Source organism: Phoenix dactylifera, chromosome 14, assembly GCF_009389715.1.
Source record: "Phoenix dactylifera cultivar Barhee BC4 chromosome 14, palm_55x_up_171113_PBpolish2nd_filt_p, whole genome shotgun sequence".
Taxonomy (NCBI): Eukaryota; Viridiplantae; Streptophyta; class Magnoliopsida; order Arecales; family Arecaceae; genus Phoenix; species Phoenix dactylifera.
This window is the reverse complement of record NC_052405.1, coordinates 10,702,592-10,773,896: the sequence shown is the minus strand read 5'-3', so window position 1 is coordinate 10,773,896 and position 71,305 is coordinate 10,702,592. Positions and strand designations below refer to the sequence as shown.

The following is a 71,305-nucleotide window of genomic DNA, read 5'->3' as shown; positions in this document are numbered from 1 at the left end:
TAAAGTTTTTTTTACCTGTTCCAATTTTGAATGACATATATGTAAAAGGGAGCTGCATATGTCTTGTTCCTTTGGCTCAAGATCTGCTGGGGAGCATGCACTTTGAAAAGTCTGGTTATGTATAAGTCATATCATTTGGTTTCTGTTTCTTGCTGTTTCTGTGACAGTCTTAAAATGTGATGATGAATACAGGCATGTTTTGATTATATGCATAGCAAAGGCACTTGGTCTCATTTTAAGAAACTATTCTGATTATATTTTGTCACTTGTTGCCTTTGACAGTTATATTATTGGTAATTACATTTTCTTTTAAAGCTATTTAACAGCTCTTATTTTGGTTTCTTAGGTATCCTTAAGGGTAATCTCTTGCATTTGTGTGCATAACTATATAAGCTAAATATATATGTTGTTCATTCTTGCTGTGCCTAAGCTTCCTTCAGTGTACTAATTTCTACCTTAATATCCTCCTTGTTTATCTAAGGCTTCATTTTGGCTGGAAATTAAGAGACTGAGTAGTTTCAGTATCGTTCTCTTGTGGAGCTGGTGGTAGAGCTATAAGATGAAAGAGCAAGGTAGTCTGTGTAGAGCCCTGATTGCTTGTTATGCTTCATAGTCATAGGCTATTAAAGTTCATTGCTGTCTCTTGGAGTGTTTAATTATTGGATGTAAAGTTATACTAATTATGTAAGAAGATCTGGAATTATATTGGTCCAACAACATCCACTGTGAAATTGTGCTTCGTCATCAGTAGTAATCACCATTTGTGAAGCCAAAAAAAAAAAAAAATTATTCATTCTGCCTTTTCCATTGTGAAACTATGAACAAATTTTTCTATAGTGCCCTTGTACATGCCTTAGAACAAATGAATTGACTTGTTTGTGAATTGATGGTCTGTCCCGAAGACAACTTTTGTTGCTGATAGGTTGTTTCTTCATGCCTTGTTGCATCGTGGCTTGATAATTTCTTTAGGCTATTTAGAAGGATTTAAATGTGCAAGGTTTCTTTTTTGAAGCTCCTTTTGCTAATATATGATAAGTTTAATTGGAGCGGACATTCCCTTTTTGATAGCCATTGGAATAGTGCCGTACGTTCACCTTTCACTGGTGTTATATGCTTGATTTCTTTGTTAATCTCCATATATAATATTATAGCATTATTTGGTTTTGTTATAGTCTTATTTGCTAGTATTTGTTTTCCTTGCGGAGGATTAGGTATAAGCCGCATTTGTTTTTGGCGATAAGAAGTGGCCAACAGGTACTCATTAATAGAATTTTAAAAGATTACTGAAGTCCTCCTGAACTCACTTCGAAGAGTTAGGGGAAGGCACTGATGATCTATATAATAGGTATTCCTTAGAGTAACTCAAGCTGCTTTGGTCAGCCAATCTGCTGCTCTTTTCATTGTGTTGGGAATCCTTATGAATGTTACATGTACTAAACTTGAGTTAGCGTTGCTGGGTATTGTTCAAGATGTGGTGGAAGGTGGATATTCCCAGGTGGAGTTTACCCATGGTTGAAGATTTCATGGAGAAATCAACAATATGTTAGCACCATTATGGAGGTAATACAGTGTTCTATTGCCTACCTTTGAGCAAAGATCTTACCTCAGCCTCCAGCAGGTCCTTAGCTTTTTAGTGCTCAGCATAAGCAATATGAAAGTTGTACTGGTCATCTCAAATAACACCACCCAACCTGGCTGTGTGTTCATCATGTTGCCCAGAGCCATCACTAATTAGATATGCACACAATTGGTTCTTAAAGGGGGATGAATGTGTGCCTTGAATGTTGAGGTTATAATTGGGCAGGTCTGAAGCTTGAGCTAGATGAAGTTTTTGAAGAGAATGGATACGGCATGAGTTCAAATTCTGAAAGAGGTCCTGAAAAATTTACGTTGTCATATGGTGATCCAATATACAGCAATTGAATAATTATGTGAGAAAGTGTAACTACCTTCCTTGTAATTCTCAAATTCTGAACCTTCCAGAGTTAGAGATAATACATGTACAGTGATATAAAAGGGAAATGTGAATCTTGGAATTTTTCTTGGAGGATTCTATCTATTAACTTTTTTATTGAAAATGGCCTTCGCTTATACAATCCCCATACTTAATAGAATAAGGAAAAATGTCACCAATCTCTCCCTTCTCTTTCCCCTCCCCTCCCCACAAAGCTGCTCAGGTTGTGTGCAGATCTTCTCCCTTTTCTTCTCTCTCTTTCCGATCCACTCACTCAAGATGATCTTTTGATATTATCTCAATGTCTTGCCATGTTTAGCCTTCCATGCCTTTTTTATTTTTAATGCCTTATTAGATTTCAAAGAGAAATCAATACTTACCATAAAAATCATGAATGTGGATGCTTTTTAGTTTATGCCATTTCTCCAATTTGTTACTTTTCATTTTCTTTCTTTTATAATCAATTTTATGGATTCAATATTTTTCATTTCCTTTTTTTTAAACGTCTTATTTATTATATGATCTTAATTAGTATTCTTATTTTTTAATTATTTTCACTAATGTGTGTGCGCGCCTTTTTGTAGTAGTTTTCAAGGACAACCATTAGACTTGGTCGTCACAATTAGTTGGTATAATTTGTCATTTCTTATAAAATGTATTTATATGTAACTGTACATTTTCTTTTGTATATGTAGTAAAGCTGGCTCCACTCATGTACCTCAATGAAACAATGTATGGTGCAACTTTGGCCTTTATTGTTCTTGATCTTTCATCAATTTGCAGCTATTGCTCCCAATACCCTTGCCTGGCTAAAAAAAGAATTAAGCAACTCATTTATTTCTATCCATGTCCCCATTTTGGCTGCAGCTTTTAATCTCTATTGGTTTAAAAGTAATTCTCCTAATTCCATTTTTGCCCTATTGTGCCTGAACAATTAATGCTAGCCTCTCTCTGTCTCCCCACAAAGATTTTGGGACCTCGCTCTGAAAATCATTTATAGAGAAGCTTTGGGCAAAGGTGTTGTTCTGGTTGTTGTCCTGCTAACTTTGCCTAGGGAACCCCCCTTTTATTTGTTTTTGGCCGAATATCTGCCCTTTCTGGTTGTTGCGCCCCCTCTTTGCTCTTTCCATGACAATGACCTCATCTTGGATATATTTTGGTAGTCATAGTGTTGATCCTTTCCCCATCCAAAATGATTGTTTTCCTTGCAGCTTCAAAGCAGAAGCCTGTGCAGTTCTTCATATACATGCTCAAGGGGCTACATGGGGCATTTCTACATTATCTTACTCCAATAATTTGTGGAGGGAAGCAGTCAGCTTGTAGAGGCATGAGTTGGTATAAGTGATGCGGAACAAAATGCTGAAATGCTATTCAAAAAATTTTATTCCTTTTTTTAAATTCGAGACAATGTGAATCGGTGACGATTAAGAAATCCTCACTAAATTAAGGCACCTCGATCTATTTTTAATATGAACCGGGTTAAGCATAAACTTGGGTTTTCTCATCTAATTTCCAATAACGATCTACTCATGAATATAATTGTGGAAAGGTCTCACCGATAAGAAGATTGGATTCCTGGAAGAGGGAGGACGGATCCACGGGTCCTGGCTGTGGTCGGGTCGCCCTTCGTCTTCGCACACGACGAACTCCGAGTAGACCTGAAACAAAACTATGGGGGATTAATTTCTGTGGACTAAATATGGATACGGATAAACTCTAACTAAGATAAATAACCTAGACGACGGATCGTCGGATCGGGGAAGGAATCCGGACGGGAGAACAGAAGCCGGAGAATGTGCGCCGCCTGCGCTAGAAAGAGGAAACCGGAAGAAGGGGAGAGGCCGCTTGATGCGCTGCTTGCGCTAGAAGAACTTGCGGAAGACAGGGAGAAGCCGCTTTCACTCAAGAGGAAGGGAGAACTCAAGGGGAGGGAAGCAAGAGAGAGAGCCTCAGCTCTTTCTTTTCAAAATACTCAAAACACTTTCATATTCATTTGCTTAATTCATTCATACCTGCCCTTTAAACATAACAAGAGGCCTATTTATAGGCAGGGGAAACCCAAGTTACAAGACAAAATAAAACTGGTGACCGTTGGATTAAATGGATAGGGGCCATGGGATCCCTGTTGAAGACGTCTTGAATCGCGATGCTTTGGACGGTGGAAGGCATTGATGGCTGACCGGGTGATGGGAGAATAATCCTGAAAAATCGCTGAATGCAGGCTTCCTTCTTCTCTTCTCCGCGGGAAAGAAAATGCAACGATTGATGGCCTGGTTCCAAGAAAATCGCAGCAAGGAAGGAACCGATTGATCTTCCCTTGGTCGGCTGGAACAGCGGTTGCTTCCGTGGAACATCTTGGGATGAGGCGATCTCGAAGAAGCCTTGGAAAGGAGGAAACACCGGCTGGTTGGGAACCGGATGGATGCAACGCGATGCTGGAAGGCAGTGGCAATATTCCTTCGGTTTGGCTGGGCGTTCTTCTTGGGATGAAGCCGTTTTGGAAAGAGGAACGGGCGATATGGATCTGCTGAAAAGGCTTGGGATGGCATCGGTTTGTTCTAGGAACCCATCGCAGGAATTAAAGGCATTGAATCGGCAACTTCCTTCTTGCTGTTGCCGATCGGTTGGGCGATGGAATCAGGTGCAGGAAATGATTAAATGACAAGGACTCAATACTACTTAGACTGGACCGACATTGACTTGACTCAACATTACTTGAACTGGACTTGAATTGGATTGGACCTGATACGAACTTGTCTTAACACAAAAATTAACTGGACTCAAAAATTAAAATTTCTGGATGCAAATAAAAAAAACTGGCATAACAGATAAACCAAAAATAAATGGCAGATAGGCTGGTGTCCCCACCAATTCTCCCAGGCTGAAAAAAATTCGACTCCGTCGAATGGAATATGGTTTGGACCTGGTAGAATGTCAGGGAAAAACTGATGCAGCTCTTCTCGGGTTAGCCATGTGTCAAGATTTTAGGTTGACCTTACCAACGAACCAAGCACCTCAGGTATCCATTCCTCCAAGTAGAAATATTCTGCTCGTCCAGGATTCTCAATTAAGGAATGCCGTACCGGCCCGTACCGGCCGGTACGGGCCGGTACGTACCGGTCCGGTCCCTGACCGGTACCAGACACAGATGAAAACCGGTATTTCCAGTTTTCTTCTGTGAACCGGCCGGTACGGAGACCGTACCGGCCGGTACCGCTTGGTACCGGCCTCGTACCGGTGCGAACCGGTCGGTTCGCACCGGTACGGTGTTTTTTTTTGGGGGGGGAACCACAGCGCCTCGCTGTGGTTTTTTTTTTTTTTTTGATGGGAAAGAAAGTGGTCCGGACCGGTACCGTACCGGTCCGGCCGGCCACCGGTACGCCGATCCGGACCGGTACGGCGGACCTTGTTCTCAATGCTATCGTGTTTCTTCAAAATTTCTGGCCGTGGACACTCAGGTGGGGTTCGCTCTTAAAAGATGGATCAGGCTCAATATCTCACTGGGTATCGTTATTGCCTTTATGCATAACCAGATTAGAAATATTAAAAGGTAGAGCTGATGCCATAATTCATATATTTGATCCACTATTCTTTAAAAAAAAAATTTTCAAAAAAACTTTTTTTTTTAAAAAAAAAAGGAACTCGACTGATATGCATGCAATGTAATTGCTGACTCTAATGACTCTAAATGCAAATTTACTCTACTGGACTCTTAGGTTGCTGACCATCGCTCTGTGGAAGGTATGCAGATGCAAATTTTCATTTTATCCCTAATAAATGCCACAAAGTTTTCTTAACATATTTGGCAAATCGAGTACGCTTCCATGGACAGTCAGGTATTGGTATTAGTGAGTACAGTCCAGGGTTGTATTTTTTCCCACTGAATCCTATAGGGTCTCTTCTATTAGCTTTCTTAGGATATAGAATGATGTTTTTGCTTTCGAAAGTGGTATCTTGATCAAGCAACCCATGCCTTCCTAGGGTTATACCGCCAACATTCCTAGGAGGGACGTCATACCTTATATCTTTCTCATATGATTGGAAGTGAACAGGTAAGGTATTAGAGATAGTGATAATCGGCCAATTTATATTTTCCTCTGGTTGGGCCGGGTTGCATTCCAAATTAATTACCTTTGGTTCTAGCTGAACTTCCTTAATTGGACTTGGTTCATGATAGGCTTCAGCTAGGTCTGGGTCTGCTATATAAATTTCCTCACCTTCTAAAATTTCTTCCGGGTATTCTTTTTCAGTTACTCCAAGGTTCAAAAGTTCGGAGGGGCATTGGCTCGCAAGGTGACCTTCTCTGGTGCAGTTGAGGCATCTGATTTTGGAGATACTTGCTTTAGGCTTCTTGACCAGGGTGCTATGGTTCTTAGATTTCTTCCGGGTTTGAGAACTAACTGGTGGAAGACAGTTGGGTGCGGCAACCATAGGACTGGGTCTGGGGTTACTTGCTATGGAGGGATTTTTCATATCCCCATGTTTTTCTAGGGAATTGAATCGAACACACAACTTGCCTAATTTGTGATTGATCTCCTCAAGAGCTGAAAGAACTGGGGATTTCATTTTTTTTTTTTCAGAACAGGACCTCGTAGTTAACCGAAAATTTGGAAATACTTCGAGATTGATTTCCAAATCTCCCTTTGTGGTTGAATACCCCCTTTTTGTCTAGTTTCAGAGTTGCCCAAATTTGAGATTTTTTGGCAATTTCTAGGGACGGGGAAATTTAGTTTGAACAGTGGTATGTATACTGGAATTCAGGAGCAGGGTGACGTGTAGGGTGATTCGGAGATTTTTCTCAGGGACCAAACAGTCTCCGATTTTAATGAAATTTAGACCCACACTTTCTAACTAAGTCGGTAAGCTATCCCTAGGTTTTCAGAATTTTTCAAGCCTTGTGGACGCAGGAATGGATGAAACACCGAAGGGGTGTTTACGTGGGCTGTTGCAGAACAGGGCTGGACGTGCAGACCTGTTTCAGGAATTCTTTCGGGGATCAAACGATCTCCGACGGTACTGAAATTTTTTATCGTATGTCCCACGGAGGTCTAGAAACGAGTCCTAATTTTTTTTAATTTTTTTTTTTTGACACTACTAGGTACGGGAATTAATGAAACTAGGAGGATGATGCAGAGCTAAATTTAGCAGGCTGAATGCTTGATGAATTGCCGAAATGTGAACTAAGATGCAGGCCTATTCTTAATGTAATGCGGAATGCAGACTGCTAAGGTATGACGATGCCCAAATAAACTATACTTAGAAAGGATGCGGAAAGATTAAAACTGGTGCCCTAGTAAACTTGCTCTGATACCAAGTTGATGCGGAACAAAATGCTGAAATGCTATTCAGAAAATTCTATTCCTTTTTTTAAATTCGAGAAAATGTGGATCGGTGACGATTAAGAAATCCTCACTAAATTAAGGCACCTCGATCTATTTTTAATATGAACCGGGTTAAGCATAAACTTGGGTTTTCTCAACTAATTTCCAATAACGATCTACTCATGAATATAATTGTGGAAAGGTCTCACCGATACGAAGATTGGATTCCTGGAAGAGGGAGGACGGATCCATGGGTCCTGGCTGTGGTCGGGTCGCCCTTCGTCTTGGCACACGACGAACTCCGGGTAGACCTGAAACAAAACTATGGGGGATTAATTTCTGTGGACTAAATATGGATACGGATAAACTCTAACTAAGATAAATAACCCAGACGACGGATCGTCGGATCGGGGAAGGAATCCGGAAGGGAGAACAGAAGCCGGAGAATGTGCGCCGCCTGCGCTAGAAAGAGGAAACCAGAAGAAGGGGAGAGGCCGGTTGATGCGCTGCTTGCGCTAGAAGAACTTGCGGAAGACAGGGAGAAGCCGCTTTCACTCAAGAGGAAGGAAGAACTCAAGGGGAGGGAAGCAAGAGAGAGAGCCTCAGCTCTTTCTTTTCAAAATACTCAAAACACTTTCATATTCATTTGCTTAATTCATTCATACCTGCCCTTTAAACATAACAAGAGGCCTATTTATAGGCAGGGGAAACCCAAGTGACAAGACAAAATAAAACTGGTGACCGTTGGATTAAATGGATAGGGGCCATGGGATCCCTGTTGAAGACGTCTTGAATCGCGATGCTTTGGACGGTGGAAGGCATTGATGGCTGACCGGGTGATGGGAGAATAATCCTGAAAAATCGCTAAATGCGGGCTTCCTTCTTCTCTTCTCCGCGGGAAAGAAAATGCAACGATTGATGGTCTGGTTCCAAGAAAATCGCAGCAAGGAAGGAACCGATTGATCTTCCCTTGGTCGGCTGGAACAGCGGTTGCTTCCGTGGAACATCTTGGGATGAGGCGATCTCGAAGAAGCCTTGGAAAGGAGGAAACACCGGCTGGTTGGGAACCGGATGGATGCAATGCGATGCTGGAAGGCAGTGGCAATATTCCTTCGGTTTGGCTGGGCGTTCTTCTTGGGATGAAGCCGTTTTGGGAAGAGGAACGGGCGATATGGATCTGCTGAAAACGCTTGGGATGGCATCGGTTTGTTCTAGGAACCCATCGCAGGAATTAAAGGCATTGAATCGGCAACTTCCTTCTTGCTGTTGCCGATCGGTTGGGCGATGGAATCAGGTGCAGGAAATGATTAAATGACAAGGACTCAATACTACTTAGACTGGACCGACATTGACTTGACTCAACATTACTTGAACTGGACTTGAATTGGATTGGACCTGATACGAACTTGTCTTAACACAGAAATTAACTGGACTCAAAAATTAAAATTTCTGGATGCAAATAAAAAAAACTGGCATAACAGATAAACCAAAAATAAATGGCAGATAGGCTGGTGTCCCCACCAATAAGAGCTTCAAGAAGAGGCACTGGAGTTTTTCTGAGGCTGTTCTACCATTCATTATCTTGTTGCAGTGAGTGTTTGGCTTGGATGTGGATGGTTCTCCAGCTGTCTGGCGCATGGAAATGCCATTGATTTATCTCCTTGTGCCCATTGCTTAGATGGAGAGTTTATCCAGTGGCTAGATTTGGAAAGAAGAAGGCCTTGAGATCAATGACACGTGGAAATGTTGACTTCCTCCCTGTGCTGTGTGGTTTAATGGATTGGTCCATCAGACCTGCTACTGATTGTGCGTTGGTTGTTGCCTGCAGTGGCTTGTTCTTGAGTAAAAGCCATCATTGCATCTCAAACCTATTCTCATTATAATAGTAAAGATTTAATAAATTATTGTGATATAAGACACGGCAAGGTTCTATTCAGTCCAAGGTAGTTGGCAAAGTGGTCCTAGGTTGACATGGTATGAGATGATTGTCGAGTCAACGTGGGATAAGTTGGTGGGATTCACTTCGTTGAACCATTCATGGACTGTTGCATCCAGTGCAATGGTTGATTGAGAACCAGTTTGGTAACATGTTTGGACTGCTAGCTTTTTCCTATACATAAACATTTTTTTTGCTTAAGTGTTAGTTTGAAAGCAATATAAGAAATGTTATAACTTTGGAGAAGACAAGCATTAGTTTGCTTCAAAGGGTGTGAACATTGCTACAAGCGCGAGCTCTAATACCAAAACTTTTCCTGCACCACTAGCATGCCACATGGCATGGGGGTTGGTGCAGCCACCCGTGAATGCAGTTATTAGGTACTCAACCTACAGTTTAGACAAACAGATGTTGTAGCATTATAACGTCCATGGTGGGGGAGGGAGTTTGTTACATTATATATGTTAATAGCGGGTATTTAAATAGCAAAAGCAGCAGGGAGCCCTGGTCCAGGAGCGACCAGCAACTAGCGGAAGCTTTGCAGGATGTGAGGGAGTAAGAACTAAGGACTCGTTTAGTTCGTGGGAAGAATTTTGTCTCACTAGAATGTTTTTTCTAAGAAGATGATTTCTAGGAATATGATGCATGAAAAAATGGTTTTGGCATGTTAAGTTGATTATGGAAAAGTGGCACATTCTAGAATGGCTTATGTCAGGGAAAGTTGTATAAAATACCTTTATATCCTTAATAAAGGGAAAGGTCTTTTCTATGAATTTTGATGGCTTAAGGGTACTTTTGGAGAAAAAAAGGAAACCCCAATTTTCAATTGCCAAAGAAGTGGCTTTTCTATTCTCCCATGGGTTTTTCTTTTTCATAAAACATGGAAATCTTATTTTCATGGGAAAGCTATTTTCTTATCTCTCTTTTTTGAAAATTCCAACCAAACAAGAGGTATTTCTTTGTTTTTCTATTGACTGCACTTTTTTCTTCTTCTTTTCTAGCGAACCTAACGAGTCCTAAGAAGGAACCATAAGATGAGAGAAAGTGAGATCCTATGACAGCAAACAATTTGATACTTCACCAAAAATATGAATCAACCAACACTTCTAATCAAGGTTCGTCGAATCGGTACGGAGACCTGTACCGGTTGGCGATCGGTACGGTTCAGTACCGGTTCGAACCGAATGGAACCGTCCGGTTTTGTCAATTTTCGGCCGGTTCCGACCACATCCAATCAGGGCTAGGGGCCGGAACTGTTTTTCATTGGAGAACCGATCCGGTCGGAGACCGGATCGGCTCGGTTTGGGTTGAACCGGCCGGTATAGCTCGGTTCAGCAATCATTGCTTCCAACTAATACTTCTGCCTAGATATAGTAGGTTGGCAACCATCTTGCATTGTGACCATTGGTCAATAAAAAGCATGGCAGCTGTTTAACACACCTTATGCTACGAGGAAACTTAGGGAGTATTATAACATTACCAAATTGAGAATGTTGCTTGTTTTTAGACATGTTATGTTTCATATTTTTCAATTTTAAGAATATTATAAAATTATTGCATACACCTCTATGGTTTGAGAGACAGAAAGCGAACATTAATCATTATAAATCCAATTTTTATAAAGATTGAGAATAGATAACATTGTGTTTTGCAAATGTGACCTTGAAGTGTTCTTCCATTTTCAGTTCAATTGCTTATTATTTATGATGGAGTGTGCAAGGTAATTGTGAATATCTGATATGCATAGACAACATTGAGAAGTTATTTACGTTATCTCTAAACTGTGAAAATGCAAGGTAATTGACATATTTGATACTCAAATCAATTTTTCCATCAATTATCCAAATTGGTTGTTTGCAATCTGGCTTTCACATCAACCGCGCCAAATCATCCATGGCATGATAATTAAGAGGTGAAGTATGCTATCTTTTAGTTGTTTGTAATCTCGCTTTCACATCAACTGCGCCAAATCATCCATGGCATGATAATAAAGAGGTGAAGTATGCTATCTTTTAGTTGCATTTCCTTTTCTAGTTTTCAATCAATTTTCTTAATAAAAAGGAATTTTTTCAATTTTTGGTCATGAAAATAATGTTGCCTGACTATGAACTGGATTTTAATAAATTTCTTAAACGATTAAGCTATTGAACTACTCATGTATAGCATGTTTCGGTTTCCTTTTTTTTTTGATGTAAAGGGAGGCAAAAAGGAGCCACCCAATTTCAGTTTCCTAGTAATGCATAATGATCAAGCAATGCGAGTTCTCCTGTTGGACATTATATACTAATTTAAAGAGTAGATTACAAAATCCCCTTAAGGTTTATCTTTATTATACTTACACTTAATTATTTGTAAACCAACAATTTTACCTAGTCAAATTAACGGTGTTAGTGAAAGCTTTACCTCATATAAAAAATCAAAATTGCCCTTGGATGGGAAGGAGGATGCACATGTTTTCTTATGTCCTTGGGTGGCCGTTATGTCACTTAAAGTTATTGTGGTCATTTACGAAATTTTTTCTGACATAGCATTTAGGTCTCGTTTAAGGTTAACAGTTTGATAAACGTTTTGTTAAGTTATGGGTTTAAGTGTTGGATAGAAATAAACCTTTGGGAGTAAGCATAGTTTTTTCAAACTATTAAATGTAAGAATAATTTACCCCTAATCTTAGGGGTTTTTTGTAATTTACTCTATTTTGAATTGATGAAAGTCGATAAAGTCCTATAAGCAATGAACCCCCTATAGTTAGAAAGCACCTGCCTAGGCTTAATGTATCCCGTGTTCAACTTGCTTAGGTCTAGCTGCCCAGGTTTATGCAGGCCAACCACCTAACTAGTGCCAAGCAAACTGCATGTACCTAGGTGTCTCAAGTGAGTTAAATTTGACAATTTTTCCTTTTCTCCTCAATTGGTTGGGTATTAGGCAGACAGGTTAGAGTACTAACCATTTAGGCCACGAGGTCATAGCTCCTTGTCTCTTACTGCTGCTCCGAATCCTTAGTTACAAGTTATAGGTCCCGTAAAATCTTTTGTTAATTGTAATTTCAGCTTAAAATTGGCTGCTTGTCATTTGGTAGAGTTGCCTGTTGCATTAAATTATATTGGACACTTGTTCTTCTGGATGATTAATAAATATTTTTCAATAAATTTAGGAAAAAAGTAATGTTAGTAGTTAATGTCTTGCTAATCTCATTTAGGTCCTTAGGATAATTTACATCTATGTACGGATTTAAGGATGTGCCTGACTTTTACCTAAGTGTTGACTTGCTGCATAATATAACTGCCTTTTAAAACAGCCGAAGCACTAGCAGACCACTGTAAAAGTCAGCACTTAGGTAAAAGTTGCATTTTTTGTCTATGCACGCATTTACCTATGTGCCTCACTTAGCTATATGGGCCCAAGCATCATGTCTATTTAAGCACAAAGCTTGGTGACTCATGCTGCTGTGCAACACCCTTTTTAAAGAACCATTTTTTTATATATTAATGACAGTTTAAGTATCTTCTTTCTTGATGGATGGAACCATTTATTCAAGTTTTGTACAACATCAAGATAGACTTGGAAGCAGAAAGAAACTGCACAACTGCCAACTCCAGGCTCAGGAATCTCCAGCAAAGCCTTTCTGCAATTAGGAAAAAGGAAAAGACTGTACTAGCAAGGAGCTTGTATTTCCCCTCCACATCCCAGTAGTTGTGCAATGATTTGTCTCTGAGCATTGAAAATCCTATCTATGATTCTATATGCACTATGTACCGACAGATTTCCATGGGTGGAATTGAATGTTTGGGTGGGGGAGTGGGGGTTCAAGTTCTTATTCTGAAAAGCAGGCGTTGGTGAAACAAATGATAAAGAGAAAACACCCAGTATCGATATCAATGTTGCAAAACCAGTGCATATATGACTGCCATAAATTGGTTGCTTCTCTTTGTATGGAGGGTGTGGGCAGGTGTCCTTTCAGTGAATTCTTTATTTGATTACTGCTGGTTCAGAAATTAAAAAGAAAAATATAATGATTCAACAACCTTCAAAAGTGCCCCTTTTCTTTTTTTATTTACTAATCTTTTGCAGATGAATACCCAACTGCATTCTTTTATTTTTTTTATTAACCAAGTGATAGACAGATAATAAGGAATTAAGGACCAAAAAATCTTTGCATGGAAGCATGTTCATGGAGGGGAAAAATGAGTGAAGTTGTCGAGATCAGACCCTGGAATATGTGGTATGATGATATGGTTACGAGGAACCGTCAAAATGTGGCTGTTGATATCATGGCCGGAGGCATAGGGCACCATCAATGCAGAATTTTCTGAAATTTGTTGTAACATGCTTGTTTAGCTAGCTACTGTATCACGAAATCAGTTTGAACATTTTGATATTTCCAAATTTCCTTTTTGTTATTGTTAGTTCTTGTCAAACAAGTAGCTGGAATAACCACTAATTGAAATCTGAAACTTCTTAAAATGTCATCCACCTTGGTTGCCCTTAATGCATCTAGCATCATGATTCTGGGATCATCAAGTTGAATAATTTCTTGTTTGTGTATACATTCAAAGACATAGTTTTTGCTACTTTTAGTGCGAAAGAAATTAGTCATTATTTCTGCTGGACAAGTAAATTCATGAAAGTGACTTTGATATACTAGTGAGTTTGTTTGGTCAGTCGCATCTTGAAAAGCTAGTCTTTTTTTGATTTTTTCTTTTAATGACTTTGTTTTCATTTTGCAGGTTAAAAATCTGATTGAAAAACCTGAGAATGATCATCTGCCATTGATTGAAGCTAGCAGGTATGGTACTGGCGCTGCATTTACCTTTTCTCATCCACGATCACTAATTTTGAAGAATGATTGACAATTGACAAAATTTTGCACCCAAGTTGAACTTTCTGCTCAGTTTTACAGGTTTAGAAGGGTTGGGATTTGGTACTGGTATTGGTGCTTACTAGTTTGTGACTTCATCAATTTGTTCTCTTACAATCTGAGTTGAGAAGAGAGCATCATGATCATTTTATAATGTTTCAACCCATTGTTGGATCCATAGGATCAGCTGATCATACCCATTTTCAACGCTGCTTAGGAAATTGGATGCCTGATTGCTGTTGTATCACGACTCTTTCTTCCACCATGAGCGAATTGTTGAAAGACTTAAATTGCATCAACTCCTTTATTGTTCTAGGATTATGACCATTAAGATTATAATATGAACAAAATGTATTCCAGTTCTTGCATGCATACTGCCGAAATCTGACTGTCTCCCTCTTTCAAGTACACAAAGAAAAGCACTGCATTTTACTCTAATTGTAGACAAAAATCATTTTTCCTGAATTGCTGATAATAATTTCAAGCTGTGAAGAATAATTGGATCAATTCTGTAAAGAATCAGGCTGCATTAAGTTTTATGTCATGGTGAAGCTGTCCTACATTATACATGGCTTGTGGTGGCTCAGCCCTCATTTACCACATTTACTTTTTTGGATTGTCATTATTTGTAGGAATAATAGGAAATGCAGGGAAAAGAAGACTTTATTTTCTTAGTTCATGATACCCTTCTAATATTCTTTTGCATTGTGAATGAATGATATATTTTCGAGTCTCTTTCTAGAAGGGAATAGATATTCTGCTAACACTTTGGTGCTGGAACAACAGGCTGTGCAACATGGACATTCTCTCAAAGGTACAGCAAGTCATCTGTTTTGCATTTCATGACAGCAGATTGCTCATGGAGACCTGCCAGGAGGCAAAGAATCTTCGAAAAATTGTTACTCTCTTTTACTTGGATTGATCATATACATTGATAAGAGATTCTAACATTTGCTTTTAGGCTGGCAGATGGGGATCCTTCCCTCAATTATTACTTTGTTTTCTTATCAATGTTTTTTGGGGAATTAGATGTATTTGTCCTGGGGATAGAAGGGAGGCATTTCATTATTTTCATTCTTGGATAAAAGGCAGCAGAAGATGCAATGAAGTTGTCATTGTTTATTGGTGCATGCAAGAAATTTATATTGCTGTCAATGGCTATAGTTTTTGTCAGAAATATTTTGTTTATTTCCGAGTCATAATTCCAAAGCAAGCTATAACAGGAACTTCTCTCTCCCCCTCTCTCATACAATGTTATCGGATCTTTAGGGCTTGGCAGAGTTTTAGTTGTATACAGTCAAAAACTTCATAAGGACAATTTCAGCTGTAAAATTTTTGCAGAAATGACCTACTCTATTTTTATGTTTTTTAAATCAATTCTGAACTTATTTGTTTTTTCTGCAAAACTGACCATTTTTTAAATTTTTGGACACTTTTATCCTTGCTTCAAAAATATACACTCTAGAGTCTAGACATTGCACACTTAACAAATGCGAATTCAGCATTAAAAATATTTATAACTGTATTAAGAAAATGTATGTGTGCACGCTTAACAAATGTGAATTCAGCATTAAAAATATTTATAACTGTATTAAGAAAATGTATGTTTGCTATCGAAATATGGGCATTTATTGTTTGTTTATAAAAAACAATGTGTATTCAACTCCATTTAGACATATGTTTTTGGCTGGAGTATTTGCGCGAGACATATTAACGTATCTTAAAATTTTAAAATTGGACTGTCCCTACCCCCCGCAATAAAAAAACAGGAAAGGAAAAAAAATCTGAATGCCAAGAAAGAAAAAATGGTCTCTTATGTGCAAAATTCCATTTTGTGTGGTATCAGCTCATATTAAACAGGTTGTTGTTAATGGTGGCTTCACTTTTCCTTTTTCACTTTTCCAATATTCTATCCCCGTTAATAAATAGAGGTAATAATATCTTCAGCTGGTGTTGGAACTTGGCCTTGAATTTTCAGAAATAAAAGAGCAACTCGAAAAATTATTGAATAGGTTTGTTGGGGAATATATCAGGTTGAATTTAATACTTGGATCAGATCAAAGAAAGATATAATTTGTATGTCACAATTATATTCATGTGAACAACCTTCCTATCTGGTGATCATGGTATAATGATGAAAAATCTAGGGCATGCGATGGCAAATGATAAAATAATGAGCAGATCTCTCAGATAATCGTTAATTGGTTGGACGAGGTACATAATTAAGATGTAGGCATATCTGGTTGGTAGAACTATCGAATGTTGGTGTCATTGTTTTTTCAGGGTTTTTAGTAAGGGTTATTGGGTAGTAATCATTCACGAATGTATTAAGTGGCGCCTCTGCAGATTTTTATCACGTCCTCTCTAAAATTGCTACTTGTGTTAACCATGGTTTGTTTGGTTTCCTCACATGTACAAAAAGTTGAATATAGATGGAAATACAATATTTTTGAATGCAAAGCAGTCCATTAAACATCATTTTTAAAGCAAACTCCTTGATTGCACTGATTTGTCCAAAATGTCTTGTATGATTTTCATTTTTTTTTTATAATGATCATATCTCTGAAAATTGATAAAAGAAAGCACAACATAGTTCATATCTAAATTGAATATCACAGAGATGAAGTCCTCAAATTCTTACTACAGTTCCATTGTAAGTACATTCTTCTCTAAACCAACATACCCGAAAAATAATGTATAGGAGCTAAAATAATGTATATACTTATCAAATTAGTTGTAATGCATGTGATAACTAAAAATCTTAGATATAGTGTATGTTTTAATAAGATTATAAGTATGGGCGAGGTATTAACAACCTTCTTCGTAAATTTTAAAATTTATTTTTTTATATTTTTTTAATCTAAATAAATTTGTAGATTTTATATGATCATGAACCACTATGAATATGAACTTTGAAGGATATAACATTCTTATTAAGTATCAATGTTGTTGGAATTATTTTTTTAATAGAAACTTAGCATGCTTCAAGATTTTAAGTATTTATGGTAGAAATCAAGTAAAGAATTTCAAAAAATTGAAAATTTGTAAAATGTAGCCACTGCTACAACCTACCTTTAACTTGTAAAATAATTATAAATCAAGTAATTCACCTCTTCTAGAATCAGAACGAGAGAAAGGATCAGATCTACATCTCCGATACTCGACATTCAATTAAAAAATAAATAAATAGCAGATTGTAGATCCAATTTTTTGCTGGTGCATTCACTTGGATCATCATTGCATATATGGATCTCCTTTAAAAATATTTTTTTTAAAAAAAATGATCAATTCAATAAATTGACACCCTCAAATTAACTATATGTTACAAAAAATTCAGGCATATTAACTTGCCTTGGGTTTTTTTTGTTGTTGATATTTTGACTATTTCTTTCAGCCTAAGTAACATGGAAATCTACACCATAAGCAACATAAAACAAAATTTCTAGCAGATTGCAGAATTGCAGCAAGCCATTCACATGCAAGCAAAACCAACCGGTCCGTATCTTTCTTAGCGGCAGCATCTCTGCCGAATCCGACGGTCTTCTCTCGCCGAGGAGAACCAGGCCAAAAGAAGAAAGATAAACCCTAATAACTCTCTCCCCTCCCTCCGTTCCGACTCCAAAACCCGAGCTTTTTTTTCCCCCTCTACAAGCTCCCTTCCCTTCGAATTCTCTCGTTGCCCTCCACAAGGCCTAGATTCCTACTCCCCCTCTTCCATGGCGATCCGCTCATCCCTTTGCTTCTGTAGACCCTAATTCCTGCCCCATGGAGTCGCTCCGATCCAAGGATCGGGCGGTCATCGAAGCCTTCGCCGAGTTCGATCCCGCGAAGTCCGCCGGCTTCCCTCCGTCCGTACCTCTCACGATCCGGTGCGTCTCTGTCTTCGCCGCATCGGATTCCCAAACCCTAGTCTATTTTGGCACCGGTGGCGGGAAGATCATCTTGGTGTCGTTGAATCCATCTTTAGCTTCCAGTTCAGGTCCCAATCCCGCGACAGTAAATGGAAACGGGAAGGATTCGCCGGGTTGTGGTGTTGATTCGACGAAAGCTGTGGAATTTCTGAAAGCCGTGTCGGTCAGCAATCGTTTGATCGAATCTATTCACGTTCTGTCGGAGATTGGTAGGGTTCTTGTGCTCTCTGATGGGTTTTTGTTCGTGTTGGATCTTTTTCTCGCGCAACCCGTGCGGAAGCTGGGTTTTATCAAGGACGTGACGGCTGTCTCCAAGAGAATTCCGTGCGCTGAGTCATCGAGTTCGGATCCTTTGGGTGATGGAGTTCCGAAAGGTGAGATCTTGAGGCCAGGGCAGAAGTTTTTTCAGAAGTTAGGTGGAAGCATTAGGGCAAATGGTATAGGGTCTAGGATTTCTGGACCCTATAGAGAAGGTGCAAACAGTTGCATTACAGCGGTGGCAGCAGGGAAAAGATTGGTTTTGATCGAGTTCCTCTTACCTGGAAGCGGTGATACGGATTCTGATAGTGGTGGTGTTTCGGTACTTCAGAAGGAAATTCTGGGCATTGATGGAGTCAGGACCATGGCATGGCTTGGTGATTCGATAATTGTTGGCACTTCAGATGGTTACACACTATTCTCCGCCAGCACTGGGAAAAGCACTCCAATCTTTATGCTTCCTGATTCTTCGGCCCCCCCTCGTTTAAAATCTCTATGGAGAAGCAAGGAGGTGCTGTTGTTGGTGGACAATGTTGGTGTGGTTGTCAATAGTCTCGGTCAGCCAGTTGGTGGGAGCTTGATCTTTCAATACATCCCAGAGTCCATTGCAGAGATGTCTTCTTATGTGATTGTGGCAAGGGGTGGTAGGGTGGATTTGTATAGAAAGAAAACGAGTGCTTGTGTGCAGTCACTGTCATTTGCAAAGGGTGGTGTCGGTCCGTGCATTGTCGCCATTGATGATCGAGGAAATGGAGAGGTTGTTGTGGTTGCAACGCCTTATAAGGTAGGTAGGTTTTGTAGATTTAAATCTTCTGAAGCTTCTCCTCATTTCGGTTGAGTTTCATGTAACAAGATAAATGCTACTCCAATACAGAAGTTGGATATTACTGTACCTTACAATTTTTTCCCCTTATATATAGATCATTTGTGATGTTGACAGTGTGTGAAGCATGAGCATGTCTCTTTTTTTTCTTTTCTTCTTTTAACATTTTTGAATGTGTGTGGTGGGGTGGGGTGGGGGTTGGGGTTAGGGGGTTGCAGCGTTGCACCGATGGGTTGGACCTTTATATTATGAATCAGATGTCATTGAACAAAGAGAAGAGCCATAACATATTGAAATAAGGAGGATACAAAGAAGTTGATTCTGTTGGAAAATTATGCACTTTGGGAACAGGATGTTGCCCACTTATTCTTGATTGGATGGGAGTGGGACAAGGTGGAGGTGGATTGGATGTTATTGGAAAGGGAAACAGAGATATGAGATTAGCTAAAGACAATACTCTAAGATGACTTACAAATATATATAATTACACAAGCATCTTTTTGAGCCTAAAATTGAATGAAACATAAAAATAAATGCTGAAAACTCATTGGTGAATGGTTAGGAAGCTGATGAGAAGAAGGTTATGCCAGTCACTTTGAGCTACTTCCTGCATCTAAAGAGGAAGCAAAGGTTAGTGATAAAATGAAAAGACAGAGGACTGGCGGTGCCACAACGAAGACCGGTATTTATTGAAGTCCAGTTTTGAATAGGGTAAGGGGGATGAATTTTAGTTCATCGTTATTCTGTTGAAAGAAAACGTGAAATATGGTCTAGGAGGATGCTGCATGGATCGTTGAGGAACTCCCACTGTGAAGGATGACCTGTAGGAACTCAATGATATTTGTACCTCTCTTTCCTTGTAAAGTGAGTGTTAGGTGGTGCAAGTATGAGGTAGAACATTTGTGGAAATTTTGATTATGTGGTCTGATGTATAGGTAAGGCAACTGGTGTAAATATGGCAAATAGCTTCAGTAGCTTTGCAATGAAAATTCTGTAAGTAGAGGGATTTTTAATGCTTTCGAGAACATTGTTACTATGGGGCTCTAATTGGTCTCTACTCAAAAAGAGCATGCTGTTTCAACTACCTGTTTGATTTTCTTGCTTTTCTTTTTCTGTGGTAGAGTGCTGGTGGGGTTGGGTTTAATTATATCAGATAGTTAATAATCCTGAAAATAAGGATGCTATGCCTTGAGGTGCAACAGTTTAGAAGGATGTAGCTGTTATATTATTCAAACGTAGTCTTGCTGAAACGAAATTCCGGAATAGTGATTTGTAATCATATGCTTCTTCTTCTTCTTCTTATAGCTTGCATATTCATTTGTTTTTTGAAAATTCTGTATGATGTGGAGCTTCTATGTGTTAAATTGACTGCTTCGCTATGTTTTTTAATGTAATCTTTGAACTTTCTCAAATAAGCAATGATAACAAGAAATGAGTGTTCTGTTCTATGTGTAATTAATGGAAAAAAGGCAAACTCATATTATGCATCCTTCGGGCATGACAAAGGATTGATTTGCAGTTTATAGATTGTTTTATCTGTTGCCTCTGTCTTCTATTCTTGCTTTACATTAACGCTACTATTAATTGACTGTCACAGGCTCTTTGCTTCTGTAAAGTTTCTGCAGAAGAACAGATCAAAAATTTATTGAGGAAGAAGAATTATAAAGAGGCCATCTGTTTGATGGAAGAGTTTGAGTCTGAAGGTGAAATGACAAAGGAAATGCTTTCCTTTGTGCATGCACAAGTGGGCTTCCTGTTGCTTTTCGATTTGCATTTTGAAGATGCAGTAAATCATTTCTTGCTTTCAGAAACTATGCAGCCATCCGAAATCTTTCCTTTCATTATGCAGGATCCAAATCGCTGGTCACAACTGGTATATGGGTGCCCTTTGAATTCCTTTCAACATTACTTCCATTTGGAAATATCAGTCTTCTCTGAATTAAATTGATGGTGCCTAAGATTTTGCAGCTACTGCTGTTATATGATTAAACAGAAGATTTTAAAATTCAAACCCTAATCATGCTAATTTTATGTTTGTGAGAGCATGGAAATGGTTAGAAGGGCTGTTTATACCTTGTGTGAGTCTACTAATCCTTTAAATGTTCAATTTACCTTATCATTTATCTGGCAAAGAAAAATGAGGTTGTATTTATATTACAAGAAATTTATGTGGTCTGTGTTTCATGAAACAAGCTTTTTCTTTATTATTTTCTTAATGTCATGCATTTAATTGCAAAATCTCAAATTCAAGCATACTTAGAATGACAGATAAGTTCTTTGCAATATATGACATACGTGTCCAGCAGCTTATAGCTTTCTGATTATTTGAACAACACATCTGGAGTTTATTTTCCTCGTTCCTTTCTTTTTTTTCTCATTACATTTGTCACAATTGACAATACATATTTTTTGGCCTGTCCATATAAGCATTTTAAGGGAAGTTTGTATTGTACCATAGACAGGTGTTGCCATTTCTGGTCATAGTTGCAGTAGTAACTACTTTAAGTCATTGTCATATTTATCTAACCGTCTTATGGGTAACAGTAGTTACTATGAAGCAATCTTGTGTGGCTTTTAGTGTATTATTATAGTAAACAAATGCACATATTTAATCCTTGTGTTTAGTTTTTTTTCCATTCGAGAAGTAAAGAAACATGTGTTCCAGGTGCCAAGAAATCGGTATTGGGGATTGCATCCCCCTCCAGTACCTCTTGAACAAGTCATTGATGATGGGCTGATGGCCATCCAACGTTCTATGTTTCTGAGAAAAGCAGGGGTGGATACTGTTGCAGATGAGGATTTTCTTTTAAATCCACCGAGTAGAGCTGAGTTAGTGGAATCAGCGATCAAAAATATAATCAGGTTTTGTTATGATGGCATATTGGAGTTTGTCATAATTCATTATTATCTATCTATTCATCCTTTACCTATTCATTCTACCTGCTTGCGGTCTATCAAGAGTTTTTGATTTTTTACCTAAAAACTAATACATTTTTTTTTATACTGTAGGTATTTGTGTATCTCTCGGGATAAAGATTTGATTCCTCCTGTGAAGGAAGGAGTTGATACTCTTCTGATGTACCTCTATAGAGCACTAAATCTTGTTGGTGATATGGAGAAGCTTGCGTCATCCCAAAACAGCTGTGTTGTGGTATGTCTTATTGTACAAGTTATTTTTAATTATACTGTAGAGGTATCTTGAGGCATTTAGGTTGTGTATTAGTTGCACAATCAAACTTGAGTAGAGGCCTCAAGACCATGTACTATCTGTATATGTTGTTAAGCAGCGGGACCTTGTGTTCCTATGCATTGCAAAGAAGATAAGGATGTTGTCAGAAAGCTGCTTAAAGGATGACCCTGCAACTTGCATGGGCGTTGCAGGAGGAGTTAGAATCGTTGTTAGATGACTCTGGGCATTTACGGACGCTTGCATTTTTATATGCTAGTCAAGGGATGTGCTCAAAGGCACTTACTATCTGGCGTATATTGGCAAGAAATTATTCAACTGGACTATGGAAAGACTCGGCAACTTTGGCAGAATGTTACTCTCTGAATATTTCTACAGATTCAATCTCCGGTCAGAAAGCTGCTGCTAGTGAAGCATCAAAGCTGCTTCAGGAGTCATCTGATCAAGACCTGGTTCTGGGGCATCTTGAATGGGTCTGTGTACTAGGACCAATTTATCAAATTTTATAAGCAATTAGTAGATTAATTAAATATCCTAGTTTTCTACTGTATTAACTGCAGGTGGCTTTTTTAACTTTAGATTGCAGATATTGATCAGGAGTTTGCGGTAATGGTTTTAACATCTGAGAAAAGGGTTAATCAGCTTTCACCTGGTAATTCTGACGCTTAATAGAGCTGACGAGTTGATTGTTCTTTAGATATGCTCTACTTTTTCTCTTAACTATGATAACTCTTGATGTTCACCACCTATCAAGAAAAAAATAAGAACAAACAAATTAAAAAATATCACATATAACATATTTTAATATCAGATGATTCCTAGCACTTATAAATCATAAAATCTGTTACCCACAGAGACGAAGCTTCGATATCATGCTTGCAAGAGAATGGTTAGTATTGTCTCATCAATTTGTGTTGTATTTTTTTGGATATTTTGTTGCCACAACTTGTCTAAGGTTATGTTCTCCAAAGTAAGTGTTTTTAGTTCAGTTCTTCATCGATTGTCTTTATTTTCTTTTGTCGGTCATGCTCACCACTTTTTTGACCTTTCAATTAGCAATTGTGTTCCTCTCATGGAGACATCATAGGCCTTTGTTGAATACGTCAAGCCACCTCAGATAATTTTTCTATACACTTTCTTGCAGTGCTGCAAATCATCACCTTTCCCAATGTAAAACTCATGCTCTCCAGGATTATAGATTTTCTGTCTCATCGTCCTTATCTTTGTTATGCTCAGCTTGTGTTTGGGCTCTTTCCTGCATGTCAGCCATATGATGAAGCTTGGATAATAACTCAAACACCTTACTCTACAAGTTTCATTTCATCTATATGGGTATACTTTATTTTTGACCAGATGACATCGTCTAGATCCTCTTATACATGCCAAGTTGATATCTGTTGTGATCTACATCTGCCCGTCATGTTGTATGGTAGAACTTTGTTGCCAAGGACATTTTTCCTTCAAAGAAATTATCATTCTCTTCTGCTTCCTGTATATCCACTCCAAGAATCTTGCTAATTCTTAACTTCATCATCATTTCCACTAAAGATACACTCTTTTTCTTTTTGGATGACAACATTTTAAATCCCTTACTCTGTAGATTATCTTTCATAATTACATCATACTGCTCAGTCCTTCCCTAGTCTCATCAACCAGATATCATCTATAAATAGCAGACATCTAGGGGTCATCCTTCGAAGCTTCTTACTTGGTGGATCCAAAAGATCTGGTGTGATAACCATTGCTTGCTTTTCACTTAGTGTAGAATTTAGTGCATTGCTTTTGGGGAGCACCTTATTGAATCCTTGCCAAATTCTCATGATTTTTTTTTTAAGTTCTGGCCTGTTAAAGAGCACTAATGATGTCTGGGACCTACTTGACGTAAAAACATCTAATAAGAACAACACCTCTATATCATGTTATATTTGTATGATTATGTAAATTCAAGCAACAATTTAGATGAAAATGACCAAATATTCCATTGGCATCTTCATGTCTGAAATAAACAATTAAAACTTTGAACATTCTTTTCAGTTTATAATTAATTCAGAGACCAGCTTCAAGATGGCCTTACATATCACGCTTTCTGGAAATGACAACATTTGTTAATTTGGACAGGTGTAGCACTTTATTATCACTTAAAAGTTACTAATAGATTTTCTTGTGGTTGCAGAAAAGGTACTTGCTGCTGTTGATCCAAAAAAGGTTGAGATTCAGCAGAGGTATTAATCAGCTAATACTGTGGGGTTGTTTTCACTTTTGTATACATGCCAATACCAAGTTTAGGTCAAAAGTTTACATGAAAATTGGTCTTCTATATTGACAGGTTAATTTTGATAAAGATTGTGCTTTCTGCCTAAACTTTTAGCTGATATATGTAAAATCTTGTAGATATTTGCAGTGGTTGATTGAGGATCAAGACTCGGATGACACTCAATTTCATACTTTATATGCTGTTTCTCTTGCTAGATCAGCACTAGAAATAGTCGAACTGGCCTACAGCAATGGGAATAATGATGCTAGAAATCATGAGGAGATGGTTTTGGTTTCGGATGTTGAAAATGCAAACAATTACAGGTATTCTGTCAGGGAGAGGTTACAGTTTTTTTTACAGGCTTCAGACTTGTATGATCCAGAAGAAGTACTTGATGTGATAGAAGGATCGGAGTTATGGCTGGAAAAGGTTATTACTTATTACCCCTTATAGCAGCTTAGTCTTGCAACAACTGTTAACTAGATTGGTGTCTTGTTTTGCTTACACACTGATTTTTTGCATAATTTTTGCATAATTCCATATTTACATTAAAATATTAAAATATATATTTACTATGTTTTGAGTCGCACTCTGAACAGCTTATGTTCAGTTATAGGAATATTGATTGTGTTTGCTATTTGTAGTTTTGCTTTGTTTAGATGTTGCAAGTATATGTGCCATAAGTTCACATTTTGTTTCTGATGTCTATGGCTAAGTGCCTTACCAAGCATCCAGAGTCAAATGATTAAAGAAAATGGTGGCTCTAGTCTCTTCTTTATCAGGCCACAAACAAGTATACTCCCTCACAATATCTATGACCCTGATGGTAGTAGCCAGTAATAAACTTGCTGTTTTACATTTTAGCTTATGCAACAAGCAGAAGGACTCCACACCTTTATTTATCAGCCAAATTGAGGATCCAACCAGTCTGCAGAGAAACCTTCTACTAAGTCCATGAAACACAAGCATGTCTTTTATTAAAACATTTCCCATTCAAGATACTACCATGTTATGCATTTTCCTTACCTCAGCACCTCCCGGTCCTCCCCCATTCCCAGAAACCAAAACCACATTCTTGCTATGATAAAAAAAGGAAATCTAACCATGTCTTATTTGTCGGACATGACATCCATATAATTTGAGTTGGCACTGTATAACATGCTATACTGTGGTGAGTATTGACATGCACAAATTGATACAAATGCAATGCCCAAAATCACAACATGATGAAGAGTATGTTAAGGAAACCTAACTCTTAGCACATAGATTAGTCTGCTTTGGTTGCTTTACAGTGGCATACACGAAATATTTTAAGGAGTCTGACTCCTTTAAAGAAGTTGTGTGTGACACGAACTGTTTATTCATTAGTTGGAAACTCTACAATGTGAAGAAAAATGCATCAAGATGGTAAATCCCAAACTTCTAGATGTGTTTGATGCTCCACCTTGTAAGAGTCGTTTGATGATGGTGGGCCAGGCACTATGCTGTTTGCAATGGTATGAAAGTAAAACATCATAAAAAATATTGGAAATTCTACGCTCTCAAATGTTTGTTTTTAGTCCTAAATATAAATATATATTATTTGATCATTGTCGCATCTAATACTGAATTTTGTGACATGAGTTGTCTCAACATTCAAAGCTTGTATTTTCTTCTCTGATATGTCAGTAATCTCATGTGGGACTTTCTCAAATGTCTAAATGGCAGCCGTAACGTACTTATGCTATCCTACTTCAGAGATTTTGTCTCTTCTGTTATTGGAATAATTAGTATATGCATCCATGTATAGAACTCTATTTGATACTCAAAGAGTGTTGTTAGAGAAGTTTTGCTGTCTTGGTCAATTTATTCTGAGTGACTTATGACAGCTTTTGTTGTTTCATTCAGTTTTACTTAATGACATTTCTATTTCGTTGATTGAGACAAAATTAATCGGTCGACTCATATGTATGATAATGTTGTCTGTTGGGTATTCTGTTGTAAATTTTAGTTTGTAATATGTTATATGCTCACTCTTGTTAGCTGCATATAACAGGCAATCCTGTACAGGAAGATGGGGCAAGAGACAATGGTACTGCAGATTCTGGCCTTGTAAGAGTCAAACAGATAGGATCCCTTAACAGATTTGAATCATGATAGGAGAATTGCAATTTGCTTGTTAATATTTTACCAGTAAGCCCATATTCCTTTGCCTGAATTTCTAGTTATTTGTGATTCTTTTGTGCTGAAGGAAATTGGAGGATTGTGAAGCTGCCGAACAATATTGTGCAGAGATTGGTAGAAATGATGCCTATATGCAGTAGGTTTTTGTCCATTTCTTAATGCATTCTTTTTGGTAGTCATATCATAAAATCTGCAATTTCGAGCGAGTTCACATTTTCCATTCATGTGCTTTGTACCTCAGGTTGCTGGATATGTATTTGGATCCGCTGGATGGCAAAGAACCCATGTTCAAGGCTGCAGTTCGTCTTCTCCATAATCATGGGGAATCTCTAGATCCGCTTCAAGTGCTGGAGGTACCTAACTTGATGCATTGTTATACTAGAAACATGCCTATTCACCTGCTAGGAACTCAGACAACTAGGAGTAACATGCCTATTCCCTCATCCAACTTGCACCAAATAATGCATCCTGTGTCTGGCATAAATAGCAAGAAGGTTTCTTTTTGCTGTTTTGGATTTTAACAGGGAGAATAAGCTATTGCAAATTGAGACAATTTGATATAATGTAAAAAGGTCTAATTTTGATAGCCTAAACGCCCTGTACATCATACCCTACACATCAAGTTGTCTTTCAAACCTCTTTAGCTAGAATATTCTTCATCTCATTAGCATCAATTAGCACAACCTGGAGGATGTTTCATGGCACATAATTATGCATGCATTTCATAGTTGTCAGATAACCTAGGCGACCCTGGGCGCTGGACCATCCTATAGTCTAGTGTAAAATTACATTGCTTTCACATACTGATGGGAAGAACTATATTGCCATATTATTACTTCCTATGGTCGATGGACCATCCCATGTCTGACATAAATAGTTTAGAAGAACTATATTGCCATATTTTGTGATGAGTCATGATCCTATTGACTTTGAATAGCCTTAGTATAAGGGTGTAAAGTAGGGTTGGTTGTACTGCACCGAACCTCCCAGTTCGGTCATATCGAACCGAACTGACGGGAAATTGGGATGATTCGTCCAGTTGGCTCAATAAATAGGCCAAGAGAAGAAAAGATGTAAGGTTAGAGCCGTTCGATTAAATAAGCCGTGCCCTCCCCCCATGTTCCCTTCCTTCCTGACCTCGTGATGAAGCCCCTCCCCCCCCCCCCCCCCCCCCCGGCTCGATTGTCACCGGTAAGCATCCCCCCTCTCTCTCCTTTCTCCTCCTCTTCTCTCTCTCTCTCACTCACTCCATAGGGTTAGGGTTATGGTTTCCCTTGGCCCTCCCCCTTCCCCTCTCTCTCTTCCGCCCTCTCCCTCCCTCTCGTTCTCCTCCCTGATGATGACGACAAGGGCATATTATTACTTCCTATGGTCGATGGACCATCCCATGTCTGACATAAATAGTTTAGAAGAACTATATTGCCATATTTTGTGATGAGTCATGATCCTATTGACTTTGAATAGCCTTAGTATAAGGGTGTAAAGTAGGGTTGGTTGTACTGCACCGAACCTCCCAGTTCGGTCATATCGAACCGAACTGACGGGAAATTGGGATGATTCGTCCAGTTGGCTCAATAAATAGGCCAAGAGAAGAAAAGATGTAAGGTTAGAGCCGTTCGATTAAATAAGCCGTGCCCTCCCCCCATGTTCCCTTCCTTCCTGACCTCGTGATGAAGCCCCTCCACCCCCCCCCCCCCCTCGCTCGATTGTCACCGGTAAGCATCCCCCCTCTCTCTCCTTTCTCCTCCTCTTCTCTCTCTCTCTCACTCACTCCATAGGGTTAGGGTTATGGTTTCCCTTGGCCCTCCCCCTTCCCCTCTCTCTCTTCCGCCCTCTCCCTCCCTCTCGTTCTCCTCCCTGATGATGACGACAAGGGCATATTATTACTTCCTATGGTCGATGGACCATCCCATGTCTGACATAAATAGTTTAGAAGAACTATATTGCCATATTTTGTGATGAGTCATGATCCTATTGACTTTGAATAGCCTTAGTATAAGGGTGTAAAGTAGGGTTGGTTGTACTGCACCGAACCTCCCAGTTCGGTCATATCGAACCGAACTGACGGGAAATTGGGATGATTCGTCCAGTTGGCTCAATAAATAGGCCAAGAGAAGAAAAGATGTAAGGTTAGAGCCGTTCGATTAAATAAGCCGTGCCCTCCCCCCATGTTCCCTTCCTTCCTGACCTCGTGATGAAGCCCCTCCACCCCCCCCCCCCCCCCTCGCTCGATTGTCACCGGTAAGCATCCCCCCTCTCTCTCCTTTCTCCTCCTCTTCTCTCTCTCTCTCACTCACTCCATAGGGTTAGGGTTATGGTTTCCCTTGGCCCTCCCCCTTCCCCTCTCTCTCTTCCGCCCTCTCCCTCCCTCTCGTTCTCCTCCCTGATGATGACGACAAGGGCTTTCAAGCCCGCCCCCCCCCCCCCCCCTCCTCTCTCCGGTGCCGGTTTACCAAACCTTGGTGTAAAGTTTCACATATCATGAGTGTAGCAGCCAAGGACTGGCCCATTGTAATGAAGTGCATTACCATGCTGAGCATTGGCATGCAACTGGATGGAAAGGCAGATTGCTGGAAGATAAGCTTTAAATGTGCCAAATATTTTATCTTGCCAAATTTTATCTAGTGTAGTTCTCTCATCTTATTGGTTTGGAAATAAACTTCCTAGATATCTTTATGCTGACATACATTTTATCATATGCTGAAAGTGAGGAAGTTAATTTTCTTGGTGTCAGCAAAATATAATAGCTTTGCAACCTAAAGTTTCCTTACATATCATATAATGATTACGATATCCTGCTTGATAAAAGTCTTTTGTTGTTCCTGGGTGTCTGCGTGTGACTCATAAATTTAAAATATCAGTTGACTATATGGAGTTCTTATTTCAACTTTTGTTTTGAATTCCACAGCCTCATGTAACAATCATATTCAAAATTTGGTGATTTTAAATATTGCCTCAACATATAACTATTCCAGGAATAACTGCAATTGTATCTGGAATTTGCATTGCAGAAATTATCTCCTGAAATGCCTCTCCAGCTTGCAGCAGATATAATATTGAGAATGTTGAGAGCTCGAGTTCATCACCATCGCCAAGGACAGGTAAATTTATCATGCTAAGAAATATGACACATTTTTTACTTCTAATGTTTCAGCCAGAGGAAGTATGTCTATGGCAATCCTCCAATTTTGGTCCATGGAATTATGTGTGTATAAATTTTGCAAGCAAGTGACTGCACTTTTAGCCATAAATTTGGCCAAATTTGCAATGGATTAATTGTTTGTAGATGTGATAAAATTCAAAGAATTTGTTGCTCTATATGCCATTTGCTGTTGGACGACCTACCATATTTCTGATTCTTTTTACATGTTACCATTGATTCGGCTTCATGATTTGTTATTGTTATTTCCTGATGCACCATCGGATAGCCTATGAGAAAACAAAGTCAACTGCATGTAACCAAGAATAAACATCATCTCACTTAAAAGCTTTCCTGGTTATGCTGCAAGGTTCATATTGGTTTGTTCCATCCACCACTCCGATTTACATTTACATGAATCCATATCCTAGACAGAAAACCATCATCATAATTATGGCAAATATGCTCTGTTTCATCTATCCTCTTCAATGTTTAGTTTCATCTTTGCTGAATTCTCCACCCTCAGCTAGTGTTATAGATCCACGCACAACTTAAATTCTGATGGTTTCCTCCATTATTTTGTCCTTTCAATTAAATTGGAAGATTCACTTTCAATAGTCATCCTCTACTCTGGTTTACATTTACATGAATATTGAGATTGTCTTATGTGCATTCTCCCAGGCCAGATGGTCACCAAGTGTGAGGCAAGTATGTTGGGAATGATGTATGTATCTTTTAGTGTATCTTTTCAAATTTCTTCTACCAACAAAATGTTCCATGGTGCAATCTCTTTATAATGTCAAAGCCATTTTTTTAAAAGCAAAAAAAAATCTGATTACTGGTATCAGTTAACATATTTATGCCTTTAACCACTTGTGTCGGAAGTTTCGTTTGGATTGCTTTGAAACTGGCGCTTATGGGTCTGGTAGAATGTTTAATTTATAGAATATGAATTAAGGTTTATGGTCTCATTGGATTTATGTGAAAGTTCCCAGTTAAAAGATAAGTGACAGTGCAGCATTAGTTTCTTGCCAATTGCTAGGAATTTCTGAGCATTTTTTTTTCCTATTCTACTCATGGCAATACATTAAAATGTTTAATTTTGTTGTTTCCTAGACAAACTTGCTTGTACGCATATCTTTCTCTTTTTATGCATTACAGTCCATGCTTAACTGTTATAATACTTGCTAGCTGATTAAGAAAATAATAACATTCCTTTGGATGGGCATGGTAGATTGTTCGTAATCTATCACATGCAATAAGACTAGATGCTCAGCTGGCAAGATTAGAGGAGAGATCGAGGCATGTTCAAATAAATGATGAGAGTATTTGTGATTCTTGTCACGCTCGCCTTGGTACCAAGCTCTTTGCCATGTATCCAGATGATTCAGTTGTTTGTTACAAGGTATGCAAAGCCCAACAATTTGAATATCAATCAGTACCATTAGTGAAATAATGAAATTGCTAGATAACAGGCTCAGGATTTCATGTGCATGAGGGAATGTATTTGCATTTCAGCATGCTTATAAAACAAATGCTTTCATATGGGATGTGAAACGTAAGTATGCTCTGTATATATGCATTTTTCGGTAAATGGATTTTATGAGACTATCCTGCTTACCTTTTACAGTGTTATCGTCGCCTAGGGGAGTCAACATCAGCTCGTGGTCGTAACTTCAAGCAAGATTTCGTTTTTAAACTAGGGTGGCTTGTAAGTAGATAATCAGGGAACATCTTTTGCTCTGTCAAGGCTTCTGTTTGGGCGCACAGTTATCTTGGGGCCTAAATCAGAGTCAAAGGTGGCCTATTCCACATCAACAGAACATCTTTGGTCGGACTTTACACCAGTTACTTTCTAGCATATGCTATCATCAACGAAGCTTCATTCTGCTAATTTGAAGAAGGCATGATTGCTGATGCTGCGATATTTATTGGAAGATCTGCTTTTTGATACGGTGATGGGAATGATGATGGATTTGTTAGGCCATGCAGCTTCCTGTGATGGAGTTTCAGCTGTCTTCATGTGTTTGCACAGCAACGGTCAAAAACTTGCTCAAGATTTACATGGCAAATATGAGACGCCTGTTTATATCGTGGTGCCATTCCAGTTATGAATTTTGGATGGAGAACTGTACACAGAGAACAGTCAACTAACAATATCATTCATAGTTTTCTCAAAAAACAATATCGTGCACAGGATATTATCAATGTCAATTTACATGCATAATGCTTCTACAGCATTTTTCATATCTTTTGTATCCAACTCTTCTACTCCCATATAATCTATTAATGGACACTCCTGAAATTATATGGAACAACATTTTTTTTTTGGTACAGATATACGACAATTTTTTGCTCCTTGGATTTTTCATGATAGTTGCTAATCAAGCCTTTTCTTACAGTTCGTTGTGGAGTGACAGGTCTGCTGCAGTCTATGGGATCTTTGTACAATAAACGAGTGATTTCAGCTTGTTTCCTTTGTTCGGCTGAGGTATCCTGGCAGCAGTAATGTGAAATCGATCGAGCCACTATTTAGTTTCTGTAGAATGATGGCCGTATGGATGTCTATGGGGAACCTGGGTTTTACTCCGTCTGTTGAAAAAACTTAAAAAGATTGACATAAAATATTTTGAATGAGATGTTGTGAGCGAAATGAAATCGCTAGATAAGACTGGAACATGCCAAGGATGATTGACGTTTGAAATCGATGCGGGTTATAAATTTTATACGCAATAAGAATGAAGGATAAGCCAGATAAATATCATTTTTTTCCCTGAACAAGCAGAATACATCTTTTTTCTTTTTTTCTTTCATTTTTTTTTTAGTTACTTGTCATAGTAATTTAAAGTCTTTGATTAATTCATTTAAATCTTAAGGTTCTTGTCATCATCTAAACCCATACCATTTTTGTCTGCTCTAGTAATTTTCCATGCAGGTGGAACCGTAGCAGAGGTTAGCAGAATAGCAGGTCATACTTCTGTATGTTTCAGCATCAGATGTCTGTCAGTGTCTAATCAACAGCACTATAATTCTTAATAAGCTTGCTCTACTATGATGCAACACATTCTCAATAAATTACCGTTTGTTTGTCCAGGCATGACAACGTTCAGAATCCAAAAGTTCTGGACTTTTTAAGGCCTTCCTTTGTCTTGGTGGCTGCATGAGAGACTTGGGTATGGATGCTGCCTTCATCAGGTATTGGGTGAGGGCTTCTCCTTTTTCTGTGGTAGTCAATTGCAAATGGAATTTTTTCTACCAAGAATATGTGGCGTGATAACTGCAATAAGCCTTGGTTCGTATATCCTTTCTTTTTTTCAAATATCTTAGTTATTGTTGAAGAAGGATCATCTTTCTAACTCTCCCCAGCTAACCTTTTACTGTTCTTAGTGATCAAATCAAGTCATTTTTATTTCTAACGTGGCTCCAAGTTCAAACGTACAACTCTCAGCTATGGCGCAATCTTTTTTATCAATATCTTGTACACCAAATAACTCAAACATAAAAAAAATAAACACCAAATAACTCAAAAGTATGAAAGGCCAGGACATTCCTCCCCAACCAACTAAAAGCAGCGGGCTCTCATGGCTTCCATGGTGGTGGCGGCGGTGGCGTTGCCGGGAAGAGTGGCGGCACAGCCGAGAACATGGTGTTCTTGTCGACGCCAGCACCGCCACTGCTTGTCAGCGACACAAGGGCTGCGACAAGGCCTGCATTGCCGGCTAGCGTGGGCTCGGTGTAGCCGTAGTTCTTTCTCACGTCGACGAAGCCGTCGGAACGATCGGGGCCGCCGACCATGGCGCCGGTGATCACATTGGGGTTGGCGGATTTGGCATTTAACCACTTCCGCCCGCCGGTGCACGAGTACTTGACGCCGTTGTCGGGGATCGAGGCGCCGCGGTGATGGACGTGCTTCGGGTAGTTCTTGCCATAACCCACCACATAACTCATCTTCTTTGGATTGTCTCCTAAGATGTAATCCACCTGCGACACAAGGATGTGGCTAATTAGCTGTGAAGCTTGCTTACTAGGAGAAAACATGGGAAACGGAAGTTTCCCAGCATCAACTTTTCCTCAGGTTTTTAATCTATTCTTGAGAATAGATTGTTGCATAAAACAATCATATTTTTTCATGATTGAACAGTGCTCTTTCAAAGATGCTGGCATCTAGTTTTCGTAATGGGTGGAAATTAATAAATGAAGCCAAGATCGAGTGCTGCATCAGTGGAAAAGAGAAGAGGTGGGGACCTGGGAGGCAGCGAAGCTCCGAAGGGAGCTGGTGGAGAAGTAGTAGGGGCCGCAATACCATCCGGGGACATTAGCTGCGTCCATATAGTCGGCGTAGAGGGATGCCAGGAACGACGTCGCCGCTGCATATTGCAGCGGCTGAGGCCTTCCGTGGTTCAGTTCAATGAGTCCACCTGCGTACAGAAGGTGTCAGCTTATCAAACTAGTAAAATTCTTGGTTAGTAAAATTCAATACTTCTTGGTTATATCGCATTTTAAGAGTTGGATAAGCCATTTCTGTATCATAAAAATACCCATGCATGCAGTTTTCTTGGAAATCTGTAAGGCAGAAGAAGACTTCAATATGCTGATGAAAATTTTCAATGCTCCCACTTTTTTTTTTTTATCAGCATTGCTGCACTCTTCTTCTATCTGCAGGTTCTTCACAACTAAATAGTGTCATGGTCTCTCGTCTTTTTTTTTTTTTAACCCCATTGCTCATATTATAGTTATCTTGGCTTCCTTTTGTAGTTATGTTAATGACCAATTGAGGTTTTCTTGATCCTTTTTCTCATAAAAGACAACTTGGATTCGAGCGACTGAAAGATTTTTATTGCGATTATATATGTATATATATTGATTTCTGAAAGATGGCATCATGTTACCTCGTGTCCAATTGAAGACATGGAATTCCTTAAAACATGAACACATGTCGAGGCCTGTGGCATTATGGTACCCACGGAGAGTCTCCTCATAAGGATAGCCCGGGCTCAAGAACAGCCTGAACCTGGTTAGAAGCAGCATGGCAGCTGGGAGCTTGTTGTCCCAGCTGAGAACCCCGAAATCTGGGATTTGCATGAAGGCCTTGGCATTCCTCGGCAGCCTCGGATCAGTCACAAAGCTCATGTAGCTGCTGTTGCCGGTGGCATAGTACATCCATGCAGCACTCCACATGTACTCATCCCAGTAGCCCGTTGAGTTGTAGAAGGGCTCGATGTACGGGTTCCCTCGGGAGTAGGGCGTTCTGTGGCCCATGCTCCTTGCAAACTTGTAAACTGTTGCTGCGCCACTGATGAGCTTCATGGAGTAGGCGGGGTCGTCGCGGAAGACAATGGAGGCAGCAGCCAGTGCTGCAGCCATCTCACCTCCCAAGTCTGGGGCAGAGCTTGCAACCTGGGTCTTGCGGGGGTAGTCCATGTCTTCAGGTCTCATCCAGCAGTAGTGGTCGTCCGGTGTCGTCGAGGAATTTGTCGCCTCACCGACCTGACAAACAGAAGAACATATGAAGTTGAGAGCCTGAAAGAGGAGGGGAAGACCTCAGCTGGCTAGAATGGATTCAAATCTAAGAAAAGAATTGAAGAAGTCTGAAGTAACAGTGGAGGTCAGTGGTTGCTCTCTTCTTGGGAATGATTTGCAAATAAGGGTTCATAAAATTGATCCAACATAGCAGGGATATAGTATCTTAATGATTATTTGATGCCAAGAGCTTGATGATGATAGTAGATAAAAGTATTTTCAGGCTGAAGCTTTGTGATGATAGATCATGCATTGCAAGAATTTTAGCCACCAGAGATGATGCAAGGTAATTGTAGTGATCATATACAATGCCAATTACCAATACTTGCGCTGGAATGTGTGGGACTTGTGCATTTAATTCTCTTCATGAGCAAAAGTCTGTTGGATGAATGCTGAATTTCTCAGAATTATATTGAATGGATTATTTCCACACTTAAAAGAGATGGCAGCAAGATCTGAAATTAGTTGTACAGAAAATCATTTGTACATAAGAAAAGGTCTCTTCCAAGTTCCGAATCTATTAGATGATCGAAGTCTCATTGAATTGTCGAGAGGATTGAATTGGAAATTTTAACAATTATCATGTAAGAATGGGATCGACATTAATACTGATAAGGATGAAGAATATCTTCTTTAGAATAATTGTATTCCTGAGAAATATTCTTAAAGAAATAAAACATTTTGAAGAATTTAAATGAAGCAACTTCTCCAGCGACATAGGACTGACTTTATGAGGTAAAGTATTTGGAGGAGAAAGCAGTGGATATCAGAAATATTATAGTTTTGAGATATATCCATATCTAAAACAATTATGAAGCAATGAGATTACAACATTGCAATTACTTGGTCGATCATGTTACCTTATAGAGCATACATTTTTTTTTTAATAGAAAATTTATAGATCACAATCTATAAAAATAATAATAGAGTTCTGATCCAGGAAGTTTGAATAAATTGTCTGCCATCTTGGTAGGTATGCTTTCAGATGCAGCTAGCAGTGGTTTCCAACAGATAAGAGACCTAAGAGCATGTAGCATCAAATTGTAAGAACAAAGATAGTCTACATCTTTACCTGGCTATAGATTTTATCAATGGTGGTGGCAGAAGAATTGAAGGTTTTAAGCAAGTAATCGGTGCCCCATTTTATGAGTTCTCTGATGTGGTTGTACTCTCCAATTGCTTGGTACTTTTGACTGTATTCTATCACTGACCAACTCAGGAGTGTCATGGAGTAGGCCATTGGGAAATGAAATTTTATGTTGTCCCCTGCATCATAGTATCCTCCAACAAGCCCCCCCTTAATATCTGGTTGATCAAAGCCATCTTTGAGGCCAGAATCTCCACGCCATGGAATACCGTTGTTCTTCGGCAAGCGACCAGCTGATCAAGAGTCAATGAATAGAAAAAAAATCAATCAGTAACTTTAATCTTGATAGGAGATATTGAATTCTAAAAGTACTCTGAGAAAATCTTAAGTTTCTGGTGAGTCTAAATGGATTTCCTCTATAGTTTCATCAATCTTTTTATTTTTTATTTTTTATGTATTAACGGAGACAAGCAATCAAGACATATACTTCTATGTATGTTGAAAACCTTTAAAATTTTAACTGTTTGATCTGAAAAAACAGAGGAGATTAACCTTGCCGCAATCAGGTAATTATCTTTTTTTTTTTCTCACCAACTTATTTTGAGAAAAATCAAAAGCCGAACATAAAGAGTGAATTATCAGTTATCAGAGAACAACTTTAATGGAGTAGACTAAACTTTGGCATATAATTGAACTCATCTTACACACAAATAACCAGGGCAGTACTCTTATGAGGAACATTTATTGCTTAAGTATTTGATTGGTTACTACCGAGCAGTGTCGAGTTCTGATCTACTGGTTTCTTCCAATTAGAAGTGTGATCTAATACAAGATCTAGCCTGAGAATCAGATCATCTAGCTGGCCAATTCATCAACCCCACATTTGACTCATGGAAGTCAGAATTAGTCTCAAGATTATATGACCACAAAAATGTATGTAAGCAGAAATAGTTTGCGATCCGACTTAATACTACATATGATCCCACTTTGAGCCAATGCGTCAAATGAAGCAAAAAACCTGAATCTGCCAAATTACTGACAGAATTGTGGAGACCATGAACCAGAATTGTGTAGGCCAGGAATTACATAACCATTTTCCCTCCAAATTAATCAATATAAAACACGCTATACGACCACAGCACTGCCACAAAAATCTGCCAAAGATTGCAATCCTAACTGATAAAATTGATGCAGACCAAGCAATCATTAGACCAATTCTTGGATGATCAATAAATAAACCACGAAGCAGAGATCCAAACAAGAAGAAGAAGAAGATGATAAGAGCGTCAGCATCTTACATTTCTGTGCATTGAAGAACAGGAGGGCCTTTTGGAGGGCCATTGCGTACCGGTCCGGCGGCGGCGCCTTCTCCTTGTGCTTGGGTAATGACTTGACGATGATGATGGGAATTCCGACGACGACAAATGCAATCAGAGCCGACCAAATGACCCACCAGAGCACCTTGCGCTTGCAGACGACGCAGCCAAGGTCAACGTACTTGTCCTTCTTCTGGCTGCCGTCCTGCGGTTCGAGCAGCCAGCTCTGCTGCGTCTCGTCGAGCTGGTGCCGGGAGAGGGCTCCTCGGTCCAAATCCAAGCTGCGGCTGTGCTCGTCGTCGGTGGCAGGGTCGACATGGATCTCGAACGCGCCGCCCCACTGGTTCCCGGAGTGCATCTTGGTATGAGCTTCAACTCAGTGCATGGGATTCAGACCATGGACCCGAAAAAGCAGCAACGAATTCAATGGAACAGGAAGGCCTGGTTCATGTCCCGGAGGAGTCGGCGCCAATCTAAAATGGCTTAATTTGCATGGAAACGATGCGAGTTAGAAGCCTCAGTTGGCAATTACATCAAACCAGCTCCGAGAAGATGACTGCTTTTATGAGTTCATGGAGAGAGACAGAAAGAGGAAGAGGACTCTCAAGCTCCAAGGAAGAGCTAGAATCTCTCTTCCTTCTTACTACTATTATTCCACATTGGTGGCTTTTTGTCCTTTACTTAATGGTGTTTGGGAAAGGAAGGAGGGGAAGAGAGTTGACTTGAGGACGCGCGCGCGAGAGAGAGAGAAAGAAGGGTGGCGATTGGTTTTTCCATGGTTTTTGAATGTAATAATTTTTTTAGATTTCCTGCAAGCCGTTGCTGTTTTTTTTTTTATTTTCTTGTGTTTTTCTTTTCTTTTCTTTCCTTTCTTTTTGTTTGCTTGTGTGTGAAAAGGATGCAGCTGGATGGATGGTAGAAGGCTAGAAGCGACCTTCGCGGGGTAGGCAGGTGGGAGAAATTGACTAAGTTTAGTTTAAGATTTTGGCTTCCAGGTGTATGCGGTGAAGGTATAGTATATTAAAGTTAGCAAGAGTTATGATGTGGGGAAGTCTTTGTTTAATTCTTAAACTCATATGGAAGCTTCCATGCATGCTGAAATAATATTTAGATCTTAGTCTGCAAGAGTGAGAAATTTGTGCTCGGGACTTCGGGATTCTCACTATAATTTTTATTTATGGCCATGGCCTACTCGACTGAGCCCACGTTATAAGAGTGTTGGGTTCATGTTTCAATGGATTAGGCTGAACCCAGGTCATCAAAATTGACCTGATTTAAAGTTGGACCAAGTTTAGACTAGTGATTATGAGCCTAATAACTTGACCCAGACTGTCCCCATGCCTATGTTGCATGTATGTATGTGTGCGTGCGTGTTATTCAGGTTGAGCCCGAGACTACCTATGGCCCAGCCCAACCTGCTTGATATGCATCCCTAACTTTTAAGAGGTTGGAGCAGTACTAACATTCCAGAATGGAGAAGGATTGCTTCCTTCACGTTAAATAAGGATTTACCTTCTTTCACATGAATCCATCATTAGATCATCCACCGCGCAGATCTCAAATCACAGTCCTTCTTATGCACAAAAGATACAATCCCAGCCCTTTTAGATTACACTCAGATGAAAATGAACTTTGGGTGGTTGTTTCAAAATCAAATGAAGCTCGTTTCAGTCTTAGCATGCATAATACTCTCACCTTCAGCTAAAAGTATTCTTCTGACAGCATTTGGAGATTGCCATATACTCATTTCAGCTTATTTTAGCAGGCAAAACCCTAATATTGATGCATGCATATGTACAAATCTTCTTTCTTCAATAGCCATAGCTAGATATCACCTACAACACATGCACATCATTAGCAACTTCCAGAGGGTCAACCACCCTAGTTCAATTCTCGCCCAAGCATGCCTAACTGCGAAAATTCTGATGGAATTTGGAGCTCTAGTGCTGATATGAAGCACCCTAATTATTACTAAGATTAATTCTCCCAATTTTAACTTGGCTGATCAACCATCTACAAAGTTTACCTTAAAATCAGGCAGAGATGGGAGAAGTCTCATGTCTCGCTCACTTTTGTCATCAAGATGCCCATATGGAATCCAAGGATTTTTCAGGTTAATTACTTGCATTGTCCAGTGCAAGGCTCCAATAGTGGTATATATTATAAGCAATAAAAGGCCAGTTTCAACCATCAGCCATATCTTTCGGTTGCCCAGTCTCGTCAAACACGTAGAGAGCTGATGGTTTTGCTCAGTCTCGTCAAACGCGTAGAGATCTGATGGTTTCCGCCCTTGATAGTAAAAGCTGGCACGAAGTTGGCACCAACAAAGATATAAATATAAGTATCCATTTTTGTGGTCAAGAGACCGCCATATAGTGATATTTCACCAGCTCATCCGAACTACCGAAGAATATTTTAGGCCTGATATTTAGGGTTAAAAATATATAAAATATTAATACATTTATATTTGTATCTATACTTTTTTAATAAATAGAGATATAGGTACGAATATTAAATAGATATCCTGTCTATATCTTTTTATCTAAATACGAATATAAATTACATATTTTTTGAAATATTTATTAAATTTGAGCAAAATTTAATAATAAAATTAGTAACAAAGATATGATCATAAAAAATATATTTAATTAAATATATAATTGTAACAAGTATTCACCAATAATAAAAACTAATAATTTTATAAAAAATATACCATTCAAGATTGTTCATTACCAAAGTAGATAGAATCTACGGCGCCTTCAAAGCATCTCACGATCGTTGCTGGTTGCAATCACCGACGACGGAGAGAAAAAAAAGAGACAAAATGAACTAACAAAATATTTAAACTTTTTAAGCATGCGCGGGTAATTTGAAGAATTTTATTCGAATTAAGTATTCCATATTTAGGTTACGATCTTAAGCATCAGTCATCCGATATATAATTTCTTTTAGTTTAAATTTGGTTAATCAATTAATTGGTTTTTGATTTAACTTAATCTAAACTCTTTTTTTTTTATTTATCCTTGTTATATAATTTTATCCGCATCCATAAAATTTTTGAATTGACTATGTATTTGAATCCGATCAGACCAAAAAAATAGTATCCAAATCTAACCCAAATTAGATATGAAAATAGATATGATCGAATATAATCTAACCTGCTTTTTAGCCCTATATTTACAATGAGTTCATACTAGACCAGAAAAGGTCCAACAAACAAAGCCCACATTGACCACAGTAAAATGAATACCTTATGTCTGAGGTTTTTATTTGCTTTGTATTAGGGAACTAATATTATCTACTAGTTCAAAACGAACCCATATCTCATGAAACTCAATAACATTTAACTATTATTTTATTTTTCTCTTTAATAACATATTCTATCATCATGAATGAACCTTGGGAATATTCATTTACATTTACACGCAGCCCTTGGAGTAATCTTAAAATCCTGAGACACCTGAATGAGACTTGAACTCGGCAACCTCCAATAGCACAAGTAATTTAACTTATAGGCAAAATCCTTTGTTTCAGATCACCAAAAAGCTTCCTTCTTCTTTTTGATTCACAAGAACCAGATTTCGGACCATCCCCAACCCCACCAAAAACATATATTAGGAGTGAAACCTTCCTACAGAAGAGTACAACCCTGCTCAATTCCAACACTGATACATGTACAAAAGCTGACCTATTCACAGAGAAAAAATCTTGTATAAATATTTTTATTGGCTAGGTAGAATTAATAAAGATTTTTTTATTTCTTTGTTTAATTTGTACTTTCTTAATAATTCTCAGAAAAAGGAAAATAATGGCTACCATGCCCATGTAGGAGGGATCAACACAGAACCCACTCACCCCGATGATTTCATGTTCAGGTTCGTCCTTTAAGAAGATTGTCTCACCTTAATTCATCTGACATGCATCAGGTGCAAACCCATTAAAGCGGAAGATAACAGGCTAATCAATTATGATGACACAGCAAAATGAGGCCTGTTGACAGATCAAAATAGGATGTTGCTAACTGAAGTTTTTGAAGAGCATGCAGCCTGTGTGTGCCAGTCAATTTGGAGAGTTAATTAGACCACAGTTTCCTATATGAGGTTTCAGACTTGGTATCAAGAATCGACATTTATAATCAAAAAAAAAAAGTTTGGCCATGAAACAAGGCAATCATAGACATTTATATAACAGTCATATGTAACCCCAACATTTGATACAACAAAGGCCCGACTTCCAATATGCATATCTCAACTTGTTAAAACAAAGGGAGGACATAAGAACTAGAAGTCCCACCTCTTCTTCACCCGGAACATGAGAATCGAGTTACCAATATCATCTTGAGGGACTTGGAGCATGAATTGAACTTTCATCTTCATAGGGGCGGTTTTTGTTTTGCCATCTTCCTCTCCAACCTTAACACAGAATTGCAGTCAAACAGTTCATTTATCTCTCTTATGCAACTGAAATATATATATGCAAGCTAGTTCTATACTTTATGCCAAAGTCACATTAGGTCAAGCTATCTTTTGATCAAGAATATTAACTTTTTACTCCCATTTCTTTTACTAGTATATGCTAATTTAAAGGTAATAAGCTACAGTGAACTTACCCAAAGAGAAGCCCATCCAAGTCGCACGCCAGAATCATAGCCAGCTTTAAATTTAAGGTCTTTACCAATAGTGTGCTTATAAACCGTACTCCACTCACTGGAGTCAAAGTGGTACCAGTAGCTGGAAGGAAACAAAGTAGAGAAACACTTATATGAAAAAATAATTTATAAAGAATAGATTACCAAATATGAGTGACCATAAAAGGGCAAACTCAAAATCACTAACATCAAATAATAGCACTGATAAATAATATGAAAGATAAAGAGCATGGGTAACATTTTCAAATAAATAAAGCTCAACCATAGTGCTAAATAATCTCCATACACTATCAGTACAGATAATACAACAGTTCTCGTAGTTATGTTTTTTTTCTCTCTCTAGTAGGATAATTACAGTTTCATAATAAAAAATCTGACCAATATTTTAAACTATTTCCCGATATACTTCAATGTCATCATAATGAGATATGCTGCACATATTACAATAAACTGTATGAAAACTTGAGCAGCAGTCTCCGACAACATCAATGGAGCATCAAACCAAATATGCAAAATTACAAGTGATTTACACCTCACAATTAGAATACCACAATATTATAAAGATGCTAGCGCATAACTCATGTATAATCTCTTTACTGTACAATTTATGTACAAGTTCTTGAAAAGAATGAAACAATATTTAACTAGCTACCTTATATAGTGATCATGCTGTACTGTATGTAACCCTCCACCCCTCCCGATTATTCATTTTTCAGAAGAGAAAAACTCCGGGTAGGTCAGACTCCAAGAATTTACAATGCAAAAGACAGACTAATCATATACACTACAGAAGTATCTCCACTAATGTAGATAGAGAACATAAGTAGCATAGCATAACTAGTATGAGTACACACTACATTTTAATTATATAGTTACCAAGATGTTGAGTTCATAGGATGATCTTGTGGATGCATAACCATTAATCTGGGATAATTGATCAGAGAAGTGCTATTGCATTTCCTGGGAGTAAACAATATATGTTTTCGCTAATACCAAGGCATGTTAAAAAAAAAAAAAAGAAGATAAAATGGTATCAGAAGAAGACAAGCATTCCTGAACCATTCACCAGAAAGGCAAGGAATGATGGCAAACTGATAGCAGTTGCAGAGAATGTGATTCCAACTTGAAAGGAAGCCATTAGCGATAGTTCATACTTCAGACTACCTAGTGAACCTCAGGAATGGTAGCCTTAAAATATAGATTTACAAGTTGCACAATAGTGTACTCTAATAAGGAATGTGGTGTTAGCAAAGCCAACCGATAGCATATGACAACCTAGTTGATCAAGTATAATCGAATGAATCAACTCAATGGCAACAAAGGAATATGATTAGAAAAAAAAGGATGGGTGCAATATTGCAATTTTGATGGGAAGCAAGCCAAGACACACTGCGACATGGTGAAAAATGTATGTCTCTCATGGAAGATGTCCTAAAACAAGGACAATAGTTATGTGAAAGCCAGAGGTCATTGCATATAAACCAGACAGATATTCCTGAAGCTATACGGACCACAATAAAGATCCAAGTGATGTTGATGGTATAGGCCAATTATTTGGTGCATATAAGATGAGAAAACAGATATGATCAAGTCTCATGAAGAAAGAAGTGCCTATAATTAAAAACAAAGGAACTTCAACATAATAAAAATGCAAAGAACCAAATAAAGATGTTTTTTGTATGTCTTGATCATAATAATCAGGAAAAATAAATTGACTCGTATAGATCAGAAAAAAATGCACAAATTGTTAGAATCATTGATGCTCTCACAAATCAGAAAGATTCCAAAAGGCCAAATGACCATGAAAACAAAATGGAACCATGGAAGTTTAACCATTATTCCTAATTTCCTAGAATGGATGGTGATGAGAACATCTGGAAAGACTTTCTGGCATTAATACAATGTTTCAGAGGAATCTAGTCAACTTTTTTCTCTGGAGAGATCAATTCAATGAACAAAGGCTGTGAACAAGAAAATATTATGCAAAAAAGACCCCTATATTTTTGTTTGATTCTGAGATGATTGTGTAAGATATTCTCTGTGCCATTAAGCACTCAATGAGATGGTAAAGGCTAGCAAAGGATTAGCCAATAACATGTGATCCTCAAATCTTCACAAAGGTTTGAGAATATTAATCCAGCCTCTGATATTACAAATTTTATGAAGGTATTGTTGGACGCATGTTATATCTAACTAAAGCTTAGCATTATATACTTTTATACGTCCCAACAAACAAAAGAAAGACATTAGCTATTGTGTGTGTGTGTGTGTCTAACTATTACATATACAGAGTGATAGGATTCATAAGCAGCAATGCACTTAATATGTATGCATTGTATGCAATACAACTGGCTACTTTACCAATTTAATTTAACAAGTAAAATATGTTTAATGCTTCCATATTAAAGACAACTACATTATCATCATATAGTATTATGTATATAACATAGTACATACACAAAGAACAATAGGATTCACAAGCAGCAATGCACTTAATGTGTGTGCATTGTACACAATACAACTGGCTACTTTACCAGCTTAGTTTAACAAGTAAAATATGTTTAAAGTTTCCATATTACAGATAAGTATATTATCATCATATAGTATTATGGATATAACAGAGTACATACACAAAGAACATAGGATTCATAAGTGGCAATGCACTTAATGTGTATGCACTGTATGCAATACAATTGGCTACTACACCAACTTAATCTAACAAATAAGATATGCATTTTTCCATATTAAAAAAAAGTATATTAGCATCATATAGTGTTAACGGTATGCTACTTTATCCATTTCTAGAGGTTGATGTCTGCTGACAAGTAGTTGTGAATTTGTTCAATTCTTCCACGGAGTGTTCTCAACTTATATGCGCTCGATAAATGGCCTCACAATTGATGAGAAAAGGCTTGAAAGATGATGGAATGATGATTATCATAAAAATATAGTCAATTTATGATCGCAAAGTACCTAAAAACCTATTGGGTTATTGTTACCTTAAATGTTCTTATTTATTCTCATTATAAGATCTTAACAAACAAAAATCGAGAAAAAAAAAAATTAACAATGTTCATAGCATTCCTCTCCCAATTATCACTTACAAATGCAGATTAATATGTCCATGCTATATTTAATTTCTTATGGTTCAACATATTAAAATGTTCTCATATTTTGTTATTGTTGCTACAAAAAGTTTGATATCTAGGCATCCCAAGGGTGCAAAATTGTGAAACTTTGTTTCGTTGCTATAGAATGCCGATGTCTTACCTCTTTAACATCCTTTGCTTGCATATTCCTTCAGCAAATTCAGGACCCACAGGCCACAGTGCGTGAATGCATACACCTTTTGCACCCTAGAGTCTTTTCTTTGGGTGGGTGGGGACAATTGGGAAGAAGAGCCCATTAAATCCCTCATGTTTTATGATGGTACTATCTAATAAAACAATATGTGGTGGTACCATTCTCAAAAACAAAACAATATCTACAACAAATGCATACTTCAAAAGTAATGAAAATGACAAAAAGTGAAAATAAGCAAACCAAGATACGTACTACTCAAAAGTGATGATAGTTTGCAAAAAACTGATATGTATAACCTATCATGGATGGTACTGAGTATGTAACATTAAACATGCTATATATTCATTTTTAACTTTTAAATTTGTTTTTTCAAAGAATTTGGAAACTATACTACTTTCAAGATACATAGATAGTGACATAAAACATAAAGATAATATCATTGTAAGAACAGAAATATGAATTCAAGTTATATGTTTTAAAAGGAAAATTAATGAACAAAGATATACGGCAAACCTTAATTTGTCCGAAGGACTGAAACGCCGTTTGAATGCAAAGGATAGGGCATTTGAAGGTAAGTAGACACTGGGAATAAATGACAATTCCTCATCCTACCATTAAAACAAATTTAAAAAATATACATTCAAGATAGTTTCTTGTAAGATGTGAAATGGAACATAAATTATTTCAAAAAAAATAATTTGCGAAATATATTGCATAAAAGTAAAGAACAAAGCGTTTACAATGATCACCTTATAACAGTATCTTAGGTTCAAATCATTGTCCTTATATAATGCAGTACAAACTCCATTCAACATATGACCTTTCAAAATCCCATTTACTGATAGTACGTTCTCAACTTCCTTAGTTTCCTTCTCGACTGAAACTTCACCAAGGGGGAAATGAATAGTTGCTTTTGGCTGCATAAATTTATTGTCATCATGTCAGTCACTATATGTGCAGCAAGGAACTTCTTTTAACTTGTCTATTAGAGGAAACTGCTCAAGTATATATGCACGACTATAGACCTGGAAATCAAAGCAAAGATTGGATCCAGCAATCATCACCTATAGAACTAAATCAGGAGTGGCTGTGAGAGCAGATATAAGGGTGTAAGCTGATAAGAGAGTTCACAAAGGATTTAGGAAGTGTGAACAGTAAGAGTATATGTTTAAGATAATATAATGTAACAACAGAAAAAGATATATGCTTTTGGTGGTTGTCTAAATTGATGAATGATAGAGATTTATTGGGAAATAGGAGAGTGGTAAATGTCATGATTGCAGATCAACATGGTAAAAGATGAGGATAGCAAGTTTCTGGTGGTTGCAGCATCCCTGATAGAAAATCATTATCAAGGTTCTGAAACTTATAGCTCAAACAGCTTTGAAATAAATCGAGTGAATTTTAAAACTCTACTAAAGGAAATGCCATGAACTGATTAACTTTTTAATTAAGGAGAAAAGCACTTCTGCCTTTGTTTTGTGCTGGACAGGCTTACAAGATTTATCTCTTTATACAACCACCTTGCTACACTCACCAATCCCACTGACGGAACAGAAGAAGACAATTCCAGTTTATATGATGGATCGGCCAGGCTTGCTACCATTGCCACTTCTCCTTGTTGCTCCTGAGAAACAAGAGTACAGGTAAGAAAGCTGTAATTTGATTTTAAGGGAATTATAATACTACAATTCAATATTTTACAAAGCAGACATCAATGTTGCATGAACACAAAAAAGTTTGAGAAAAAAAAATGAGCAGCAATCAATGATAATTATAAATTTCCCAGTTGAAAGACTGAGCACAGATTACAAGATTACAAACGTCTTTGATCTTGCCACTTTCATGCCACAACGAAATAAGGATCATGTGCCAAGCATATTATAAACTTTATGCTGCTAATAATTTTCTGTAGCAAACGGCCACAAGAGTAAAAGCAAGTATCAGCAAAAAACTTTCAGTTATTCCCACTTTCAGGGACCTCTTAAATGGTGGTCTTTGCATGCATAAAAGAGATTACTAAAGTTCCAGATAATTATATCACTTCAGAAAATGTAATTAAGACTCCTTTTATAGCAAGCTGTTAATTTTTTTTTTCATACTTTATGCAAGCAAGAAAAGAATCACATATCAAGCAGATAATCTTGTTTCAGACTGATCTTAAAACAGGGGCCTAAGCAGTCATTTTCGATTTAATTTTGGTTTAAGCCAAGTCAATCCCTTCCCAGTTGCACCATACAATCCCATAACATTCTCTGGGTTGTAATGGACCAAAAAATCAAAAAAAAGAAAGTGACTACTTAGAAGCAAAGTATTTAACCACTCGTGTGAAATAAAATTGCATAATAGAAAAACATAGAACCCAGCAAAAGGTTGCAGGAAGCCACCATTATTCGCAATTACTTGTAACAAGATGAATAAGTCATCAGTCCATTATTTACCAATGATTAAACAAATCTTATGAATTTGTGCTAACATTAATGTGGTCTATTTATGAATTAACAAAATAAGAAAACAGCATAGAATTACAATTATGGAGGAAATTTAAGGTGCAAGCATTACTCATAAGAGTGGTTTCTGTGGTTTCCGAAGCAAGTAGTTGGAAACATATTTTTCTATTATATGCATGAGTTGTATCAATAACGGATAAACTTATAAGGAACCAATAGAGATGGTGTGGCCATGCATGATGGGAACAAAGTCACCCTAGGTGAACCTATCTTGGTGGCTTTTGTATAATAAGGATGGAAACTTAATGGGAGGCCTGGAAGAGTCAGCTTAATTGACAAGAATGAAGCTCAAAATAAAGCTTCTACCTAGAAACAATGAAGGCCTTGATAGAAACAAGTGGTAAACCATATCACTACTCAGAGCAGGTTGAGTATGGCCTGTGATCCATGTCTGGTTAATTATTTACATTGCTCACAGTAGCAAAATATATCTGAAAAGTTCATAATTACATAAAATAAATGACAAGAAATTGCAAAAATGACATCATTGGACTTGTAATAGTTATTGAAAATCTGATAAATGGTGAAGCTGGAGCAGAGAATAGAAATCTTTAAGCAGAATGGGGAAAGCAATCAATCAAGGCAAAGCAATGCACTGATGTGACCTAAAGGAAGTTGCTAGCCAGAATCTGATCATTACATGACTGGGACAAAGAGGAGGTAAAGATAAACGGTTTGTTGGCAAAGATTTTATTATGCCAGTAGACCTAAAAGTCAAAAGGTTGGTCTTCCCTCTGGACAATATGTCAGTCAACATATCACTGTTTACAAACATTTTGGATGATATAAGGAAGTAAGTTTGGTTTACATTTTCAAAAAAATATTTAAAAAAAGAAAATCTAAAGCAACTAAATTAAGGAGCATGGGTTAAGGTGAATATTGCAAAAGAAATCAAAAATTCGCTTGGTACTTTAAAGCATGAAGTTTAACAAAGGCAACAAAAATTAAATTTAGGCATACAAATGGAAAACAAAAATAATCAGCATATATGTCAGAGGAAAATGCACCAAAGTGTGAAAGGGCAATTCCTGCATCAAACATAGACAATCATGAATGCACTATCATAGTTATAATATAGATAGATAGAACCTTTTGAGATGAATCATCAAATAAGTGTCACCAAGTGAAAAATCAATTGGAATAGTATGCCACATTTTGCCTATTTAAGTATATGTTTTGTGCCATTCTGGATTATCATCTTTAGCAGCCTATCTAAAAGCAATGAATATCTTAAATTGGAATAGCTATAGTATTGCTACAAAATTAGAATATTTACATAGCAAAATCAAGAAAAATATCTCCGAGCAACATAAATGTAGTTTATAAATGATTATCACAAAGACACCCTCAAATGTATAACTCCATGTAAATGAGACTTTGAGTTAATGAGATTTATCCATCTGAAAGTAGGACAACCAGTCATTTATTTACAGATTGCAGTTGCCACATGTATCTGTTTCATACCTCCACATTCTCAAGTGTGGATACAAGTTCTAGCTCAATGATGCTGATGATTCTTAAAGTAACTACAGTATCAGAATATCCATCTTGAAAGGGACTTTCATAGGCATGTTTGTAACTTGATGATGTCTTAATGCAAACAAATGGCAATCTCCTCCACTTATCCCATTTGCCAAAAAGAAAAGCATTTGGTATGCCAGCTTTCTAGTGCACTTAACAAAACAAAGTCTTGTATTATTGTTTTTTGGTCTTTGTAAGAGCAAAAAATTGTTCACTTATAAACATGAAATTAATGTTTCAAACTAAACTGGTAAATATGATACGTATAAAAAACTCGATAAGCATAAACAAAGAATGAAAATGTCAACCAAGCCCATTGCAACAGAAAACTTATATTATTAAAGTATGCTATAAAATTAAGATACACAGTTGTGTATCTTGTATAAGTATAACCTAACAGTTATCAGATGACACTCTTTGATTTTAGGTGTCAAGATGTGACAAAATTCTATCTCCCTCTCTCTCCCTCTGTGTGAGGAATGGGGGTTGTAAATGATACAAAGCACGCACCTTTCTATGGTGATACTTCAATAAGAAGCAACTGCCCAAGTGAATGCAAGAAAGAACAGACTTGCTATTTTCGAAAGTGCAAGATATAGACAAACACTGTGTTGAACAGCCTATATGAAGATAGTCTGGCTCCCCAATCTGACCAGTCTGAAACATAAGCAGTCTTATAAAATAACTGCACAAGTTTTTCTTTAAACAACAACTCCAAGAAACCATTATTTCGGGAGGAAAGTTAGAAAGGAATAGATTATGAAGAACTTCTATCGTGACATAGATTATGAAGAACTTCTATCGTGACATAGATTGTGAATAACTTTTATAGTAAGAGGAAATAGAAGAATGAAATAGAATATGATGACCTTAAAATCTTTTCCACAGCTTAATCATTAAGATGAGTGAGATATGAAGGACCAAGAGAACTTTTGATGTTTACGTGCCATAATAAGCCAAGACAAATTATATAAGGGTTTGTGAGGGAAAACATCATGACACAACTGCTTTAAGAAGTTTTATATATCACAAAATTAAGTTTTATATATTTTATCATGGCTTCAGAGTCAAACTGCATGAAGAAAGACGGCACATCAAATGGCAATGCATATTTATAAAATTCTTTAAAACATGATTACATGATTCGAGACAAAGCTCCAAGAAGAAAGATATGAACTTACTTATCTGATTTTACCTACAGCTTATCCAACATTGTCTAATCAAGAGTTACCACCATAAAAGTAATGGGGAAGCCAACACTTAGATTTATCTTGACACACCTCAAAACATGGACTAGATAATGAGAGGTCGATATGGCAGCGTTATGAGCACAAAAAACAATAACTTCTAAGCACTACCTACTCCCTCCTATTAAATGTGCCTCACAAGCGCATTCCTCCGCACTATATACCTTTACTTCCTCTGTTGCTAACACATAGCCTCAACAATTACCCATTAAGTCATTCAGCACAGACCAAATCACTTTAAGTTTTAGCTCAATAGAGTTATTTACTCTAAAGGTATCGGAACCGCAAAATGATCTCCCCCTGACAACTCCTGATGGCAATGACCCCCAAATGTTAAAGTGACGTGAAGATTTCCTAAAATTTCAATAAAGAAAAATCAACACGTTTCTTAAATCCCCTCATATCATATCCACCGCCAACCTTTGTAGAACACAAACGAGAGAGAGAGTGTGTGGATCATAACCTACCCAGCTACCCCACCTCAGAGGATAGTGCAAGCAGACATGTCCGACAATGTAAGAACAGGCAGCCCACTTAGGCAACTACTTGGCAACCAGGTCACTGCATGAAGATTCTTCTTCAGCAGCTTAGCCTCAAGTAGGGCAGCACGGGCCTACCAAGGCCTTCGCAGTCGCCCAGCTGCCTTATAAAAACTGTTCCTAGAATGTACACAGGAGGAGCTCCCTGTCAAGACTTTGATATAGAAACTCATTTCCCACCCAAGTCATTTCTCTTCCACCTTGTTCATTTCCAGTAGTACCTCAATTTCATCAATTAATCAAACATCTCGACCACGACATTTATCCTTGCCCAAAATTTATTGCTTTCCTTAGTCCATGGTATTACTGATGGAAAGGAAATGAAAATGGGGGAACTTGGCCTGTAATTTGCATATGTCGATACATTCCACCGCTACATCCCTCACCTCCACGGCATCAAAGCGTCATATTCCTTCTTACAGTTGCTCAATCTAAATTTCATGAGAGATTACCAAACCAGATTATAAATTATAATTCAGAAAAGTAATGCAGGAGAAAACTGAACTACAGATGGTTCGATTCAATTGCCAGGTGACCAAAACAACGGAGAAAAACGTCAAGAAGCGATTTTTATGAAACAGAAGGACGAGGAGAGGATCAAAAGACGGACTTTGACATCGTGGGTGGCCCGGACTTGTAGGAAGTTGGCGAGATCGAAGGAGCCCTTGAGGAGGGCATTGCGGGACTCTAGGTCGTAGAGGACGGCGAAGTGCTTGGTGAGGAAGCCGAGCTGGGGGAAGGCGACCTCGCCGCTGGGGTCGTTCTGGAAGGAGAGCTTGATCTTGGCGAGTCGATCGAAGAGGCGGCAGGAGACCTTGTGGAAGAACGCCGAGCTGTCGCTGTCGAACACCGACGTCACTCGGATCGCCGGCCGGGGGACAGAGAAGGAGCGCCAGCCGGAATAAGGGGGCGGTGGCGCCGTCGCCGGCAGCGGAAGGGAGGACGGCGGCGATTGGGGGGAATTAGGGTTAGGGATTGGAGGGATTGGATCGCCCATGGCGAGAGGAACGAAGAGAGAGGAGAGGGGAAGAATATGGTGGTTTTCTATGGTATTTTTATTTTGAATTTTGCGTGTTATTTTATGCTATAATTTTGAATACAAGGCTGGTAAGAGCGGAAATAGGTTTTGTATTCTTTTGAAACGAGGGGCGGCAGAGAGAGTGAGAGAGAGGAGGGGTTTGGCCGTTTGGGAGGGAGGGATTTTGGAAGTTTTTGGCAATATTTACATTTTGGTCCAAGTTGAGGCCTTACATTTATTATTTTGGTCCCTATTCTCTCTCTAAAGGACAAACAAGGGTTGAGATCAAATTGAATGATGATAAAATCGAAGAAAAAATTGAATGGTAGTAGAGAGTGCTAGGATAGGCAACTGTTGGGTCACCAATTTATGTACATCATATTCTTCACTTGCCAAACTTATAATCAATTCTAAGCTTACAACACAAGAAAGCTTATAGAAGTTATCAAACTACAAGATTTTTGCTTTGAGATAAATTAAATATAGTAAAAAATGATCAGGTGATTAGGAGATTTGAATAAAATGCAAGTTTATCATCGAGAAATTATAATTATTGTCATAAAATTGCTTGCGTGCCCAAGAGAACAATGTACTTGCATTTCATACTTTGTTTCAAGCTTGTTAAGCTTCCCCTCCCTCCTTCTCTCTTCTCATGTATGTGTGTATTTCATACGTTCTTATGTAAGTGTGCTTTTATTCAAACTATAACCAATGAAGTAGTGTATTTCATGAGATAAGGTTATTAAGTCATTAAGAGTTAGTACCAATGATTTGAGTTTGAGCTCTGCCCTCATCAAATTAGGATGGTTTTCCTCTCATCCTATTTCTCAAAAAGTAAAAGCTTATTTCATGAAAAATAAAAGCTTTTAGGTCGAACACAATATAGTTTAAAATTATCAAGTCCAAAGGAACAAGCTATAAAACAAAAGTTTATATTTGTTATGCATCATAACCTCCCATTATGGTGTTGCCTAAATACCATTATATTGCTAAAGCACTATAATAATTGTCATGAAATTATCTGCATGTTGACCTTATAGTTTTTATGTATTTTTATATATTGCTATATATATATATATATATATATATATATATATATATATATATATATATATATATAGTATTACCTAAATATCATTATATTGCCTAAATCTTAGGTCCGATTTAATAGTATTACCTAAATACCATTATATTGCAATTAATAATTATCATGAAATTATCTGCATGCTGACCTTATATTTTTTATGTATTTTTATATATTATGGAAAGTTTTTATTTGGGTGTTTCTTTTTAAAATATTGAATTATCTATATTAAAAGTTAATTTGCCCTTGAATATTTTTTTCCCACTTACTATATGGGATGAGATAAACCAAGATCTTGATTCGTCTTGCTCTTAGCTATTCATCAAGATAACTAAATATGAAACTTCAAAAACCTCAAGTGACAAGTAGGTCATATTAATGCTATTGGTCCCTGAAATATCTAAATCAGCATCCACATAGAGTATTAGGTCATATTAATTCTATTGGTCCCTGAAATATCTAAATCAGTATCCACATAGAGTATTAGTTTTTATTGGTCCCTTATTTTTAGGAAAATTATAGAAACACCCTTTCTACTTTGAGATGTGTAGTCACTCCTTTAGGCTTTAAAAAGTTTTAATTGTGCCCTTTTAATTACTACGCTGACCTAATGTGATCCCTCTACTTGTCTCCACTGAAATACCCTTGACAGTTGTTTGAGTTGAAAGCCCGAATACTCTTTGCATCTTTTAGGTTGGTGCACCGACGGCTTTAGGTGGTGGAAGGATCTGGTAACTCAAAGGACCCAAATAAAAAGTTCTTAAAACTGAAGTTTGTGTAAGTAAAAATCGGTCAGAAGATTATTTGGATACTGGTCCTTTTTCACTATCCCGATATCTTCTTGCAAATCTAGCCAGATACGATCCCAAGATCCTCTCTCTCTTATATATATATATATATATATATATGGGTGCTGTGCCTCCCAAGTTTTCATCCATTGGTGGTTCCACTTCCATCAAGCCATTTCCAGAACCATGAAGAGTCTCGGTTTGGTTCTAGCTCTCATGGTAGCCGCGTCCGCCATGTCGGTTGAAACTGCTCCTTCTGCAACGCTGACCACCCCTAAACCGGCGCCGTACACCATTGAATACTCCCAGAACCTGAAGGAAGTTCGTAAGTGCTATGATCTCCATCATCCCTTAGTTACGTGCTTACGGACGTGATCTCCATGAATTTGCTCGCTATTCAACATAGCTAAACGCTCTCTCTCTCTCCTGTTTCGATTGTTTTTTTTCTGGTGAACAGCATGTCCTGCTCCTTGCGACAAGAAGTGCTGTGGCTGCATCTACTATCGGTCGACCATGCCCGAGTGCATCTTCTGTCACGACAAATGCCCAGGTGCTTGATGCAAAAGATGGAAGACCGTTGCTCAGATGTTATCAGAGAGAATCGCTACCAACCTTATCTTGACTTGTTCTTGATAATAACAGTCTTCTCTCAAATAAAAATTTATCCGTTGGCATGTTCTTGTCCATGCTGTTTGGTAGTCTACTGTTCTTCTCAGAAGAATGGAAGCCATCTATGAAAGCCAAGGGTGGAAACATATGCTATATGTTCGATATTCCTATGCAAACATCTTCATGCTATATGCTTCCATTAAAGTACTCGAAGCCGCATCCTCGCTCGGATGAACCAGTGAGTCTTCAACTAGCCATCTGTGATATGGACTGATGCCAGAAGGGGCGAGGGTTTAGGTTCAATCAAGCTAGAAGCGTTATGCTGTTAATTATAAGTAATAACATACTAAGATTTAGAATCACAATAACACCGTATTCAAATTTAAAAGATATATATGTGGAAGACATATTGAATACGATTTTTTTAATCACCTAGAATAATAGCGGCTGAATCTTTTCTTCCTTGCTCCTCACAAAAGATAGCTGTCAATCGGGCAAACTATGAACCATATGGACCATATGGAGAGGAGAAGGGAACCTAGCATTTATATAGGAAACATAAGAGAGCCTTTCCATTAAAGACTCCAAATCCTAATTGGGTTTCCTAGCCTATATATTAAAATTACCACAATAAATAGGACTCAATCCTATACATCCAAGGTGCACTAAAGCCCATAAAGCCATACGTCTAATCCGCTTTATAAAACAAAAATACGCAATCAGTGGAAGCTAATATTTTGAAATTATTCTAACATATGCTACTTTTTCCTGCAGAGCGATTGCACCCAACCATGTGTTTAATTTGTACATTATTTAAAGAGTAGAGTTTCTCCTAAAACATATTGGATTCAGAGACAAGAGCACAAGCATAATGCTGCTAGCCCAACTACTTGCTAGAAGAGGGTATCCATGGATTCAGCACCACTATAATTCCTTTTGCATTAATTCAAAACTAATATGTAAAGTAGAAGGCCTTTGTAACCTGAGCATCACTGTATCATACAAGCCATTTGAGTATGCTCTAGAATAAAGATGTAGGCCAGAAATTTTGCCAGTTTTTTGTGCACGACGGTGAGAGAGCAGTTGTAGATCTCCTTTCCGGCGTGCTGAGGATCAATGAAAAAGGTCGAGTTTCCAAAATTTGAAAGCAAATCATCATTGCAATTGAATTATAGCTATAACTTTTGGTCACTTCGTGATCCATAAACATCATTAGAATTTTGTTAAATACCACAACATATTTGTTATAGATCTCAAAGTGATGTTTGTGACAATTAAAATCACTAAAATCTGATATATATGAGAAATTATGCCATTTGAAAGTAGGGGGTGTAACATGGGATTGGCTCTGCATGAACCTGCCTGCCCAACCCACATATCGGATGTGGTTGAGTTAGGATTAACCTTCAACTCAGCTTTAACATAATCTGACTTAAATGACCTAACTTAAACCAAGCCCAGCTTTAACATATCTAAAGTCAAGTTGGATTTCGATAGGCTATCTTGATTGAGTCGAGTTAGGTCAAGTCAAGAATTGGCTTAACTCGACTTGCACTTGATTCAGGTTAGGTCGCCCAGTCAAAACCTGGCCCATTGAAAGGATAGGTCCACCCTTGAAATTTAATATGTAAATTTTGAAAATTTTCTTCTTGAAACTGTGGGATCACTGAGATATGGTAAAGACCCATGTAGGCCTACCCATGAAGTATTAATTTCTGTTTGCCACTTTTTGACTTATAAATTATTGAAATTTTATCAAGGCTAGATGTAACAATTATGGATCTCAAAGAGTTTGTTACAAAAATTCCATGATCATCAAGTCTAAAAATTTTTATAAAAGATTATGAATTTCAAAAAAATTTAAAAAGCAGTCATTAAATTGACTACTTAATGCTAAAACTAGTAAAATTTGCTAAGGACCATGAAATTTTAGTTGTGAGTTTTCAAGAATTTAAAATTTTATCAAGGCTATGAGATAACATTATTCCTCTCAAGAGTTCATTACAAAACATCTGAGTTTATTGAAATTCAAATATTCTTATAAACAATTATGAATTTCAAAAAAATAGAAAAATGTCGTTATTAAATTGACCACCGGAGGCAGAAACTAGTAGAATTTTGTTAAGGACATCTAAATACTAACGGTAAGTTTTGAAGAATCGTCTGCAAAGAGTTTCAAATTACCAAAATCCAAATTTCCAACAAAAAATATACATTTCAAAAATTAAAAGAAACTAGTTGCTAAATTACAATAAACTTGTAGCTGTATTTTGACCTGAAATATATTGGAATTCTATAAAATATTAATTACTGATAGAGGCCTTTCTAACAAGTCCACATAAAATGCAATAGCTTTCAACTAGTCGAATCAACATATCTCCAAACTCCGATTTCAACACAAGTTATAATGCATTTAATCTGTACGATTATAATTATACTAAAATTGTACAATAACTATAAATTAATTATAGTACCCTAACCTTATACAATGCAATAGTTATATGTCACATTTCTAAGTCCAGAACTACAATTCTAACATGACTTCTTACGCAATATAATGGTATGAGTTTGATAATTTTTTTCGTTATGATTTATAAGTGATATAAAAAAATCATAAACTCAAGAATTATAAACTGGGACTCCAGCTATACATTCTTTTGATCCAAATCATGGCTCCATGTTGGAAGTCAATCTAGAATTTTATTTAAGAGCAAATTATATAAGGTGATCAGTTCTTGAGCAAAGAAACTTCACAAATTTGTAAACTTTATATAAAAGTCAATCTAGACATTTCCAAATTCACGGCATAGACGAATACCCAAACTTCCACCATATGCCCAAACAAATAGATTCCTAAACTCATAGAGTTTGATTCCCAGTGACATTTAAAACCATAGAATATCATAAATTTTTTGTGCATCAAAGACACCCAATGATGTTCTTCAAGACTTGCTACATGGCTTTATTGCACAGAACTATGACAAAAGTAAAATTACATCATGTATCAGATATTAGGCTAAGCATTATGGTCCTGTACCGATTCTTATGTTTTTTTTTTTCACGAGCTATCAACTGAAGGGGTGTAAAAGAACGACATATGGTTCCGTACCAACCTTTTATGATACTTCTTTTACACCAGAACTATCAATTAAAAGGGAGGTAAACGAATGAAACAAAATACAAATACCAGTAACTGCGTTTGAGTCCAGAAACCCAAAAAGCTTCCAAGAGGAAGAAACGGAATGCAGAATCTGACTTCCAAGTCTAATCAACAAGTCCAAGACAAGGCATCCGCCAAAAGCAATGCCTGAGCTACAACAGCACTATTACACCATTCTATCAACAACACACCAAACAACATATTTTTCAGGACAACCTATTTATAGGAAGGTCTTTATACCATACTGGTGGTGGTTACCAGCTTTCCCCTACCCATGGTGAATCCTCTCGTCCCATCTGGCATGCGAGGACCGGGAGGTTGCTTATTAGCCACCACTGGCTGTTCGGTGTGGACAGGATGGCTCAAGGGTGAACTACTGCCAATCATATGACCTCCATTAAGATTATTGTTGTGATACTGGCCACGTCCTCGACCCTTCCCTCCCCGGCCCCGACCTCTTCCTCTCCTCAGTCCACCATCCTTCTCACTGTAAAGAGCCTCACCCTATCCAAGGTAACCAGTTAGAAAAACTAGAAAAACTAAATGCCATAACCTGGTCTTAAGTTTAATTGGAACAAGAAATTGACCAATTTTTGCTATGGAGAAAAAAAGGATCTTCCACTTTACCACATTCTCATGTGATGCTTCAGATAATTGCGAAGGATCTTCCACCTGCTTCTCATTTGGCTGGTCAGATGTGGAGACATCACCCTCTCCATTAACATCACCTTCATGCCCTCCCTTTCTCCCTCGAGCTGGCCCATGTTTTGTCTGGAGTTTTAATGGTTAAAAAATTAGTAACAACGTGTATCTGAAAGAATCAACATATATACCAAAAGAATCAACATATTGTACCAACAGTTTTGAACTTTGCCATGATATTAAGATGAAAAACTAGCATCAGATGCTATCTTTAGAATGTTTTATCGTCTTTCTTCACTTAGCATACAAATTTGTAAACAGTATAGGAGGTGCTTGAATGGCCCTTAATGTTGCTTGAAGAATATTCCATATTTGGACAGAAACAAATGGAATGAGAAGTTGGAGGGGATTGAACAGTTTCCAATGATGCCTATGCATGAGAAGCCAAGCTTCTTTAAAATGTGATTTGTGGTAATCCCAAGAATCATGGGATTGTGGGATCTACATACTCTCTAATTCTCCCTCCTTTGCCACCAGTTCTAGTTCAAGGCTTTTCAGCACATGAATGGAATATCGTACTGATACAACAGCAGGACACACAAGACCCCTTCATTGAAAGCAAAGATAGTGGTTAATACCATGCATTTAAGCAGTAAACGAACTCGGAGCCCACTTCTCCAGTTCCTCTCATCATTAAGCTCAGCAATCTGTATGCCAGGAAAACCAATATAGCCAGAGGATAATGTGATGAGAAAACACAACCATATCAAAGCAAAGTGTAGAATTCGGTTAAAAACTTACTGCTTTCTCAGCATCTTCAACCGTCTCATACTCAACAAATGCATGCAACTGTACATGAATCAAATGAATTAAACAAAAAACAAAATTCAAAATATGAATAAGAGTCAGTTTTTTATGTGAACACACGTACATGGCGCTTGTGCTCCATTATAAAATGCAACATGCTAAACAGGCCATCTGCAAGTCTTAATGGAGCAACCAAGTCTAAAACATACCAAAATTATTATAGGTTTTTTTTCAAAAAAAAGAAAAAGTATCAACCTACACTTCAACAGTAGAATTTTAATCCTGAAGACTTAAAATATGTTTGCAAATGTCAGATCCACAAATTAAGTGCTTTGCTACTGTACAAGCAATCACATATATGTGACATATGACAACAAAATTTGGTAGACAAATCCACCTTACAGGTTAAAACTAATATAAACATTAAACAACTTCATAACTAACACATAAATTTAAAAGATGACAGTTCTAATTAATATATGCACCTACATATAAATAGCTTATGCAAGTTATTTGTTAGGATGACAATCTGACATTTTAACAGAGTTTGGAGAAGTCACATTTATACATCACCATTACTCTCATTCCTCACACAATCACATGCTTAGAAGAGAAAAAGAAACAAAAAATGCATATTCAAAATAAAAAAAGGAAATCTCATATCCAAAAACCTCTTATAATCGTGTAACATTCTTTTTGACAGGTAACATATGCCAATATAATGTGCTGACGTCATAAAATTGTATACGGCAACTCCTGTAAGAAATATAATATCAGAGCCTACTCAAGCCTTCATTTTAAAACACAAAAGTCATAAATCATGACATCATAACCCGTCTATGCTGCAGAATATGAATCCTGTATCATCCTTTCTGTGCCTGTCATTGCCCGAGCTTTGGAGCATCACCAAGATTCAGAAACTCAAAATTATAGTCAGTGGAAACTTCGTTGGATTCCAGTCAAACTTGTGCTCATTTCAGCCCCACATCCCTCTATTGTTCTTCCTTTTCAAGCTGATGGATACTGAATGTTAATCAATTTCACAGCAACTACCACTACTATCACTCATTTCACACCCATAAGGCTTCTCTAGAGAGACGTCTGGCCATTACAATTAAAACAAGGGCAGTATAAGAATAGCAGCAAATAGAACATGTCTATACATTTTGTTTAAATTTTTTTGGCCTAAGAAAAAATTTATATGGCTGTTTTTAATCCTCATTCTTCACTCAACATCTGTTTGCTAGTGTTCAATTATTACTACCTATTATGCCTCACACATTTTAGGTTAATTAGCCGAATTGATGTTTCTGGATGCTTGCTGACCTTCCAATTAGTATGCACCAACCTGAACCTCAAAGGGGGTTATATTGTCAAAAAAACCTTTGTTTTGATCTAGTTAGTGTAAAAAGCCTAAACTCGATTGTTATACTAATTTGGTCTAAGCTTTTTAACTATATTTCTCATGATCCTGTACACTGATCTGTTAAATTTTAAAGTCAAGCAGTCTTCAATTCACTCTCGAAGCACTCCCACCTGGTTCAGAGGCACTAAACCAACCCATGTTACAATCCAGATTGACTAGTTCCTCATGGTTTCAAAAGGTAATGACCTGGTTCACCCAGGTTGCGTCGAGGTCACTTGTATAAAATCCCTCATCCCCCCACCCTCATTTTGATCCTATTTTTCTCTCATTTCTCTTCTCGCCTCACATTCTCTCTGCTTGATCTCCTCAATGGCCCCTGATGCCTTCATCTCTGCTGCAACCTCCAGCATCATGCTACTCGGAATCCCCCACCGAGTTGCCACCGACATCCGCCCAACGCCATCACCTGAGACTAGGGTTTGGCCAGGAGATGTCGAAAGGGATCTCGGGGCCTACTTCACCAACTCCAGCATGTCCACCACTACCATTGGGTACCTTCCCCCACTCTCCTGGTGAATCCTGGGGGTAATGAGACTTGGTCGTCATGATGCTACATACCATGTTGGTATAGCAGCATATTAGTATTATCGACCCAATACCAGATTGGCATAGGTCACGTTGCCATCCTTGGTTAATTTCTGTTAAACAGTTTGAGTTATTTGTATTCCTTTTTGGATCTTTCACTTACTTCACTTTCACTTCAAAGCTTCTTTAGATTCCTTTTTCTCTTTGGCACTTCAACACTAGTTATACAAGTGAAAATAATGCTAAGCCTTGTGGTTTAGCAAGTGAAAGATAGATGATACCTGTAACAGCTAAATTCCTAGATAAGAAGGATGTGAAACTTGATGGAATTAATTATAGAGAAAAACCAATTCTGTGGAGCTTCAAAGAAAGCTTGCTCCAATATGAGGCAGATTTAAGGTTCTTTTGATAATTGAGACGAGGACACCTTTGTTAACCCATATGCCTTAACTAAATCAATATTTCATTTCTAGAAATACATCACTCCCTATTGTGTCATGCACAGAATGTTAAATCATGTTGAAACGCTTTACAAATGATAAGGTGACAAAAACATTCAAGAATCTATGTTTGGATAGATAACTTGGCTATAGCTCAGAACTAGAGGCTACAAATGTGCCTTATACATGACATCAGAAAGATTCGGTTGAGAGGTGCCAAGATCAACTTCTAATGCATTTCAAACTTAAGACTTAGAGAAGAAAAAACAAAAAAATGGTCCAAAAAGAAAGAAGGTAAAGTGAAAAATTATTCCATATTATGACTTGTTATGACAAAAGCAAAATTTACAGAGTAAAATGCAAATAACCACAAATTAATCACTTGCATATATACGATATGATCCTAACATATAATGTATCCCCTCGACAATTTAGTACTTTTATGAAACAAGCATAATAACAGATAAAGGTGCACACCCTGTTGCCAAAAAGCATATCAAGCTTTGCTGATTTGTTAGTCGAAGTGGTTGTGCCATTGTTGGTTTGAGGATAGCATGTACGGATCGTTTTTACACTGCAGTACAGCATGGATTTAAGTAAATGATGTTGAAAAATTGCTGATATCAAATTTATATATGGAAAGAAATCTCTACCTCCCAACAACAGAGAAAACTTTCATAAGGTTTTGGTAACAATGATCCTCAGGTAGATTTTCAGCCACAACAATGCGTGACTAAAAGGAGGAGAAAGGAGATAAACAAACCCATCATTTACAGTCAGATCATATAAAGTGATGAAATGACTCAATTGAACTGACTAAATGTAACCTGCAATTCTTCCATATCTGATTCAGCAAAAGGCTGTTGGCGCCTAACTTTCTTTCCATCATCACTAACAACCTGCAAGATAACCATATCCAGGTACCATAGATAGCACAAGTTACAAGTAAACACACATTAGCAAATGGTGATGACTAGTAAATGTGTTTGTATCAGCAGATGTGGGAGAGAGGCTTTGACTGGCTTATGGGTTGTGAACTAAAGCCAACTAAGCATGACTGAAGAACTTACGAGTTTTGATGATGTCCGGAGAGCCATAGCCAGCAGGGAGTTGTTGTGGACAAGGGCTTTGATTTTCTTAAATGCTGCAATTACTGATATTGGCACTGCACACAAAATAATACAAATTCTGAATTCCTACGCCAACTTGATCAAAGCAGGTATCCCAGATTTTCTTTCTTATAACCTCTTAGCAGATCAGATATATCATATTGCAAAGTGAGAGTGCATCCGTACATATGAGAGAAACAAGTTAAAAAGTGATACAACCTTCCACTCAAAAAAAAAAGTGGTAAAACCTTTCAATGTTTGAGAATAAGCAAAGAAACATTCCTTGTTTAGTTGGGTTCCAACCATTAATGAGCATGTTCTGCACCACGAATTACACCAGGATCTGTGGCTAAGCAAGCCATAATACAACAAACACTACATACTCATCTCTTTCTCAATTCTAATCAAGAACCAAGCTCAACTTTCAATTTAACAGACCTTCCAGTTCAAAGTGATGTAAGTAATGTTTAAAAGGACAAGCATGAGGCACCGCTCCAGAGTTGAAGCATTAGCTTATACAGGCTTACTTGCAATTTTAAGATGCTCAGGCCACTTCTCATCCTAGAAGAGAGAGCAAAGCCATTACCTTCAGAGTACCCACCTGCTACGAGGAATCCTTGGTACAAGGAGTAGCTCTCGAGCATGCTACTGAAACCTAAGGTCATTTGCGCCCTACCATAAATATTATTTCCTCAAAAGGAAACAAGTACCTACAATCATAGTCATGGATGTAGCAGCAACTAAGACTCCGCAGACCACTCCAGCTGCCTGACCATTACTTTTCTGGCACCTAGATAATTTTCTCACAACCCTCACCTTCTATATACTTCCTAGCACACTTCACAAACACCCTGTTTTTTCAGCAATAATCATTTCACAATCAATACGACATGCCATATACATGGACTAACAGTAACCATTATCCAGAATTAACAAGTGCCTTCCCCAATAGAGATTTGAAACAACAGAGGGTCAACTCAATGCTGAAAAAGGATAAAAAGAAGGATATGTGGCGAGCTATTGGATCCTGGTTCCTATCACCCGCAGCCACAAGCAGTCTATGATCCATACGAATACAGATATGGATATGATGCATGTAAGACATCTTCCGGTGGCTACTATGCTACGCTACCTGGAGCATCTTACGGGTCGGATTTTATTGTTGGCATATTCAGATGGGCTCCTCCACAGTCATATTATAAGCTACAGGACACCTCTCAGAGTTAGAGCTTCAACGAGAAATCCGAGAGTGCTTACAACTCGGCGCACGTTCCTCATGAGATAAACATACAAGACTATAACGCCGCTTGGTTAGATGGGTGGGTTGATGTGCCTCCTGATTATACTGATGATCTGAATATCTACGAGGAACATCGTCACTCGACCTAATTTTAAATATCGGTATATATGTTAGACTTTAAAAGTATGCAATTGCTTGTATTATTTTTTAATTTTTATGTCACTACGCGATTTGAGAATATTTTATGTTGTTCATTTTATAATTCGTATCATTTTAAAGCAATAAGATGCATCATCTAGATTAAACCGAGATCATAAAAACATCAAAAAACATAAAAAAATATCAACAAAAATCAAAGTAGACTTAAATTCATAGAAAAAGTTTGAAAAGAGTGATTTCCAATTAAATTATTTTTTGAGAACTCCAAAAAAAATTAGGGAGTGCCGATCCGTGAATCGGCACGCCCTACCGATTCAGTTCGGCATGGAACTAGTACCAAGCTGTACCGGACGCCGACCGGTACGGATCCAGAACTAGTTCGGCGGACCTTGATTATACAAAAATATCTTTTTGGATAATGTATTCAGAAGAACAAAGTTGAATTAAAACCCAATTAAAATAATTGTAACTTAAAAGTATTGACAATATAAGAAACACCAAGTTTGGTAATTTACCACTTGCTTTCACAATGTCTTGATAGCTAGGTCACACCTGCTATGCATTTCATAATTGCATGTACAAGATATGAGGTAATTAAAAGTATGATCTAAATGTCATAAGTATATAATGTTGTTTTGTTGTCATTTACAAGAAATGGTTCATATGGTGAATCAAGCAGCTTTACCATTATGCATATGATTATCAACATTGCCAAGCATATTTTAAGTCATAAAGTGTAAAAATTTTGAGTTATACATATGGCTGCAAGTTGTTTGTCCAGATTGGCCGGTCATTCATGGTTCACTTCATGTAGCCAGAGGCAGAGAAGAGAATCAGAAAGCTTGTCCGCTGTCAAGCAGCGGAATGGCAAGTTCCTCAGGGACTACATTAGCCACTTTAACACAACAACTTTGGAGATCCACGTCCTTCAGCATGTTCGCCCAAGGTTGACTAGCCTCTGGTATGGAAGCCCTGGATTCTTCGGACCGAATGGCATGACTCTTTAGCGAGTCCCTTGTTAGTGATGGAGGTTTTCTCTTCGTCCTCAGGAGCCATCTGAATTTGATTGTAGCTCGAGAATGCGTCCATGAAACTCAGCATTTGGTGCCCTAACGTCACATCCGCCAGCTAATCGATCCTCAAAAATGAAAACCGTCCTTGCGATAGGCCTTGTTGAGGTCGGTGAAGTCTATGCAGATTCGCCACTTCATGTTGGCCTTCTTCACGAGGACAACATTTGCTTTCCAATCAGGCTAGTCGACTTCTCAGATGAAGCCCGCCTTCAAGAGCTTGTCCACCTCCTCGTTGATGGCCTACTGCCTCTTCGAGCCAAAGCACCTCTTCTTTTGTCGAACAAGCTAGTATGTCGGGTCCACATTCAACCTGTGAACAACCACGTCAGAACTTATACTTGCGATGTTAGAGGTTGACCAGGCGAAGATGTCAATGATAGCTCAGAGAAAGTCCACAAGCCAAGCCTTGGTTGCTTCATTGAGGTGGGCTCTGATTTGCACCATCTTGCTTGGATTTGTTTCATCGAGGGGGGCCGAAAGGAGTTCTTCAGCCGGTTCTCTTTGTTTCTACTTCTGCTCGTCTCGGACGTCAAAGCCTTCAATGGGGAGTGCTTCTATAGGCTTCTTTCCTTAAAATGTCGCCATGTATCACTATTGAGCTAGTACTTGGCCGTCGTGGATCTCTCCCACACCATCCCCGATCGGGAACCTCACCAGCAGATGATATGTTGACACTATTGCTTGTAGGGCATTTAGTTCGGACCGTCCCAAAATGGCATTGTATGCCAAGAGAACTTTCACTGCCAGAAAGTCTAACATCACGATCGCTTGCCTTGGATCTTGGTCATCCATGACTGAAAGATATTGTTCCTTCCATGGTGATTGGGTCTTTCGAGAATCCAATCAGAGGAGAGTTAATCCTCTTTAGTCGATCGACAGGCAAGTTTATCTTATAAGAAGCCTCACAAAATAATACGTCCGCAGAGCTTCCATTATCTACTAAAATTCATTTTACATCAAAGTTTGCAATGGTTAAGAAAACCACAACGACATCATCATGAGGGGTCTACACGTCCTCAATATCAGCATCGAAGATCATCTCGTCCATCCTCTGGCTCTTCAAGATCGAACTCCTTGCTTGGGCTACCTGAGTATAACTCCTCCGCGAAGACAAGCTTATCCTATCAGCTGCCAATCCACCCGAGACGGAGTTAATGACTCTTGCAGTTGGCCGATTGTTGATCTCCTACTCGGGGGCATCTGCTCCCAGCCAACATTGTTCTGATCTTGCTCATTGTTGATGTAGCAGCTAAGGTACCATCACTGAATGAGAGCCTCAATCTCATTTTTGAGTTGTAGACACTCCTCGGTGTCGTACCTGTAGTCTCGATGGAACTTACATAAATTGCTTTTGTCCTTTCAAGCTACTGACTTCATCTTCCAAGGCCATTTTACTTAGTTCCAATTTTCTATTTTCATCAAGATATGCACATAGGTGTTAAAAGGCGTGTACCTCTCGAATCTCCAAGATGGACTCTTCGGTCGGCAGAAACTTTTCTCCTCTCTCCTGGACCTCTTTCTAGGCTCTTCCTTCCCTTCATGAGCCTACTTATTTTTCTTCTTTAGGTTTGTCCTTGGCTAACTTTCACCGAGCAGCCATAGCTTCTTCCGAATTGATATACTTTTGGCTCAAATGAGAATCTTGGCAAAATCTTCTGGGAACTGAGATGATTTTAATCCACTCCTTAGAGCAGCCATCGCGACTGAGCGACTTTGATCATGGATCTCCAAAGTTGTCGTGTTAAAGAAGCTGATATAGTCCCTAAGGGATTTGCCTCCAGCTGCTTAACGGCGAACATGCCTTTCGATCCTCTCCTTTGCCTTTGGCTGCTCATAAAGTGAGCCGCAAACAACCGGCCAAATTGCTCGAAAGAATGGATGGAGTTCGACTACAACCCAATTTACCATGACCGAGTTGCTTTCCGAAGGGTGGCTGAGAAAGCTCGGCTGAGCACCACGTTGATGGCCCTCTAGAGCATCATAAGAATTTTGAAGCTCTCCAAGTGATCTAAAAGATCCGAAGTTTCATCGTATTTCTCCAGCCGCAGCATCTTGAATCGAGGTGAGAGAGGCTCCTCCATAATCCTTGCCAAGAACAGGGTTCGGTTGTGAAGCCAATGTTGATCCCGAGCTCCACGTTGCAACCCCTCAAAGCTTTATTGTAGTGATCCATCTCCTTGATCTTGCGATAAAGGTTGGCCTCCCTCCTAGAGACCCTCTTCGATTAGCAGAGGGATGAATAGCCCGATGTCGATCCTTCTTAAGACTGAGCTCGGCGACCAATGCCTCCTATCTCATCCCGAGCTTCACAGACAAGAGTGATGGTTGTGTTGGGCCCATCCTAGGCTCCAAGAATAGAAGCGATGGATTGGTTGTCCCTGCCCTAAGATTTGAGGATAAGAGTGATGGCTCATCGCGCCAAGTCCTCATGGTCGCTCCGCATGCGAGCCTACTGGTGCTGGTAGTGGTGGTGGTTGGCAGTCATCTACTGCAAATTTTGGATAGCTGTGGTCAGCATCTAAACTTGCTGCATAAACAGTTGAAACTGCTCGATGGTAACCGCCGATGCTACTTGCGGCTCCTGTAGAGACAAAGCCCTCTAAGGAATCTAAAGAGAGCCATTAGACTCTGGGGGTGCGTCCTGCTGGGCAGTATTTGAGATATGAAAGAAGACCAAATAGATTTAATCTTCCCTAAATGCCCAATAACAACATTTGCATGTAATTACATCTTGTGTGGGAAATGTAATGCCTTGGATTTAAATGGCAAAGACAGGAGGAAAAGGGATCAAAAAGGCGATCGATCCTAAAATATAGCATCTTTGGCATAATTCAATTTGCCTTTTAAATGCATTACCATTTCTATAAAACAATATAGATGGTAAGTTCAGCTCCAACTCAAATATCGAACCGCTACCCTCCTTCCTTGGTCCTTATACATCAGAGAGCATTTAATATGCAGATCTATTTTTTTACATCATATGTTGTATATCGGTGAAATATAACATGAAGCCTTTAATTCAACTGGATAGACACAAAAAGAAAAAACATGTTCTTGAACCAAATTCCTTGTTTTTTCTTAATATTTTATTTCTATTGGACAATCGAACCATAATTTAATAACCACGAACAAAACCACTAAAGTTTTAACTACCACCTCACAAAATAAATAAATAAAAGTTACTATTACCCTCTATTGAAGTGAGGGCCCTTAGTCCCAAGTTTATTGCCGCTCATCAATAGAAATGCCACCTAAGCCCATCGGCAATTGCTAACAGCCGAACCACCTAAAGTGCGATAAATATTATAAGGGTCTAGTATCATCAAATTTATTTTGCGAATGTTACAATTTGAGCATTTATAGCATGATTAGTTGGGCTTTTCCAAAAAAAAGTTTGCACCTTGATCATCCTTAAAAGCATATCAATACTGGAAATAAGCTTACCTATTAAGAAAGGGGTAATGAAAATAAAATTCTAATCTTGATCTTAATAAAAAATATAAAACATTAAAATCAAAATAAATAAAAAACTTTAGAACTAAAATCTATTTAACAAAAATATTTTACCAAATCCCTCTGGATCTTTACTAATGAACCTCATCAGGTGTTCTGTGGTAGCCAAATTTACGTCACTGAAATAATATTCCACCTGCAAATATTAAATAATGAATTTTGTGAAAAAAGAAAATCCTTTCCACATATCATAGTGTTAAACAATCATCAATGCAATAGAATTTTGCATCAGAAACTAGTCATGTTGGCAATATTTAGCTAAGGTGACAAAAAATGAGTTACACGAGCAGGAAAATGACAGCTTATTTAGAGTGATAGCCATTGATTATTTGATTCTTATATTTATTTCTTACTTCAAATTTGATTTGTTTTTAAAAGGGAAAAAAGAAGCTAACGGACTTCGAAGGAGAGGAGGTAACTCAAAAGGAGAGTGAACAGATCATACTCTAATCGACTCTTTCAAAAAATGCTAAAGTCAAACTGAGAGTCTATTGTAAAAAGTTTACAAAAGATCCATCAGAATTGGATTGTCGACAACCCAGTAAACTGAACCTATTCAAAAGTTATTGGACATCCAGGTTTAATGGGAACACCAAGCATTAAAAAAAAAGCTTCTAACAGTATTCTTGAGAGCCAATTATTTATGTAAACGTGGGAGTCAACTGCAAAAGTTTACAGGCTTCATCAGAATTAGATCGTAAAGCAACCCACTCCCATCCAACAAGAGTAATTCTGCACGCAAAGTTTAAGAGACCACCAAGTATTAAAAAAAAAAAAAAAAAAAAAAAGAACAAGTACATTAACATTATCGCAAAGAAAAAACCCTCATTAGAAATTCATTGCAGAATCTTATGCGAAATTTTTATGAACTAGCTACGAATTAAGCTAGTCAATATGCAATCTCTTTAACAACCCAGGACCTCACCCAAAAAGACCAACCGGAAGGTGTTATTTCCTAAAATTAGCTAGTCACTCCGTTGATCATGCCCCGTGGAAACACAAAATCCATGCTTTATAGTATTCTTTCCAAGGCTTATGATCAACTACCCTCGAATCAAAGGACAAATTTTATGAGCATGAAATTAAGAGAAAGAATTCAAGAAATCACTCACCTGCTTCGTAATCTTCTGAATAACTTCTTCCGAGAGCCCATCCCTCGCCGGCGGAGCCGGATCCGAATCAGCCAATGCCGGAACCGCCTCCTGCTCCCCAAACGCCGCACACCCTCCGCCGCCATAGTACTCGAACGAGCCCGGCGCCGAAGCAAAAAACGGCGGGCTCGGGGGGGCTGGGTGGTAGACGTGCATCATCGGAGGCGGGCCGTGGCGGATCGGGACCAGCCGCGGCTGGCGCGCATCGATCCGATCCGCGGCCGGAAGAGGGAGCGGCGCCGCCGCCCTGGGGACGAACTCGGGCGCCCGGGCGTTGAGGCGGCTGGAAGAGGCGTTCCCGTCGGGGTCGCCGGAACCCGTCGCCGGTAGGACGCCGGAGGCCCCAGCCTCGGGGACTTCTAGGGTTTGTTGGAGGATTTCTTCGGCCATTTTGCTTTCTTGGCCTAGGGTTTTGAATAGAAGCCCGAGAGGGCGGAGAATAACGGAGAGGAAATTCTCGAGAGAAAAGAGCGGTTCTATCGGCGGTATTTATAGGCTGACCCCCGAAAACACACGGGAGAGATGGGTCGGAAGAACGCAGCGGCTTATAAACAACCCTATTAACTAAAATACCTACTTTTTCATATATCTGCGAAAATGCCACTAATCCTGTTACGTGGCTATTCTCTAGTGGATAGACCCCGTGTCCGGGTGTTGTAACCAACGGTGGCCGTCGGATGGTTTGATATGGGAGCGGCCCGGGGTGTGAGTGGGGTGGAGCACCACAGCACGATGCTTCGTGGAATCCGGTTCACGGAAGCCGTTGGATCTGACACAGGGTGAGATCGGACGGTCAATGGATCATGGGAACCGGGAAACCAATCAGGGTCGTGTTTCGTGAGCACTAGCTGACACCTTTTGATCCGTGTCAGACAGCGAACTCTCCCTGTATCCTCGTCGGTGGCCATATCTAGTGCGCAATGATGCCACCTTTCCCTGCATTGATCCAAGAAGAGTTCCATGAGGCCCAATCACTGCTCCTTCATGACGCGTGTTAGACCCGTGTATCTCAACTTAACCTACGGCTCAAGCTACGTATGGGTCGAGTTGCACCGCGCCACTTGTGGCT

The 71,305-nt window shown here is 38.3% G+C and overlaps 5 protein-coding genes and 1 long non-coding RNA gene across 9 annotated transcripts in view; 3 read left to right on the top strand and 3 right to left on the bottom strand.

Annotated features, from left to right (window-relative positions):
* Positions 1-15,243, top strand: part of LOC103715249 — a 19,408-nt gene extending 4,165 nt beyond the window's left edge. For 2 of the 4 annotated variants that reach the window (XM_008802822.3, XM_008802837.3), the window contains 2 exons: positions 13,936-13,994; positions 14,853-15,243. In XM_008802822.3, the coding sequence (XP_008801044.1) occupies positions 13,936-13,994; positions 14,853-14,988 (195 nt within the window). In that variant the 3' untranslated portion in view covers positions 14,989-15,243. Of the gene's footprint in view, positions 1-481; positions 573-11,007; positions 11,124-13,935; positions 13,995-14,852 lie in introns of all 4 variants that reach the window. The other 2 variants (XR_003387246.2, XM_008802830.3) reach the window with 2 other exon arrangements.
* A 2,284-nt stretch (positions 15,244-17,527) lies between these two features.
* Positions 17,528-32,135, top strand: LOC103715288 (vacuolar sorting protein 3). Its single transcript, XM_008802872.4, has 14 exons — positions 17,528-19,019; positions 20,656-20,931; positions 21,724-21,920; positions 22,068-22,209; positions 22,440-22,718; positions 22,825-22,897; positions 24,419-24,467; positions 24,637-24,928; positions 26,535-26,590; positions 26,730-26,798; positions 26,904-27,015; positions 29,674-29,763; positions 31,036-31,206; positions 31,432-32,135. Exons 1-14 carry the CDS (start codon positions 17,832-17,834, stop codon positions 31,522-31,524), a joined length of 3,087 nt encoding a protein of 1,028 aa, XP_008801094.2. The 5' UTR covers positions 17,528-17,831; the 3' UTR covers positions 31,525-32,135.
* A 1,049-nt stretch (positions 32,136-33,184) lies between these two features.
* LOC103715280 (endoglucanase 12-like) lies at positions 33,185-38,477 on the bottom strand. The gene is made up of 5 exons (XM_008802860.4): positions 37,707-38,477; positions 36,394-36,701; positions 34,691-35,288; positions 34,047-34,219; positions 33,185-33,782 (listed from the first exon to the last, which is right to left on the bottom strand). Exons 1-5 carry the CDS (start codon positions 38,080-38,082, stop codon positions 33,381-33,383), a joined length of 1,857 nt encoding a protein of 618 aa, XP_008801082.2. The 5' UTR covers positions 38,083-38,477; the 3' UTR covers positions 33,185-33,380.
* A 3,300-nt stretch (positions 38,478-41,777) lies between these two features.
* LOC103715272 (outer envelope pore protein 37, chloroplastic) lies at positions 41,778-52,641 on the bottom strand. The gene is made up of 6 exons (XM_008802848.3): positions 52,103-52,641; positions 47,213-47,302; positions 46,425-46,592; positions 46,189-46,283; positions 42,334-42,454; positions 41,778-42,136 (listed from the first exon to the last, which is right to left on the bottom strand). Exons 1-6 carry the CDS (start codon positions 52,487-52,489, stop codon positions 42,005-42,007), a joined length of 993 nt encoding a protein of 330 aa, XP_008801070.1. The 5' UTR covers positions 52,490-52,641; the 3' UTR covers positions 41,778-42,004.
* Positions 52,642-54,523: 1,882 nt separating this feature from the next.
* On the top strand, positions 54,524-55,139 carry LOC120113148. Its single transcript, XR_005514974.1, has 2 exons — positions 54,524-54,707; positions 54,840-55,139. It is a non-coding gene; the product is annotated as an uncharacterized LOC120113148 (long non-coding RNA).
* A 2,790-nt stretch (positions 55,140-57,929) lies between these two features.
* On the bottom strand, positions 57,930-70,705 carry LOC103715296 (la-related protein 6B). The gene is made up of 10 exons (XM_008802884.3): positions 70,198-70,705; positions 69,140-69,221; positions 63,062-63,156; positions 62,819-62,890; positions 62,645-62,724; positions 62,469-62,565; positions 59,595-59,642; positions 59,432-59,500; positions 58,779-58,922; positions 57,930-58,655 (listed from the first exon to the last, which is right to left on the bottom strand). Exons 1-10 carry the CDS (start codon positions 70,624-70,626, stop codon positions 58,386-58,388), a joined length of 1,386 nt encoding a protein of 461 aa, XP_008801106.1. The 5' UTR covers positions 70,627-70,705; the 3' UTR covers positions 57,930-58,385.
* Between the last annotated feature and the right edge of the window lie 600 nt (positions 70,706-71,305).

What these genes read in the sequence shown, in the direction of transcription:
- LOC103715288 (XM_008802872.4), top strand. Translation starts at nt 17,832, where the DNA reads ATGGAGTCGCTCCGATCCAAGGATCGGGCGGTCATCGAAGCCTTCGCC. An exon ending in GCGATCAAAAATATAATCAG is followed by an intron (nt 21,921 to 22,067) that starts GTTTTGTTATGA and finishes TTTATACTGTAG; the next exon opens with GTATTTGTGTATCTCTCGGG. An exon ending in ATTCAGTTGTTTGTTACAAG is followed by an intron (nt 31,207 to 31,431) that starts GTATGCAAAGCC and finishes TACCTTTTACAG; the next exon opens with TGTTATCGTCGCCTAGGGGA.
- LOC103715280 (XM_008802860.4), bottom strand. Translation starts at nt 38,082, where the DNA reads ATGCACTCCGGGAACCAGTGGGGCGGCGCGTTCGAGATCCATGTCGAC. An exon ending in TTGATAAAATCTATAGCCAG is followed by an intron (nt 35,289 to 36,393) that starts GTAAAGATGTAG and finishes TCTGTTTGTCAG; the next exon opens with GTCGGTGAGGCGACAAATTC. An exon ending in TGTCTTCAATTGGACACGAG is followed by an intron (nt 34,220 to 34,690) that starts GTAACATGATGC and finishes TTCTGTACGCAG; the next exon opens with GTGGACTCATTGAACTGAAC.
- LOC103715272 (XM_008802848.3), bottom strand. Translation starts at nt 52,489, where the DNA reads ATGGGCGATCCAATCCCTCCAATCCCTAACCCTAATTCCCCCCAATCG. An exon ending in ACCTAAGATACTGTTATAAG is followed by an intron (nt 46,284 to 46,424) that starts GTGATCATTGTA and finishes TTTTAATGGTAG; the next exon opens with GATGAGGAATTGTCATTTAT. An exon ending in AGTCCTTCGGACAAATTAAG is followed by an intron (nt 42,455 to 46,188) that starts GTTTGCCGTATA and finishes GTTTCCTTCCAG; the next exon opens with CTACTGGTACCACTTTGACT.
- LOC103715296 (XM_008802884.3), bottom strand. Translation starts at nt 70,626, where the DNA reads ATGGCCGAAGAAATCCTCCAACAAACCCTAGAAGTCCCCGAGGCTGGG. An exon ending in TCCGGACATCATCAAAACTC is followed by an intron (nt 62,891 to 63,061) that starts GTAAGTTCTTCA and finishes GTTATCTTGCAG; the next exon opens with GTTGTTAGTGATGATGGAAA. An exon ending in ATATGCTTTTTGGCAACAGG is followed by an intron (nt 59,643 to 62,468) that starts GTGTGCACCTTT and finishes ATTCATGTACAG; the next exon opens with TTGCATGCATTTGTTGAGTA.